Source organism: Pseudophryne corroboree, chromosome 11, assembly GCF_028390025.1.
Source record: "Pseudophryne corroboree isolate aPseCor3 chromosome 11, aPseCor3.hap2, whole genome shotgun sequence".
NCBI lineage: Eukaryota > Metazoa > Chordata > Amphibia > Anura > Myobatrachidae > Pseudophryne > Pseudophryne corroboree.
In genome coordinates this window covers 349641675-349713763 of record NC_086454.1, presented here as the reverse complement: position 1 = coordinate 349713763, position 72089 = coordinate 349641675, and the positions used below count along the sequence as shown (strand labels likewise).

The window sequence follows — 72089 nt, the reverse complement described above, 5'->3', positions numbered from 1 at the left end:
AACACTTGCCTCCCGGTTGCCATGGCGATGTGGCAGTACAGAACAGGAGATCCTAACAGTACCCCCCCTCTGACGAGGGGTCAAAGAACCCCTACCACCGGGTTTATCGGGGAACTGCGAGAAGAAAGAGCGTATCAGTCTGGGGGCATGAAGATCACAACTGCGCACCCACGACCGCTCCTCCGGGCCATACCCCTTCCAGTGCACCAAAAATGACAGCCGAACCATCTTGGAGTCAAGAACCCTTTCAACCACAAACTCCCTCTGACCCCGTATCAGAAGAGGAGAAGGTCTTCCACTGGAAGAAGGATTACTAACCGCCAGTTTTAAAAGGGAACAATGAAATGTTTTATTGATACCCAATGAACGGGGCAGATCTAACTGAAATGCCACCGGATTGATAACCCTGGTGATCTTATAAGGGCCGATGAACCGGGGGCCTAACTTATGAGATGGCTGTCTCAACTTCAAATTCTTGGTGGACAACCAGACGAAGTCTCCTAATTTAAAGCTGCAGGGTCTTCTCCGCTTATCAAAAACCCTTTTGGTCACTAATGACACAGACACAAGGGCTTTCTTAACTTTCCTCCAAATACCCCTAAGGGCCGAAACCACAGAGGAACCACCAGGCGTGGAATCCAGGGGGTCAAAAGAATTGGCCTTAGGATGATGCCCATACACACAAAGGAAGGGAGAGATCCCTGTAGCAGAGTGAGCCGCGTTGTTATAGGCAAACTCTGCCATGGACAGATGAGCAACCCAGTCAGTATGACACTTGGAGACATAACACCTGAGGAACTGCTCCAAGGACTGGTTCACCCTCTCAGTCTGCCCATTAGACTGTGGATGGTAGCCTGACGACAAGCTCACAGAAATCTGGAGATCAGAACAAAATGCCCTCCAGAATTTGGCCACAAACTGGGATCCACGGTCAGAGACCACATCAAGTGGCAACCCGTGGAGGCGCACAACATGCTGCATAAATAACTCAGACAGGCGTCTGGCCGATGGCAACCCACCCAGTGGAACGAAATGCGCCATCTTCGAAAACCTGTCAACGACAACCCAAATGGCTGTCATCCCCGAGGATTTGGGCAAGTCCACCACAAAATCCATGGAAATGTGGGTCCATGGCTTAGATGGAATAGAGAGTGGATGTAATGGGCCGACAGGAACCCCTCTAGGAGTATTATTTCGGGCACAAACGTCACATGCCCGAACCCACTGATCGAAATCCCTAGCCACCGAGGGCCACCACACCGCCCTAGACAGCAACTCCCGAGTTCTGGCAATACCCGGATGCCCTGCCGACCTCTTGGCATGGAATTCCAGGAACACTCGCTGTCTTAACCTAGGAGGCACAAACAAGAGACCTACCGGAAGGTCTGGAGGAGCCTGCTCCTGTGCTCTAAGGACTAATGACAAGAGGTCCTGGGTAATGCCCACTTTAATACATGATGGGGACACAATGGGCAATGGCTCCTCGGTGGTCTCTTGGACTGGAGCAAAACTCAGCGAGAGCGCATCAGCCTTGATGTTTTTTGACCCAGGGCGATATGTTATCAAAAAATTAAAGCGAGCAAAAAACAAAGCCCATCGTGCTTGCCTGGCATTGAGCCGCTTCGCTGACTCTAAATATGCCAGATTCTTATGGTCGGTGAGAATTGAGACCACAAACTTAGCCCCCTCAAGCCAGTGTCTCCACTCTCCGAGTGCATCCTCTATAGCCAACAATTCCCGGTTACCCACATCATAATTCATCTCGGCAGACGAAAATTTACGGGAAAAGTAAGCACAGGGATGAAGGCGATTATCAGACACCCCCATCTAAGAGAGCACTGCCCCAATACCTATCTCAGAGGCATCCACTTCTACCACAAAAGGAAGCTCTGGATCTGGGTGTCGCAGCACCTTGGCCGAGACAAATGCCCTTTTGAGACGGGCAAAGGCCGCTTTGGCCTCACAAGACCAGTGAGCAACATCCACCCCTTTCTTAGTGAGTGCCACCAAGGGGGCCACTATAGACGAAAATCCAGCGATGAACCGTCTATAAAAATTTGCAAAGCCCAGAAAACGCTGAAGCGCCTTCAAACTAGTGGGCTGCACCCAATCCAGGACTGCCTGTACCTTAGAACCCTCCATTTGGAAACCTTCTGAGGAGATAACATACCCCAGAAATGCGATTTGCTGGACTTCAAATTCGCACTTCTCCAGCTTTGCCCCAAGCTGGTGGTCTCTGAGTTTCTGGAGGACTAAGCGTACATGCTTCCGATGTTCCTCCAGGGAATGGGAGAAGATTAGGATGTCATCTAGATAAACAACTAAAAATCTATCCAAATATTTCCTGAGCACATCGTTCATGAATTCCTGGAAGACTGCCGGGGCATTAGAGAGCCCAAAAGGCATCACCAAATATTCATAATGCCCTGAGTGGGTATTAAAGGCAGTCTTCCATTCATCCCCCTCTCTTATTCGGATTAGATTGTAAGCACCGCGTAGGTCAATCTTAGAAAAAATGGTGGCAGTACGAAGCTGGTCAAACAAAACCGAAATGAGAGGCAGTGGGTACGAGTTTTTAATCGTGATACGGTTCAATTCCCTGAAGTCGATGCAGGGTCGCAACGAACCGTCCTTTTTACCCACGAAGAAGAACCCCGACCCAACTGGGGACTGTGAGGGTCTGATAAATCCCTTAGCCAAGTTCTCCTGATGTACTCTGCCATAGCCTGAGTCTCAGGACGTGACAGGGAGTACAACCTGCTCTTGGGAAGCTTAGCATCCGGCAACAAATCAATGGCACAGTCATAGGGGCGATGGGGAGGTAGTACTTCCGCAACTTTTTTGGAGAACACATCCGCAAAATCTGCATAACATCCTGGCAATCCTGGCAAACTTAGCTGCGAGAGCCTGACTGGAAGGCTCAAGCAACTACTGAAACAATCACTACCCCAACTAAGAATCTCCCCAGAGACCCAGTTAAATTGAGGGTTATGGGCCCTTAACCAGGGTAACCCCAAAACCAATGGGGCATAAGAACAAACAGTCACATAAAAAGACAATTTTTCAGAGTGTGTGGCTCCAATAAACAAAGAAATCTGGCTAGTGCAAGAGGTAATTTTACCCTGGGACAATGGTTCCCCGTTTAACCCACAGATCTCAATCTCTGATGCCAAAGGTACTGAGGGAACAGAGTGTTCCAGGGCGAATTGACGGTCCATGAAAACCCCATCGGCCCCACTGTCAACAAAGGCCTCAGTCTTGACAGTTTGACCGAGGATCTCCAAAGTCACCGGAATGAGAAAATTCTTTTTGGGAAAATCTGACTTCTGGCCTGACAGGATATTTCCCATCACCCTCAGGCCCTGAAGTTTTCCGGCTTTTCTGGGCATGATACTACGACATGACCTTTATTCCCACAGTACAAACACAAACCCTGCTGTCTCCTCCGCGTCTTCTCGCGCGAGGAGAGGCGGGTAGCCCCAATCTGCATAGGCTCCTCGGAATATTCCTCAGAGTCTGAGGTTCCCTTGGGAAAAAAGGAAACTGCGGTCTCCCTTTCAAGCCTACGCTCTCTCAGCCGTCTATCCACCCGGATGGATAACTGCATGAGCTGATCTAAGCTATCAGGCGAGGGATATTGTACCAGTTGGTCCTTTATCTGGTCAGAAAGGCCCCTTCGGTACTGGTTTCTCAGGGCTGGGTCATTCCACTGGGTATCATGAGCCAACCTCCGAAACTCCGTACTATAAACCTCAGCTGGCTGTCGCCCTTGCTTTAGGACCGTAATCTGAGCCTCGGCTGAAGCCATCTTGTCAGGGTCATCATACAAAATGCCCAGTGCCGTAAAAAAAGCATCAACACTTTTAAGCGACGGACAGTCAGGCTGCAACCCATATGCCCAGACCTGTGGGTCTCCTTGTAGCAAGGAAATCACCATGCCCACCCGCTGAATCTCCGACCCAGAAGACTGGGGCCTAAGCCTGAAATATAGCTTACAGCTCTCTTTGAAACAAAAAAACTGCGAGCGATCTCCAGAAAAACGATCCGGGAGATTTACTTTCGGCTCCTTAACCCCTAAACTTGCCGCTGCTGCTGCGGGAGCTCCGCTAGCGGCCTGCGGGGTGTTCATTTTAATGGACATCTCATTAAATTGTCGAGTCAGGACCTGCACCTGATCGACCACCTGTTGCAAAGTATTTTGAGGGGTATGCTCCATATTCCCACAAAATTTCAACAGGAGTAGGGCTGCTGAATATGTTACGCACACCAGTGCTAACAGGAGTATACCGGTGTATGAACAGAGAGGGATGCGAGGCAAAACGAACTCACAGACAGTATAACATAACATACACAGGAGGTGATGGAATAACTAATAAACACAAAATGAACGGGGAAGCCCAAAGGCTCAGGAATTGGGTGTCTCCCTAGTGTCAGGAATGCTCAGATGGAATAGAGTGGACAATGAAGCGAGATGTAGTGATTTAACATGTGGAGCACCCAAAATGATGTTGCTAAGAGCAACAGGAAAAACCCCAAAGGGTCACCAACGGGTGTGGGAATAAATTCCTTGGTCAGAGATAGAAATATAGACACAAGGAGAGTATCCACAATCCTAACCCCCACTTGCAGGGCACAGGTTCAGCTTACTGCCACTAAACTGACACCTGGACGCCCTGCACAGTGAGGGAGGATTAAGCAAGTAGGTCTGAGAGTACAGCCGCAAACCTGCTGGGTTCACAGAATAGCAAAAGAACCCCAGCAGGTCAAACAACTGACTCCAGTCTTACTGCTAGGTCCGGATTGGCAGAATGAAGTACCGAATCCCAAGGCCTATTCGCAGTAAGCAACAAGTAAATACAAAGTCACACAGTACTAGCTAACTCTCTGGAACTGACTAACAAACAAAGATTAGCAGCATTTGCCTAGCCTGAGAGGATGGTTTATATAGCAGGTGCTGTCCACGCCCCACTCAGACCTCACAGACTGTGAGCACAAAACCAGCGCCGGATTCCCTGCCGTGCACAGAGCCTGTAACCACTACACAGTAAAAACCCGGGCCGGAGTATCAGCTGCGCTCAGGTTACTTCGCTAACACTTGCCTCCCGGTTGCCACGGCGACGTGGCAGTACAGAACAGGAGATCCTAACAGTATGGACAGAGAGAGGGAGCAGGGACATGAACAGAGAGAAGCAGCAGGGACATACAGTAGGGACAGAGAGGAAGCAGGGACATACAGTAGCGACAGAGAGAGGCAGCAGGGACATACAGTAGGGACATATGGACAGAAAGATGCAACAGGGATATATATTAGGCCTATGGACAGAGAGAGGCAACAGGGATATACATTAGGCCCAGAGAGGCAGCAGGGACATATTTTAGGGACAGAGATGCAACAGGGATTTAGTGACAAAGAAAGGCAGTAGGGACATACAGTGGGGACAGAGAGAGGCAGCAGGGACATACTTTAGGGACAGAGAGATGCAGCAGGGATGTAGGGATAGAGAGAGGCAGCAGAAACAGTAGAGACAGCAGGGATATACATTAGGGACAGAGAGGCAGCAGACACATACATTAGGGACAGAGAGAGGCATCAGAGACAGTAGGGACAGAGAGACAGCAGGGCTATACATAAGGGACAGAGAGGTAGCAGACTCATACTTAAGGGACAAAGAGGCAGTAGGGACATACATTAGCTGACAGAGAGGCAGCAGGGATATACATTAGAGACAGAGAGGCAGCAGGGACATATAGTAGTAAAAGAGAGAGGTAGCAGGGGCATATAGTAGGGAACAGAGAGAGGCAGCAGGGATATACATTAGGGACAGAGAGGCAGCAGACACATAAATTAGGGACATAGAGGCAGCAGGGATATACAACAGAGACAGAGAGGCAGCAGGGACATACAGTACAGTAGGGACAGAGAGAGGCAGCATGGATATACATTAGGGACAGAGAGGCAGCAGGGATATACATTAGGGACAGATAGGCAGCAGAGACATACATTAGGAACAGAGAGATGTAGCAGACATACATTAAGGACAGAGAGAGGCAGCAGGGACATACATTAGGGAGAGAGAGGCAGCAGAAACAGTAGGGACAGAGAGACAGCAGGGATATACATTAGGGACAGAGTGGCAGCAGACACATACATTAGGGACAGAGAGAGGCATCAGAGACAGTAGGGACAGAGAGACAGCAGGGATATACATTAGGGACAGAGAGGCAGCAGACACATACTTAGGGGACAAAGAGGCAGCGGGGATATATATTAAAGACAGAGAGGCAGCAGGAACATACAGTAGTAACAGAGAGAGGCAGCAGGGACATACAGTAGGGACAGAGAGAGGCAGCAGGGATATACAATAGGAACAGAGAGGCAGCAGAGACAGTGGGGACAGAGAGAGGCAGCAGAGAAATACATTAGGAACAGAGAGAAGTAACAGAGACAGTAGGTACAGAGAAACAGCAGGGATATACATTAGGGACAGAGAGACAGCAGACACATACATTAGGGAAAGAGAGGCAGAAGACACATACAATAGGGGACAGAGAGGCAGCAAGGATATACATTAGAGACTGAGAGGCAGCAGGGATATACATTAGAGACATAGAGGAAGCAGGGACATACAGTAGGAACAGCGAGAGGCAGCAGGGACATACAGTAGGAACAGAGAGAGGCAGCAGGGACATACAGTAGGGACAGAGAGAGGCAGCAGGGATACACATAGGGACAGAGAAGCAGCAGGGATATACATTAGTGCAAAGAGGTAGCAGGGACATACAGTAGGAACAGAGAGAGGCAGCAGGGACATACAGTAGGGACAAAGAGGCAGCAGACACATACATTAGGGACTGAGAGGCAGCAGGGATATACATTAGAGTCAGAGGCAGCAGAGACATACATTAGGGACAGAGAGAGGCAGCAGAGACATACAGTAGGGACAGAGAGAGGCAGCAGAGAGCTACAGTAGGGACACAGAGAGGCAGCAGGGATATACATTAGTGACAGAGAGAGGCAGCAGAGATATACAGTATGGACAGAGAGAGGCAGCAGAGACATACATTAGAGACAGAGAGGCTGCAGGGATATACAGTAGGGACAGAGAGAGGCAACACGGACATACAGTAGGGACAGATAGAGGCAGCAGGGATACACATAGGGACACAGAGAGGCAGCAGGGATATACATTAGTGACAGAGAGAGGCAGCAGAGATATACAGTATGGACCGAGAGAGGCAGCAGAGACATACATTAGAGACAGAGAGGCTGCAGGGATATACAGTAGGGACAGAGAGAGGCAGCACGGACATACAGTAGGGAAAGATAGAGGCAGCAGGGATACACATAGGGACACAGAGAGGCAGCAGGGATATACATCAGTGACAGAGAGAGGCAGCAGAGATATACAGTATGGACAGAGAGAGGCAGCAGGGATATACATTAGGAACAGAGAGGCAGCAGAGACATACATTAGGGACAGAGACAGGCAACAGGGACATACAGTAGGGAAATAGAGAGGCAGCAAGGATATACATTAGGGACAGAGAGGCAGCAGGGATATACATTAGAGACTGAGAGGCAGCAGGGATATACATTAGAGACATAGAGGAAGCAGGGACATACAGTAGGAACAGAGAGAGGCAGCAGGCACATACAGTAGGAACAGAGAGAGGTAGCAGGGACATACAGTAGGGACAGAGAGAGGCAGCAGGGATACACATAGGGACAGAGAGGCAGTAGGGATACACATTAGTGCAAAGAGGTAGCAAGGACAAACAGTAGGAACAGAGAGAGGCAGCAGGGACATACAGTAGGGACAAAGAGGCAGCAGACACATACATTAGGGACTGAGAGGCAGCAGGGATATACATTAGAGACAGAGGCAGCAGAGACATACATTAGGGACAGAGAGAGGCAGCAGAGACATACAGTAGGGACACAGAGAGGCAGCAGAGACATACAGTAGGGACACAGAGAGGCAGCAGAGACATACAGTAGGGACACAGAGAGGCAGCAGGGATATACATTAGTGACAGAGCGAGGCAGCAGAGATATACAGTAGGGACAGAGAGAAGCAGCAGAGACATACATTAGAGACAGAGAGAGGCTGCAGGGATATACAGTAGGGACAGAGAGAGGCAACAGGGACATACAGTAGGGAAATAGAGAGGCAGCAAGGATATACATTAGGGACAGAGAGGCAGCAGTGATATAGATTAGAGGCATAGAGGAAGCAGGGACATACAGTAGGAACAGAGAGAGGCAGCAGGGACATACATTAGGAAAAGAGAGAGGAAGCAGGGACATACAGTAGGAACAGAGACAGGCAGCAGGGACATACATTAGGAACAGATTAGGACCAGTATTTATACACATGACACACATAATGCCCCTTACACATATGCCAAACACTATTGCACACCCAACCCCCCCATCCCCCCCCCCCCCCCCCACACACACAGCACTCACACAACCGGGGCGCCTTTTTTTTTTATGAAAATGCATCTTATTTGCAGTATTATGTGGCTAGGATGCACAAGCAGCTTCTGCTGATTAACATGATATGCAGCATGCCTATGGGCCTAAGGGGGTCATTCCGACCTGATCGCACGCTGACGTTTTCCGCAGCGCAGCGATCAGGTCACTACTGCACATGCGTATGCACCGCAATGTGCAGGCGCGTCGTACGGGTACAAATCGGATCATTGCTGTGCGATGGATTTAATGAAGAATCCATTCGCACATCCGAATGCACGGAGATTGACAGGAAGAGGGCGTGGGTGTCAAATGACTACAGGGCGGGTGTCTGACGTCAATTCCGGGACCGGACAGGCTGAAGTGATCGCAACGGTTGAGTAAGTTCTGACCTACTCAGAAACTGCACAAACTATTTTTGTACTGGCCGGCCGCACATGCACCCTTGCACAGCAAATATACACTCCCCAGTGGGCGTGGACTATGCGTTTGCACGGCTGCAAAAAGTAGCTAGCGAGCGATCATCTCGGAATGACCCCCTAATTCAGATCTGATCACAGCAGCAAATTTGTAAGCTAATGGGCAAAACCATGTGTACTGCGGGGGTTGGGGGCAGATGTAACATGTGCAGAGAGAGATAGATTTGGGTGGGTTATTTTGTTTCTGTGCAGGGTAAATACTGGCTGCTCTATTTTTACACTGCAATTTAGATTTCAGTTTGACTACACCTCACCCAAATCTAACTGTCTCTGCACATGTTACATCTGCCCCCCCCTGCAGTGCACATGGGGCCTAATTCAGACCTGTTCGCTCGCTAGGTTTTTTTTGCAGTCCTGTGTTCGCATAGTCGCCGCCCATAGGGGAGTGTATTTTTGCTTTGCAAGTGTGCGATCACATGTGTAGCAGAGCTGTACAAACAGATCTTGTGCAGTCTCTGAGTAGCCCAGGACTAACTCAGCCACTGCGAACACATCAGCCTGTCCGGGACCGGAATTGACGTCAGGAATCCGCCCTGCAAACGCTTGGACACGCCTGCGTTTTCCCAAACACTCCCAGAAAGCGGTCAGTTGCCACCTACAAACGCCTTCTTCCTGTCAACCTCCTTGCGATCGGCTGTGCAAATGGATTCTTCACACAAACACATCGCTGGGCAGCGATCCGCTTTGTACCCGTGTGACACGTGCCTGCGGATTGCGGTGCATACGCATGCGCAGTTTAGACCTGATCGCAAACGCAGCCTAGCGATCTGGTATTGTCCATTAACTAACAAATTTGCTGCTGCGATCAACTCTGAATTAGGGCCTATGGCCCTCATTCCGAGTTGTTCGCTCGCTAGCTGCTTTTAGCAGCAGTGCAAACGCTAAGCCGCCGCCCTCTGAGAGTGTATCTTAGCTTAACAGAAGTGCGAACGAAAGGATCGCAGAACTGCTTCAAAATATTTTCAAACTGTTTCTGAGTAGCTCCAGACCTACTCCTAGCTTGTGATCACTTTAGACTATTTAGTTCCTGTTTTGACGTCACAAACACGCCCTGCATTCGGCCAGCCACTCCCCCGTTTCCTCAGGCACGCCTGCGTTTGTATCTGACATGCCTGCGTTTTTCAGCACACTCCCTGAAAACGGCCAGTTACCTCTCAGAAACGCCCCTTTCCTGTCAATCACTCAGCGGTCAGCAGTGCGACTGGAAAGCATCGCTAGACCTTGTGTGAAACTGCATCGGCTTTTGTGAAAGTACGTCGCGCGTGCGCACTGCACCCCATACGCATGCGTAGAAGTGCCGCTTTTTTACCTAATTGCTGCGCTGCGAACGAAAGCAGCTAGCGAACAACTCGGAATGAGGGCCTATATTCTGTGTGCAACTGTGGCTGTATCTGCATATGAAATGCTACGTTACAGTGATTTCCAGGAATACTGTCACGATCCGGGTATCTGGACGCCATTACTTACCCTTCAGATGCCTCCTAAGGCTGGCTCAGCGCTCCAGGACCGGATCCCATCTGTTATCCTGATGTTTACATTCCTGCATCCTCTCCTGTCTCTCTGAGACGCGGTCACAGTAAACGCCATATTACATCTGGCATGGCGTCTCCCGCGGCCTCCGCCGCCGTCCCTGAGTTTCTGCATGCAAAGTGTCAGAGTGGCGATTACGTCAGCCGCGGCCTCCGCTGTGCCCGCGTGGTTTGGATGTGCATTCATCAGTCTGGCGTCTCCTGTCTCCTGTGGCCGGCGCCGCCATTGCTGCTTCAATTCTCACATGGATTACAAACCAAACTTCCCTCCAAGTGTCTGCATGGGCGCAGCCATCTTGGATTTTGTCATCTGATCATTTCCACCAATCTGCTGTCTGTATTGTTGATTTGCATAATTGCCTAGCCAACCCCTTCCTTGCTGCAGGTATAAGTAAGCTGTGCCTGAGCAAGGAAGGCGTCAGTGCTTTGGTTGTCTAACCTAGTTCCAGTTTGTCTCTCTCCTGTGGTTGTCTTCCAGGTTCCAGCTCCTGTCTCCAGACTTCTGCTATAGAGACCCGCACCAGCATTCCATCTGCGGTGTAGCCTGACTCTCCGATCCATTCTGGACTCACCTGTTTCCAGCTACAACAATCACCTGCTTCCAGCCCAGCTTCCAGCAGTGTACAGCTTCTCTTAAAGGGCCGGTGTCCTTTCTGCAGTTTACCACTCTCCACCGGTATTATCATTTCACCGCTCTCAAACAATCACCTGCTTCCAGCCCAGCTTCCAGCAGTGTATAGCTTCTCTTAAAGGGCCGGTGTCCTTTTCTGCAGTTTACCACTCTCCACCGGTATTATTATTTCACCGCTCTCAAACTCCAAACTTCATTATTATTTCATCGCTCTCAAGTTCGTTTATTATTTAACTGGTTCCAGACAGTATCCACTCCGTACCAACAACAGTCTGGTTCCAGCCAGTATCCACAGCAGCCATTTTACCTTCAGCAGCCCAGCCTTTCCTGGAACATCAGCTGGTACGATCCTGGGTTCTCTCCATTGCTACAGTCAGGCCTGGTAAGGACTTTCCAACTAGAAGATTATAAGAACTGTCTCACACTACCAGTGCCTGTGGCCCTTGCCACCCTGTAGTACCCAGGAATTGTATTTATCCTCTGTTGACTTTTATGTTTCCTTTTACTGCTGCTGTGTTACGGAGTTTGTCATAATAAACATCATTGACTTTTATCCTGGTTGTCGTGGTCACGCCTTCGGGCAGTTATTCTACATGTTACTTACATGTCTAGGGGTCTGATACAACCTCCCAGGTTCCGTTACATCTCAGCCCCTACAACTGAGGCCGCCTCCCGTCAGCTCAGGCCCTCAGTTGTGACAGTAAGCACTGACCTAATGAATCCAGCCGGAGACCAGGATCAAGCGGCCAGGCCAATGCAAGAACTGGCAGCCCGACTTGAACATCAGGAGGCTGCACAGGGCCACATCATCCGCTGTCTCCAGGATCTCTCTACACGGTTGGATGGGATTCAAACGACCCTCCGTGGACCTGGCACGTCCGGTGCGTCCACTACAGTGACACCAGCTGTAACCCCACCCACCTTACCCATTTCCAGTCCACATCTTCATCTTCCAACGCCAGCAAAATTTGATGGATCTCCAAGGTTCTGCAGGGGATTTCTCAATCAATGTGAAATCCACTTTGAGCTTCTACCTGGCAATTTCTTCAGTGACCGTACCAAAATTGCCTATATCATCTCCCTTCTCAGTGGCTCAGCCCTTGACTGGGCATCACCTTTATGGGAGAAGTCTGATCCCCTGCTATCCTCCTATACTGACTTTGTAGCTACATTCAGGCGCATCTTCGACGAGCCAGGCCGGATAACATCTGCTTCATCTGAGATTCTCCGTTTACGCCAGGGAACACGTACTGTGGGACAGTATCTTATACAGTTTAAAATCCTGGCATCCGAACTGGCATGGAACGACGAGGCCCTGTATGCTGCATTCTGGCATGGCTTATCAGAACGCATCAAGGATGAGTTAGCTACCAGAGACTTGCCCTCTAAGTTGGATGAGCTAATTTCTCTTTGCACAAAGGTTGATCTACGTTTCAGAGAGAGAGCAACTGAGCGAGGAAGATCATCTACTCCTAAATCTTCCGCTCCTCCTCCTCGTCAACCATCTCCATCCAAGGATGAGCCTATGCAAATTAGTCGTTCCCGTCTATCTCCCGCTGAGCGCTGAAGACGTCTCTCTGAGTCTCTCTGTCTCTACTGTGCAGCTCCGTCGCACACTATCAATGCCTGTCCCAAACGTCCGGGAAACTCCAGATCCTAGCTCGCCAAGGAGAGGGCCGGCTAGGAGTAATGATCTCCTCTCCATCTCCTCATGACTGTAACCTCCCAGTGTCGCTCCAAATTGCTCAACGTTACAGGAACGTCATTGCCCTCCTTGATTCCGGAGCAGCTGGGAATTTCATAACCGAAGCTTATGTTAAACGGTGGTCCCTACCCACCGAGAGACTGTCCTCGTCCATCTCTTTGACTGCCGTGGATGGCAGCAAGATTTTTGACGCAGTCATTTCCTTAAGGACTCTTCCAGTTCGTCTGAGAGTGGGAGTTCTTCATTCTGAGTATATTTCTTTTTTAGTGATTCCAAGAGCCACACATCCAGTGCTTTTAGGCCTTCCATGGCTCCGTCTCCACAACCCATCAATTGACTGGACGACTACGCAAATACTGGCATGGGGTCCCTCCTGTGCTGAGACTTGTTTAGCCAAAGTTCTTCCTGTTTGTTCTTCCTTCCCCAGGTCATCTGATGTTCCGCCTCCTCCATATCAAGACTTCACGGACGTGTTCAGTAAAGCCTCTGCTGATATCCTTCCTCCTCATAGAGAATGGGACTGCCCAATCGACCTCATTCCAGGGAAGGTTCCACCACGAGGCCGAACTTATCCGTTGTCTCTGCCTGAGACACACTCCATGGAAGAGTACATCAAAGAGAACCTGGCGAAGGGTTTCATCCGACCATCTTCTTCTCCAGCCGGCGCAGGCTTCTTCTTCGTTAAGAAGAAAGACGGTGGTCTGCGTCCGTGCATCGACTACAGAGGTCTGAACGATATTACCGTCAAGAACCGATACCCTTTACCCCTGATTACCGAGCTCTTTGATAGAGTTAGTGGTGCAACTATTTTCACAAAGCTGGACTTGAGGGGTGCCTACAATCTCATCCGAATCCGTGAGGGTGACGAGTGGAAGACCGCCTTTAAAACCCGTGACGGACATTATGAGTACCTCGTCATGCCCTTCGGATTGAGCAACGCTCCAGCAGTCTTCCAGCACTTCGTGAATGAGATTTTCAGGGACATCTTGTACCGCCATGTCGTGGTTTATCTAGACGACATCCTCATCTTTGCTAATAATCTCGAAGATCATCGTTTCTGGGTAAAAGAGGTTCTTTCCCGTCTCCGTGTCAATCACCTCTATTGTAAATTGGAGAAGTGTGTGTTTGAAGTTAAAACCATTCCGTTTCTAGGTTACATTGTGTCCGGTTCCGGACTAGAGATGGATCCTGAGAAACTCCAAGCAATCCAGAATTGGCCTATACCCTTAAGCCTCAAAGGGGTCCAGAGGTTCTTAGGGTTCGCCAATTATTATAGAAAATTTATACGAGACTTTTCCACCATTGTGGCGCCTATCACTGCATTAACCAAGAAAGGTGCTAATCCGTCCAAGTGGTCCGAGGAAGCTACACAGGCCTTTCACCTTCTGAAGCAACGGTTCATCTCTGCACCAGTTCTGAAACAGCCCGACACCGACTCTCCTTTTATCTTAGAGGTAGATGCCTCCTCCGTTGGAGTAGGAGCAGTGTTATCCCAGAGGGCCAAAGATGGACATCTACATCCTTGCAGTTTCTTCTCCCGGAAGTTCTCCCCAGCTGAGCGCAACTATGCCATTGGCGATCAGGCGTTGCTAGCCATCAAGCTCGCTCTGGAGGAGTGGAGATACCTGTTGGAGGGAGCTTCCCACTCAATCACCATACTTACCGACCACAAAAATCTTTTATATCTCAAAGGCGCACAATGTCTGAATCCTCGTCAGGCCAGATGGGCACTTTTCTTCTCTAGGTTTGACTTTAAACTCCAGTTCTGTCCGGGTTCTCAGAATCGTAAGGCCGATGCCCTTTCCCGCTCATGGGAGCAAGAAAATGAGTCCGAGTCTGCAGACAAGCATCCTATTATTAATCCGTTGGCATTCTCCACGGTAGGGATGGACTCTACGCCTCCACCAGGGAAAAGTTTTGTTAAGCCAGTTCTAAGGAAGAAGCTCATGCATTGGGCCCATGCTTCCCGTTTTGCTGGACATACAGGCATTCAGAAAACCCTTGAATTTATTTCTAGGTCCTACTGGTGGCCAACTCTGAAGAAGGACGTTATGGAATTTATTGCCTCCTGCCCAAAGTGTGCCCAACACAAAGTCTCCCGCCAGTCGCCTGCGGGGCAACTGGTTCCATTATCTGTTCCCCGTCGACCTTGGACCCATTTGTCGATGGACTTTGTTTCCGATCTACCTATCTGCAACAAGTTTAATACCATCTGGGTGGTAGTTGACCGGTTCACCAAGATGGCACATTTCATCCCTCTCACCGGTCTTCCGTCAGCTTCCAAGTTGGCTCAAGTGTTTATACAAGAGATCTTCCGACTTCACGGTCTTCCTGAAGAGATCATCTCGGATCGTGGAGTACAATTTGTAGCCAAATTTTGGCGAAGTTTGTGTCAAGCCCTCCAAGTCAAGTTAAAGTTTTCCACGGCTTACCATCCTCAGACCAATGGTCAAACCGAGAGGGTGAATCAGGACTTGGAGGCCTTCCTCCGTATATATGTGTCTTCCTCTCAAGATGACTGGGTTCAACTCCTTCCTTGGGCCGAGTTCAGCCACAACAATCAATACCATTCCTCATCTTCTTCTACACCATTCTTCATTAATTATGGATTCCACCCTAAAGTCCCAGAATTCCAACCGCTTCCCGCAACTTCTGTTCCAGCAGTGGATGTCACCTTGCGTCAGTTTTTAAATAACTGGAGGAACGTCCGCGCAGCCCTGCTTAAAGCCTCATTCAGGTATAAGAAGTTTGCCGATAGGAAGCGTAGAGCGGTTCCTGCTCTCAAGGTGGGTGATCGTGTGTGGCTGTCCAAAGAATTTGAGGTTGAGAGTTCCCAGCATGAAATTTGCACCTCGCTACATCGGACCCTTCAAGATTGAACAAGTCATCAATCCTGTTGCCTACAGGTTACAGTTACCATCCTTCTTGAAAATACCCAGGACATTTCATGTTTTTTTGTTGAAACCGCTGATCCTGAATCGGTTTCATTCCGCACTTCCTCCAGCTCCCAAAGTTCAGACTCAACGGGGAGTCGAGTACGAGGTGGCCAAGATTTTGGACTCACGTTTCCGTTACGGTCAGTTACAATACCTCATTGACTGGAAGGGCTATGGTCCTGAAGAACGCTCTTGGACCAATGCCTCAGACGTCCATGCTCCTGCCTTGGTCCGAAATTTCCACGCAAAGTTTCCTTTAAAGCCTAAGAAGTGTCCTGGGGCCACTCCTAAAGGGGGGGGGGGGGGTGCTGTCACGATCCGGGTATCTGGACGCCATTACTTACCCTTCAGATGCCTCCTAAGGCTGGCTCAGCGCTCCAGGACCGGATCCCATCTGTTATCCTGATGTTTACATTCCTGCATCCTCTCCTGTCTCTCTGAGACGCGGTCACAGTAAACGCCATATTACATCTGGCATGGCGTCTCCCGCGGCCTCCGCCGCCGTCCCTGAGTTTCTGCATGCAAAGTGTCAGAGTGGCGATTACGTCAGTCGCGGCCTCCGCTGTGCCCGCGTGGTTTGGATGTGCATTCATCAGTCTGGCGTCTCCTGTGGCCGGCGCCGCCATTGCTGCTTCAATTCTCACATGGATTACAAACCAAACTTCCCTCCAAGTGTCTGCATGGGCGCAGCCATCTTGGATTTTGTCATCTGATCATTTCCACCAATCTGCTGTCTGTATTGTTGATTTGCATAATTGCCTAGCCAACCCCTTCCTTGCTGCAGGTATAAGTAAGCTGTGCCTGAGCAAGGAAGGCGTCAGTGCTTTGGTTGTCTAACCTAGTTCCAGTTTGTCTCTCTCCTGTGGTTGTCTTCCAGGTTCCAGCTCCTGTCTCCAGACTTCTGCTATAGAGACCCGCACCAGCATTCCATCTGCGGTGTAGCCTGACTCTCCGATCCATTCTGGACTCACCTGTTTCCAGCTACAACAATCACCTGCTTCCAGCCCAGCTTCCAGCAGTGTACAGCTTCTCTTAAAGGGCCGGTGTCCTTTCTGCAGTTTACCACTCTCCACCGGTATTATTATTTCACCGCTCTCAAACAATCACCTGCTTCCAGCCCAGCTTCCAGCAGTGTACAGCTTCTCTTAAAGGGCCGGTGTCCTTTCTGCAGTTTACCACTCTCCACCGGTATTATTATTTCACCGCTCTCAAACAATCACCTGCTTCCAGCCCAGCTTCCAGCAGTGTACAGCTTCTCTTAAAGGGCCGGTGTCCTTTCTGCAGTTTACCACTCTCCACCGGTATTATTATTTCACCGCTCTCAAACTCCAAACTTCATTATTATTTCATCGCTCTCAAGTTCGTTTATTATTTAACTGGTTCCAGCCAGTATCCACTCCGTACCAACAACAGTCTGGTTCCAGCCAGTATCCACAGCAGCCATTTTACCTTCAGCAGCCCAGCCTTTCCTGGAACATCAGCTGGTACGATCCTGGGTTCTCTCCATTGCTACAGTCAGGCCTGGTAAGGACTTTCCAACTAGAAGATTATAAGAACTGTCTCACTCTACCAGTGCCTGTGGCCCTTGCCACCCTGTAGTACCCAGGAATTGTATTTATCCTCTGTTGACTTTTATGTTTCCTTTTACTGCTGCTGTGTTACGGAGTTTGTCATAATAAACATCATTGACTTTTATCCTGGTTGTCGTGGTCACGCCTTCGGGCAGTTATTCTACATGTTACTTACATGTCTAGGGGTCTGATACAACCTCCCAGGTTCCGTTACATCTCAGCCCCTACAACTGAGGCCGCCTCCCGTCAGCTCAGGCCCTCAGTTGTGACAAATACACTGTAACGTAACATTTCGTATGCAGATACAGTCGCAATTACACAAGAAATATAGGCATGTTGCATATCATTTTAATCAGCAGAAGCTGGTTGTGCCCCTAGGCATACTAAATGCCCTAGGAATGTGCCTAGTTTGCCTATGCCTAGGGCCGGCTCTGCATGTCCTCATTCTATCATGTAATAACTTCTCCCTGTACCCCAGCATGTCACATGTCCTCATTCTATCATGTAGTAACTTCTCACTGTGCCCTGACATGTCACTCCCTGTGCCCCGACATGTCACATGTTCTCATTCTATCATGTAATAAATACTCCCTGTGCCCTGACATGTCACATGTTCTCATTCTATCATGTAATAAATACTCCCTGTGCCCTGACATGTCATGTGTCCTCATTCTATCATGTAATAACGTTTCACTGTGCCGGGTGTGCCCTGACATGTCATGTGTCTTATTCTATCATGTAATAACTTCTCCCTGTGCTCAACATGTCATGTGTCCTCATTCTATCATGTAATAACTTCTCCCTGTGCTCGACATGTCACATGTCCTCATTCTATCATGTAATAACTTCTCCCTGTGCCCTGACATGTCTCATGTAATAACTTCACCCTGTGCCCCGACATGTCACATGTCCTCATTCTATCATGTAATAACTTCTCCCTGTGCCCTGACATGTCTCATGTAATAACTTCAACCTGTGCCCCGACATGTCACATGTCCTCATTCTATCATGTAATAACTTCTCCCTGTGCCCTGACATGTCTCATGTAATAACTTCACCCTGTGCCCCGACATGTCACATGTCCTCATTCTATCATGTAATAACTTCTCCCTGTGCTCAACATGTCATGTGTCCTCATTCTATCATGTAATAACTTCTCCCTGTGCTCGACATGTCACATGTCCTCATTCTATCATGTAATAACTTCTCCCTGTGCTCGACATGTCACATGTCCTCATTCTATCATGTAATAACTTCTCCCTGTGCCCTGACATGTCTCATGTAATAACTTCACCCTGTGCCCCGACATGTCACATGTCCTCATTCTATCATGTAATAACTTCTCCCTGTGCCCTGACATGTCTCATGTAATAACTTCAACCTGTGCCCCGACATGTCACATGTCCTCATTCTATCATGTAATAACTTCTCCCTGTGCCCTGACATGTCTCATGTAATAACTTCACCCTGTGCCCCGACATGTCACATGTCCTCATTCTATCATGTAATAACTTCTCCGTGCCCTGACATGTCTCATGTAATAACTTCTCCCTGTGCCCCGACATGTCACATGTCCTCATTCTATCATGTAATAACTTCTCCCTGTGTCCTGACATGTCTCATGTAATAACTTCACCCTGTGCCCCGACATGTCACATGTCCTCATTCTATCATGTAATAACTTCTCCCTGTGCCCTGACATGTCTCATGTAATAACTTCACCCTGTGCCCCGACATGTCACATGTCCTCATTCTATCATGTAATAACTTCTCCCTGTGCCCCGACATGTCATGTGTCCTCATTCTATCATGTAACAACTTCTCCCTGTGCCCTGACATGTCATGTGTCCTCATTCTATCATGCAATAATTACTTCCTGTGCCCCGACATGTCACATGTCCTCATTCTATCATGTAATAACTTCTCCCTGTGCCCCAATGTGTAACATGTCCTCATTCTATCACATAATAACTTCACCCTGTGTCATGGCATGTCACGTGTCCTCATTCTATCATGGCGCAGCATGCCAAGGTAGGGATGGCCATCGACCATCGATTATTCAAAATCATCGATGGTTTATGGCCGATATAGAATACTTTTGCCATCGATAGGGGAGCACCAGATGGTTTCCCTCCATCGATGGAAAGGTATAACTAAATACTTTTTTTTTTTTTTTTATGTGGTGTTGGGACACGGAGCTTAGCTTTGCCCCCCGACACCCGCTAAGCACCGCCTCTGGTTTTTCATTGGTCCATAGACCAGCCTGCACCTTTCAGTGGTGACCATCGAGTGGTGTAAACCATCGATGGTTCACCATAGATGGTTTGTGTACCATCGATGGTTATAATCGATGGCAACCATCAATGGACACCCCACCGATGGCCATCCCTATGCCAAGGGAATTTGTAAAGAAGTAGTATGTACATTACATCACAGATCATCAATCACGCTATTGGAAATGAGTATCACTGTCTGAGCGTGTTATAGGATGTTTATACGGTATCTATAGGGTGACTATATGGTGACTATACAGTAACTATAGGGTGACTATACGGTAGTTATAGGGTGGCTATAGGGAAACTATAGGGTGGCTATACGGTAGTTATAGGGTGGCTATAGGGAAACTATAGGGTGGCTAAAGGGTAACTATAGGTTGGCTATATGGTGTCTATACAGTAGCTATAGGGATGCTATAGGGTGACAATACAGTAACTATAGGGTGACTATACGGTAACTATAGGGTGGCTAGAGGGTGACAATAGGGTAACTACAGGGTGGCTATAGGGTAACTATATGGTTACTATAGGGTAAATATAGGGTATCTATAGGGTGACTATAGGGTAACCATAGGGTGGCTATAGGGTAACTATACGGTAACTAAAGGGTGGCTATAGGGTGACTATACGGTAACTATAGGGTGGCTATACAGGTACTATAAGGTGGCTATAGGATGACAATAGGGTAACTATAGGGTGGCTATAGGGTCACAATACGGTAACTATAGGGTAAATATGGGGTAACTATAGGGTGGCTATAGGGTGACTATACGGTAACTATAGGGTCACTATAGGATGATTATACGGTAACTATAGGGTAAATATAGGGTGGCTATAGGATGACTATACGGTTACTATAGGGTGGCTATAAGGGGACTACAGGGTAAATATAGGGTAACTATAGGATGGCTATAGGGTGACTATACGGTAACTATAGGGTGGCTATAGGGTGGCAATACGGTAATGATAGGGTGACTATAGGATGACTATACCATAACTATAGGATAACTATAGGGTGGCTATAGGATGACTATACGGTAACTATAGGGTGGCTATAAGGGAACTATATGGTAACTATAGGGTAAATATAGGGTAACTATAGGGTGGCTATAGGGTGACTACGGTAACTATAGGGTGACAATACGGTAACTATAGGATGACTATAGGGTAACTATAGGGTGGCTATAGGGTGACTATACGGTAACTATAGGGTGGCTATAGGGTGACAATACGGTAACTATAGGGTGGCTATAGGATGACTATAGGTAACTATAGGGTGGCTATAGGGTTACAATACGGTAACTATAGGGTGGCTATACGGTAACTATAGGGTAACTATAGGGTAACTATAGGGTGGCTATAGGATGACTATACGGTAACTATAGGGTGGTTATCGGATGACTATACGGTAACTATATGGTGACTATACGGTAACTATAGGGTAACTACAGGATGACTATACGGTAACTATAGGGTAGCTTTAGCATACCTCCCAACATGACCCTCTCCAGGAGGGACACAATTCTCTGCTCCTGGACTTCCCTCTTAATCTATGATTGCCATCACCTGTGCAGAAACACCTTTCTTATCCATTACCTGTTCAACACAGGTGCCGGCAATCACAGAGAAAGAGAAAAGTCCAGAAGCAGAGCATTCTGTCCCTCCTGGAGAGGGTCATGTTCGGAGGTATGGCTTTAGGGTGGCGATAGAATGACTATACTGTAACTATAGGGTAGCTATACTGGAACTATAGGGTGGCTATACTGTAACTATAGGATGACTATACTGTAACTATAGGGTGGCTATACTGTAACTATAGGATGACTATACTGTAACTATAGGGTGGCTATAGGGTAACTATAGGGTGGCTATACTGTAACTATAGGATGACTATACTGTAACTATAGGATGACTATACTGTAACTATATGGTGACTATACTGTAACTATAGGATGACTATACTGTAACTATAGGATGACTATACTGTAACTATATGGTGACTATACTGTAACTATAGGATGACTATACTGTAACTATAGGGTGGCTATACTGTAACTATAGGATGACTATACTGTAACTATAGGATGACTATACTGTAACTATAGGGTGGCTATACTGTAACTATAGGATGACTATACTGTAACTATAGGGTGGCTATAGGGTAACTATAGGGTGGCTATACGGTAACTATAGGGTGACTATACTGTAACTATAGGATGACTATACTGTACCTATAGGATGGCTGTACTGTAACTATAGGATGACTATACTGTAACTATAGTGTGGCTATGCTGTAACTATAGGATGACTATACTGTAACTATAGGGTGACTATACTGTAACTATAGGGTGACTATACTGTAACTATAGGGTGGCTATACTGTAACTATAGGGTGACTATACTGTAACTATAGGGTGGCTATACTGTAACTATAGGATGACTATACTGTAACTATAGGGTGGCTATAGGGTAACTATAGGGTGGCTATACTGTAACTATAGGATGACTATACTGTAACTATAGGGTGGCTATAGGGAAACTATAGGGTGGCTAAAAGGGGATTACATACCCTCCAACATGACCCGCCCCACTAGGTACAAAATGCTCTGTTTCTGGACTTCCCTCTTAATTTATTATTGCCATCACCTGTGAAGAAGCAGCTTTCTTATCATTTAACTAGTTCAACACAGGTGATGGAAATCATAAATTAAGAGGGAAGTCCAGGAACAGAGCATTTTGTACCTAGTGGGGCGGATCATGTTGGAGGGTCTGGGATTATAGGATGCCAATGCAAACATCTTTTATAAATACATTTCCTGAAGACCCTATATATATATATATATATATATATATAAACAAATATAAAACCACAGCACTCGCCACCCCAGAAGCGGGGTGTAATGTCTGCACTCACCACTCATAGTGTGGGGTGCATGTAGCCCATGGCCACCTACTTAAATATATACAGAGTGCTGAATTTTCTGTTTGTATATATATATATATATATATATATATATATATATATGTATCATTCAATGATGAAATGATGTCTCACAGCACATCACGTGGCTGGTACCCTCCTTCTCCTCCTCTATGCAGCACTGCCATTACTGTGTTACATAATGTCTCCGTGTCACTGGGGTTACATGTCTGTGTTCTTCAACGGACCTTGGTCTACACAAACATGACCGACACGCCCCCCTTCTGCTGGCAGCAGCGCAGACACTAGTCTCAAGGAAGCACAGTATCCATGGGGACGAAGGTAACTGGCGACTGGGCGGTCTACACAAACATGGCCGACTCTCCTCGCTCCTGCAGACACTCCCAGCCCTGTCGTGTGTCTATGGGAGGAGGGCTTGGCTGTAGGACGTTCCTTATTGGGTGATGCGGTGACCGCTGGTACCTTATAAGAGGCCGCACAGCCCCAGTTCCTCCTGTCCTCCACCGACTCACACCCTGCTCTCTTCAGCGCACAGACCCAGCCATGGCCCTCACCAGCGACCCCGTCTACCACAAGCTGGCAAAGTTCTATGAGAGCAACCATGGCACTCTCAACATGAGGAAGCTGTTTGCTGCTGACAAGGACAGGTTCTGCAAGTTCAGGTACTGGGGGGCGTGTGACGTCACGTTTACTGGTGCAGGGGGCGTGTGACGTCACGTTTACTGGTGCAGGGGGTCAGTGATGTCATATGGCATCCTCGCACGTCATTCATCCATGGAGTCCTCCACCCAGGGGGTCTATGATGTGCAGCAACGTTCCATCACTGATACATTGTAACTGTCAGCTTAACCCCCTCCCTGCCGGCCTGCTGTGTGCTGCTACCTGTGGCATCAATGTGTGGCTGGTGTCAGTGAGCAGGGCCGTCTTTTCGTATGGGCTCAATGGGCTCTTGCCCAAGGGCCCCAGAAGTAAAAGGGCCCTAGGCTGATAGCTGAGTGTTCCCTCTTTCCAGGGGTACCAGATTTTTGAAAATCGGCCCTGGGGAACCGGAGATATCCGACTTCAAAGCAGTGGTCCCCATCCAAGCCTGTTAATTGTTCTTCCCAGCCAGATATCTCGGGTTCTGTCTGATTTAGAGTTTTTCTGAGTGTATGCTCCAAAATCTGGGACTCTCCCCTTTCAGTGGACATGGGCAGCTTGTCTCTACTATGCCCAGAACCAGAGATATCAGCCTTCCAGCAGCTGGTCCCTGCTTCAGCTGCACACGCCTAATATGCAGTCTCATATTTTTGTTGGTGGATTGCTCTGGTTCCGGAAGTCTGATCCCCAAGTCCCCAGAACCTTCTGAAAGGTGGCACTCTCTAGTTTTTTTTTTTTTAATCCCATTAAAGCTAAGAAATCTTTTCCAGGAATTGGAGATATCTGTAATAAAGCAAGCTGCCCTGTCCCCCGGAAAATGATGAATATTAAGTCCACTCCACTATCCACCCCTCCCCTGTTTATTAAACACCCCCTACCACCCTGGAAGTCATGTACCAGGGCCCCATCATTCAGTGCAATGTCCCCTTCTACAGTTTAGTGTTCTCCTTCCCGCCCCATTTGTGCAGTAAAGGAGTAATTAGCAGAAATTATTTCTCCAAGTCCTACATGCTGAGCGAAATTATTTCTCCAAGTCCTACCCCCCGTGGGACATCAAAGCTGCCGCTGATAGCACCCCCCACCCCTACTGCTGATGGGTGGGTAGGGGCCCCAGTGCATTGCTGTGCCCAGGGGCCTACACTGCTGTTAAGACAGCTCTGTCAGTGAGTGGGGTAATGCTGGGGGTGGGTGAGCAGGAGCCCCCCTGCCATGTGTGTGCCCTTCATTCCTCCTTGCTGGTCAGTACGTGCACATCAGCACACATCCCTGCAGACCTGTGAGCCCTACTGTCCTGTACAGCTCACTGCAGGAGTATGTGTGCGTGCAGCCCCTCACTGTACTGTACAGCTCACTGCAGGAGTATGTGTGCGTGCAGCCCCTCACTGTACTGTACAGCTCACTGCAGGAGTAAGTGTGCCTGAGGAGCCCCTCGCTGTCCTGTACAGCTCACTGCAGGAGTATGTGTGCCTGAGGAGCCCCTCGCTGTCCTGTACAGCTCACTGCAGGAGTATGTGTGCCTGAGGAGCCCCTCGCTGTCCTGTACAGCTCACTGCAGGAGTATGTGTGCCTGAGGAGCCCCTCGCTGTCCTGTACAGCTCACTGCAGGAGTATGTGTGCCTGAGGAGCCCCTCGCTGTCCTGTACAGCTCACTGCAGGAGTATGTGTGCCTGAGGAGCCCCTCGCTGTCCTGTACAGCTCACTGCAGGAGTATGTGTGCCTGAGGAGCCCCTCGCTGTCCTGTACAGCTCACTGCAGGAGTATGTGTGCCTGAGGAGCCCCTCGCTGTCCTGTACAGCTCACTGCAGGAGTATGTGTGCCTGAGGAGCCCCTCGCTGTCCTGTACAGCTCACTGCAGGAGTATGTGTGCCTGAGGAGCCCCTCGCTGTCCTGTACAGCTCACTGCAGGAGTATGTGGGCTGGATGCTAATGACTGTCACTCCCCTCTGTCACTTTGCTGTGATCTTCTGATAGCAGGCCATTCATGCTCTTCTGGTCAGACTTGTTTGCAGGGGTCAGTAAAGTTGCATTTTCTAGTCCCTTAATGTTTGTGCACAAGCAGATGGTGACATAATGAGACTTGTAGAATCCCTTTAAGGCCACGTCCAATGACAGATCCTCATTTCCCAGCTGACGACACAATGACTTGCACAGTAGTTCCAGTCTCTTTACTCTACAGCAGAGGTTCCCAAACTGTGTGCGGTGGCTCCCTGGGGTGCCTCGTGACACTTGCAGGGGTGCCCTGGGTTGGTGTTCCAGGACCAATTCAAATTATTCATGGTCAGTGTAATAGGCAAAACCAGTGCTGGTGGCTGCCAGTCATAACATATGTGGCCAAACAGAAGCAAATCTTGTCCCTCACCACACACCTGACCCTAAGGATGACATATAAACGCGATCTACTTAATGTAATATTTCTTTCTTAATTTCTCAATAAGAAATTTTTGGCCTAGGGGTGCCGTGAAAAAAAAATCCGATATTCTAGGAAAAAAATTCTGATATTCTAAAGTTTGGAAACCACTGGTCTACAGTGTAGTCTACAGCAGCTCTCCCTGCTGCGTACCTGTAATAGGCCCTACACACTGGCCGATTTGTTTGAAAGATATGAACGATCTCGTTAATAAATGAACGAGAACTCGTTCATATCTTTCAGTGTGGAGGCTCCAGCGATGAACGAAGCGCGGCCCCGCGCTCGTTCATCGCTGGTCCCCCGTCGGCTGTACATGCAGGCCAATATGGACGATCTCGTCCATATTTGCCTGCACTGCAATGGAGCCGCGTGACGGGGGGAGTGAAGAAACTTCACTATCCCCGTCACTGCCCCCCCGCCGCCGGGTCGGGAAGCTCGGCGGCGGATTGGCCAGTGTGTAGGGCCCATTAGTGTTAAAATGTTTTTTTTTTTTTTTTTTTTTTTTAAGCAAGTGACTGCATGGTGTATATTAGATTGCCACAGCGTACATGCACCGTCTGGAAGATGCAGTTAGGAACTCTCTGTCCATTTGGCTGGCATTAAGCTTCATGTGTTAACCCTGAGTGTCATATTGAGCATCTGTATAAATGGCGCACGCTCTAAACAAATGTTTAGCATCTCCGCCTCCTGCCACATAGGACTGAAATGCACTTTTATTCTGCATTCTGTCCTCTTGTGTCACCATTACCGCCCTGTGCAATGTCTTTCCTAACCTAAGGAAACGGTATTTTGTAAGCTGTGGTTACTGGTTTTACACTTGCAGGGCTGACCACAGAATCCTCACTAGGGGCCTGATAGAGTTGGCTGTAAAATGCGCCCGCTTCCCAACATAAGGCATGCCTGTGCAGTAATGTCAGGTCCACTGAAGTTACACGGGTCGCAAATGCAAAACTACTAATCGCGTTAAATACATATGTCTGCTCTTTCCCTTTTAAAAATCAAATGGGAATTGGTTTCCCTGCCACAGACTGAAGGGGACTCCTGTAAGTTACAGCTGCCGCACTAATTTTATATAGGTTTTTCTTGATCAAGATGCACTCAGCCAATCAGAAGTGTCTGCCGTCTAGTTTTCTCATTGTGTGTTTTGCAGCAAGTGTTGTGCATCTGTAGAGTATATGCAGACTCGTAACAGGAGTGTACAGTATCCTGTTTACAGGAACATGCCCTTGTTGTACAGTACCGGGGGGGTCTATTTACTAAGCTGTGGACAGAGATAAATGACCAGCCAATCAGCTCCTAACTGTTATGACAGACAGGGTTTGAAAAATGAGCTAGGAGCCGATTGGCTGGTACTTTTATCTCCATTCAAGGCTTAGCAAGTAGACCCCTTAGTCCAGGCATGTCCAAACTGTGGCCCTCCAGCTGTTGTGAAACTACATATCCCAGCATGCCCTGACTGTTTTGCTGTCAGAATGCTAAAGCTGTGTCTGCATGCTGGGATGTGTAGTATCGCAACAGCTGGAGGGCCGCAGCTTGGACATACCTACCTTAATCCCTTTCCCCATTCTGCCTCTAAAGCTAAGTACACACTATACAATTATCTGGCTGGTGGAATGAAAATCTGCTAATGTATGGGAACAAATGACAATGGACAATTTCCTCTCAAGGGGGTCAATTCTATTCGGCAACTAAAGAATAGCGCCGGGAATTAGCTCCCGACGCTATTCAATTCTGCTACTAGTTGCCCGCAATTGTCGGGAATTCTTCTCTCATGAGAGAAGAAACCCAACAAAAGTGCTCCCTCGCGGCCGGCGCGAGGCTTATTCTGTCGGGAATCAGCCTCGCGCCAGGTAGTTAAATCGGAGAATGCCTGTTCTCCCGACAAAACTACCTGTTAAGTCGGCGAGAACGGGACATCGCCGACTTAACTTTAGCTGAATTGAATAGCGTCGGGAGCTAATTCCCGGCGCTATTCTTTAGTTGCGGAATAGAATTGACCCCATGGACTGGAAAACTGGTTAAATCGGTTTCTTTTATCCAAACAACCATCTTTGTCCATTTTCCAGCTAGTTGGTTGATTAAAGGGGGTACACATGGTGAGATCTGACCAGATTGCTTAGAAACTAAGCACGGCTCTCTCCGTGTGTAGGGTGCCGGCGACGGCAAAGCGCGGTCCTGCGTGTCACGATCGCCGGCACTAGATTTGGTGAGATCACTTATTTCACGGCAGGATGAAATTAGCGGTGTCCCCCCTCTCCCCTTCTTCCTCGCTCGGCACACATCTCCCCCATGCGTACGGGGCTTTACTTCCAGACAATAACAACAGATTATTTTTATTTTTGTTCAACCCGGAAAGATTGGACAGAATTTTTTATAGTGTGACTCCGGCTTAAGTGCAAGATGTTACCGGAGGACGAGTAGATGCTTAAGGCTTTATCAGAAATGTCTGACCCTATTACGGGCTCTTATATCTTACGCTCAGATGTCGGGAGTGTAACTAGTCTCTAGCGATGGCTGTGTATCCTCTGGTAAATGAATTATTCATTCTCTCACACAGGCATTTATCTGTAGCAAGGCTATCTGTATTTTAGCCATCATTCCCAGCTATATTTAGCATAACCTTCAGAGCTCTGGTCTCACCCTAGTTGCCCTAGACGCTGCAGAGCGGTGACACTTGGAAGGGTGACAACTGCGAATTCTCTAATCTCCACGCAGATGTGTTTCCTAATACAGCCTCCGCTTACATAACGGAACCCTGTAATGTCACCATTTGTAAGCAGTGTTGTATTTCTGCAATGATGACACTTTATTCCTGTATGAAACGTGCAGCTTCCTGCCCAGTGGATGGGGTAAGAGTGGGGTGATGGAGACCTGGTGCAGGGGAGGAGTACGGGTAACTCCCTAGATACGTCTTACCATGACCAGTCTGCACATGGTGCATGGTGGGCTGTGGCTTTTCATGGCTTCTAAGACCAGTGCATTGCTGTGGGCACCTTCTAGTGGGTGGGTAGAGTGCAATTTAATGGGCACGGGACATACCGCCTGATATTCTTGCTGGAGATGCCAGGGGGTCATTATAGCGGGACAGACCATTCAAATTGGGACATTTGGGAGCGGTCAATATATATAATCAGACTTGACCTTTATTTATATACTGCAAGGGGCATTGTGCAAAGCCAGAATGTGCACGTCATTCTACCCGTCCTGACCACAGATCGGCTGTATGCTGTGCGTACCTTCTAAAGCTGCCTATTTATGAAAGACCAACTTTGATCGAGTGAAACGTCTTCCAGCCTCTGTTGCATTGTGTCACAGCCAGATTATCCCCCTCTATACTAGCGCAATGAAGTATATTAAAAGTACATACACCTTTTTATACTAGTTGCAGAAATCTGAGGTGAATCATATCATCATGTCTAGAATACTCCTTCTAATACAAAAGGTTTTTCTCTGACGTCCTAGTGGATGCTGGGAACTCCGTAAGGACCATGGGGAATAGCGGCTCCGCAGGAGACTGGGCACAAAAGTAAAGCTTTAGGACTACCTGGTGTGCAGTGGCTCCTCCCCCTATGACCCTCCTCCAAGCCCCAGTTAGATTTTTGTGCCCGGCCGAGAAGGGTGCACACTAGGGGCTCTCCTGAGCTTCTTAGTGAAAGTTTAGTTTTAGGTTTTTTATTTTCAGTGAGACCTGCTGGCAACAGGCTCACTGCATCGAGGGACTAAGGGGAGAAGAAGCGAACCTGCCTGCTTGCAGCCAGCTTGGGCTTCTTAGGCTACTGGACACCATTAGCTCCAGAGGGACCGAACACAGGCCCAGCCTCGGAGTCCGGTCCCAGAGCCGCGCCGCCGGCCCCCTTACAGAGCCAGAAGCAAGAAGAGGTCTGGAAAAATCGGCGGCAGAAGACATCAGTCTTCAACCAGGTAGCGCACAGCACTGCAGCTGTGTGCCATTGCTCCTCAGGCACACTTCACACTCCGGTCACTGAGGGTGCAGGGCGCTAGGGGGGGGGGCGCCCTGAGCAGCAATGTAAAACACCTTGGCTGGCGAAAATACACCACATATAACCCCCAGGGCTATATGGATGTATTTTAACCCCTGCCAGAATTCACCAAAAAGCGGGAGAAAAGGCCGCCGAGAAGGGGGCGGAGCCTATCTCCTCAGCACACGGGCGCCATTTTCCATCACAGCTCCGCTGGAAGGACGTCTCCCTGACTCTCTCCTGCACTACAGAAAAGGGTAAAAAAAGAGAGGGGGGGGGGGGGGCACTAATTTGGCGCAGTTTTGATAACAGCAGCTATAAAGGGAAAAGCACGGTATATAGTGGTATTCCTGTCTATATATAGCGCTCTGGTGTGTGCTGGCATACTCTCCCTCTGTCTCCCCAAAGGGCTAGTGGGGTCCTGTCCTCTATCAGAGCATTCCCTGTGTGTGCGGTGTGTCGGTACGATTGTGTCGACATGTTTGAGGAGGAAAATGAGATGGAGGCGGAGCAATTGCCTATAATAGAGTTGTCACCCCCTGGGGAGTCGACACCTGAGTGGATGAGCTTATGGAAGGAATTGCGTGACAATGTCAGCTCTTTACGAAAGACAGTTGACGATATAAGACAGCCGGCTACTCAGCTTGTGCCTGTCCAGGGGTCTCAAACGCCATCAGGGGCTCTAAAACGCCCGTTACCTCAGATGGCAGACACAGACACGGATACTGACTCCAGTGTCGACGATGATGAGACAAATGTGACTTCCAGTAGGGCCACACGTTACATGATTGAGGCAATGAAAAATGTTTTGCATATTTCTGATAATACAAGTACCACTAAAAAGGGTATTATGTTTGGTGAGAAACTGCCTGTAGTTTTTCCTGTATCCGAGGAATTAAATGAGGTGTGTGATGCGTGGGTTTCCCCCGATAAAAAAACTGATAATTCCTAAAAGGTTATTGGCATCATACCCTTTCCCGCCAGAGGATAGGGCACGTTGGGAAACACCCCCTAGGGTGGATAAAGCGCTCACACGCTTGTCTAAACAGGTGGCACTACCCTCTACTGATACGGCCGCCCTAAAGGAACCTGCCGACAGAAAGCAGGAGAATATCCTAAAATGTATATACACTCACACGGGTGTTATACTGCGACCGGCAATCGCCTCAGCCTGGATGTGCAGTGCTGGGGTGGCGTGGTCGGATTCCCTGACTGAAAATATTTGATACCCTAGATAGGGACAGTATATTACTGACTATAGAGCATTTAAAAGATGCATTTTTATATATGCGTGATGCGCAGAGGGATATTTGCCGACTGGCATCAAGAGTTAGCGCGCTGTCCATTTCTGCAAAAAGAGGGTTATGGACGCAGCAGTGGTCAGGTGATGCGGATTCCAAAAGGCACATGGAAGTATTGCCTTATAAGGGGGAGGAGTTATTTGAGGTAGGTCTATCAGACCTGGTAGCCACGGCAACTGCTGGAAAATCCACATTTTTACACCAGGTAGTCTCTCAACATAAGAAGACGCCGTATTATCAGGCGCAGTCCTTTCGGCCCCATAAGGGCAAGCGGGCAAAAGGTTCCTTATTTCTGCCCCGTGGCAGAGGGAGAGGAAAGGCTGCAGCACACAGCCAGTTCCCAGGAACAGAAGCCCTCTCCCGCTCTCCGCAAAGTCCTCAGCATGACGCTGGGGCTTTACAAGCGGACTCGGGCACGGTGGGGGCCCGTCTCAAGAAGTTCAGCGCGCAGTGGGCCCACTCGCAAGTGGAGACCCCTGGATCCTTCAGGTGGTATCTCAGGGGTACAAATTGGAATTCGAGACGTCTCCCCCTCGCCGTTTTCTAAAGTCTGCTTTACCGACGTCTCCCTCAGACAGGGAAGGCAGTATTGCAAGCCATTCACAAGCTGTATTCCCAGCAGGTGATAATCCAATGTACCCCTCTACAACAGGGAAAGGGGTATTATTCCACACTGTTTTGTGGTACCGAAGCCGGGACGGGCTAGGTGAGACCAATTTACCCTTCTCACCAAGGGGTACCTCAGGTTTGTGGTACAGAATTGTCACTATCAGTTTCAGACGCTGCCGTTTGGCTTGTCCACGGCACCCCGGGTCTTTACCAAGGTAATGGCCGAAATGATACTCCTTCGACGGAAGGGAGTTTTAGTTATCCCTTACTTGGACGATCTCCTGATAAGGGCAAGATCCAGGGAACAGTTGGAAGTCGGGGGTAGCACTATCTCAGATAGTGTTGCGGCAGCACGGTTGGATTCTCAATATTCCAAAATCGCAGCTGATCCCGACGACACGCCTTCTATTCCTAGGGATGATCCCTGGACACAGTCCAGAAAAAGGTTTTTCTCCCGGAGGAGAAAGCCAGGGAGTTTATCCGAGCTAGTCAGAAATCTCCTAAAACCAGGCCAAGTCTCAGTGCATCAATGCACAAGGGTCCTGGAAAAAAATGGTGGCTTCCTACGAAGCAATCCCATTCGGCAGATTTCCACACAAGAACCTTCCCAGTGGGATCTGCTAGACAAATGGTCTGGGTCGCATCTTCAGATGCATCAGCGGATAATCTTGTCACCAAAGACAAGGGTCTCTCCTGTGGTGGTCGCTTCTAGAGGGCCGCAGATTTGGCATTCAGGACTGGGTCCTGGTGACCACGGATGCCAGCCTGAAAGGCTGGGGAGCAGTCACACAGGGAAGAAATTTCCAGGGCTTGTGGTCAAGCCTGGAGACATCACTTCACATAAATATCCTGGAGCTAAGGGCCATCTACAATGCTCTAAGCCTAGCAAGACCTCTGCTTCAAGGTCAGCCGGTGCTGATCCAGTCAGACAACATCACGGCAGTCGCCCACGTAAACAGACAGGGCGGCACAAGAAGCAGGAGGGCAATGGCAGAAGCTGCAAGGATTCTTCGCTGGGCGGAAAATCATGAGATAGCACTGTCAGCAGTGTTCATTTCCGGGAGTGGACAACTGGGAAGCAGACTTCCTCAGCAGGCACGACCTCCACCCGGGAGAGTGGGGACTTCATCCAGAAGTCTTCCACATGATTGTGAACCGTTGGGGAAAACCAAAGGTGGACATGATGGCGTCCCGCCTCAACAAAAAACTAGACAGGTATTGCGCCAGGTCAGGGGACCCTCAGGCAATAGCTGTGGACGCTCTGGTAACACCATGGGTGTACCAGTCAGTGTGTGTTCCCTCCTCTGCCTCTCATACCCAAGGTACTGAGAATTATAAGACGGAGAGGAGTAAGAACTATACCTGTGCTCCGGATTGGCCAAGAAGGACTTGGTACCCGGAACTTCAAGAGATGCTCGGAGGACCCGTGGCCTCTACCTCTAAGAAGGGACCTGCTCCAGCAGGGACCCTGTCTGTTCCAAGACTTACCGCGGCTGCGTTTGACGGCATGGCGGTTTAACGCCGGATCCTGAAGGAAAGGCATTCCGGATGAAGTCATCCCTACCCTGATCAAAGCCAGGAAGGATGTAACCGCACAACCTTATCACCGTATTTGGCGTAAATATGTTGCGTGGTGCGAGGCCAGGAAGGCCCTTACAGAGGAAGTTCAACTGGGTCGTTTCCTGCATTTCCTGCAAACAGGACTGTCTATGGGCCTAAAATTAGGGTCCATTAAGGTTCAAATTTCGGCCCGGTCGATTTTCTTCCAGAGAGAACTGGCTTCAGTTCCTGAAGTTCAGATGTTTGTCAAGGGGGTACTGCATATACAGCCTCCTTTTGTGCCTCCGGTGGCACCTTGGGATCTCAATGTAGTTTTGGGGTTCCTAAAATCACATTGGTTTGAACCACTCACCACTGTGGACTTAAAATATCTCACATGGAAAGTGGTAATGCTGTTGGCCCTGGCTTCGGCCAGGCGTGTGTCAGAATTGGCGGCTTTATCCTATAAAAGCCCTTACCTAATTTTTCATAGACAGGGCAGAATTGAGGACTCGTCCTCAATTTCTCCCTAAGGTTGTTTTAGCGTTTCACTTGAACCAGCCTATTGTGGTACCTGCGGCTACTAGGGACTTGGAGGACTCCAAGTTGCTGGACGTAGTCAGGGCCCTGAAAATATGTTTCCAGGACGGCTGGAGTCAGAAAATCTGACTCGCTGTTTATCTTGTATGCACCCAACAAGCTGGGTGCTCCTGCTTCTAAGCAGACGATTGCTCGTTGGATTTGTAGTACAATTCAGCTTGCACATTCTGTGGCAGGCCTGCCACAGCCTAAATCTGTAAAAGCCCATTCCACAAGGAAGGTGGGCTCATCTTGGGCGGCTGCCCGAGGGGTCTCGGCTTTACAACTTTGCCGAGCAGCTACGTGGTCAGGAGCAAATACGTTTGTAAAATTCTACAAATTTGATACCCTGGCTGAGGAGGACCTGGAGTTCTCTCATTCGGTGCTGCAGAGTCATCCGCACTCTCCCGCCCGTTTGGGAGCTTTGGTATAATCCCCATGGTCCTTACGGAGTCCCCAGCATCCACTTAGGACGTTAGAGAAAATAAGATTTTACTTACCGATAATTCTATTTCTCGTAGTCCGTAGTGGATGCTGGGCGCCCATCCCAAGTGCGGATTGTCTGCAATACTTGTACATAGTTATTGTTACAAAAATCGGGTTATTGCTGTAGTGAGCCATCTTTTCAGAGGCTCCTACGTTTATCATACTGTTAACTGGGTTCAGATCACAGGTTGTACGGTGTGATTGGTGTGGCTGGTTTGAGTCTTACCCGGGATTCAAAATCCTTCCTTATTATGTACGCTCGTCCGGGCACAGTATCCTAACTGAGGCTTGGAGGAGGGTCATAGGGGGAGGAGCCAGTGCACACCAGGTAGTCCTAAAGCTTTATTTTTGTGCCCAGTCTCCTGTGGAGCCGCTATTCCCCATGGTCCTTACGGAGTTCCCAGCATCCACTACGGACTACGAGAAATAGAATTATCGGTAAGTAAATTCTTATTTTTTGCCCCCCCCTGTCTAATTTAAAGGGCCCTATTTTGAAAACTCATGACTTGGTCCCCACCACAGTTACTGCGCATGCGTGGTCATCAGGCCGCATGTGTACATACTGGGCAGGGTTTTCTCCTAAAACATGTGACATGGGATTCCGGAGGGTGGCTGAGAGCGGCTCCCTAGACGTCGGGAGCCACAGACATCCCAGGAGATGCGGCAGCAGTGCTGCTATAGAAATGAGTTGGGTAAAGGTGATGCATATATTAGGGCCTAATGTCTTGGTTGGCCTGGTAATGTAATGCTGGGGCAGTAGCTGCAGGATCATCCCCAAAGTAGAAGATTGTATTTCTCCCCTCCCCCCCCCCCCCCCCCCCCCCCCATTATACTGAGCGTGTAACTGGAAGAAGCCCAGTACTGTAATTATACACTGCTTGCAGCCAGGTTCTCCTCCATCTACATCTTCCTCTTCTGTGTTTCCCAACAGCAAAACCCTGGTGACCGGGGAAGGTGACATCCTGGTGGATTACTCCAAGAACCTGATCACAGAGGAGGTGCTGAAACTACTGCTGGAGCTGGTAATGGATTTATCTTCTCCCATTCTCCAGAACAGTGTAGGACCATACTTGCTGTAGTGTATTACTGACCTCGCCCAGACACTCCAGCCATTATACCGCTCTGTGTGGGAGTTATTCTGCTAACGAGCGCTTTGTGCATAGTCCCCTCCCCCTTGAAGTGGTTGCCGCACCCTTACCGGCCGTTCATGAAGACAAATGCACGGTGGCATCTTAGCAGGAGGGTTGTTACTACACACAGATGCTGTATTGGGGGCTTGGACCTCGGTAAACACCCCCAAATGTCTCTTGACCTATTTATACATCACTATTTAGATATTCTTCCGCCAGATGGTAGAGTCTCTATGAAGCAGGGACGGCCCCTCTATCACGGCTTCCTCCTTCTTAGCGGGGGTGTCACAGACAAATTACAGATGTCTCTTAAGGCTTCTGCAGGTTAGTCCTCCCCGTAGTAGGGACTAGTAATGGAACGGAGACATGAGGTACAAAGTGCCTCATCCCTCACTGATGTCCCTGTCTGGAGTTATCAATGACATAGTTCCAAAGATTTTCTTGGGGTATTAGATGAATTGACTATCCTGCCCTCAAGGTCCCAGTTTCAGAATTGAATTTGTTACTTGATAAAGGGGGTCTGTGCTTCTTCAGAAGCAGATGGCCCATCTTATGTAATAAGCTGAAATTCGAGTGTATACAGTGCATTGGATAACCAGTTCTTTCACAGCATTGTACAATAAAGCGTGTAGCCTGTCGGTATGGAACGTATGATCTTGTGTGACTGTTCAGCCATCTCCGCCTGTCCCAGCCTAACTGTGTTCTTACGCCTTGCAGGCCAAGTCCAGAGGTGTTGAGAGCGCCCGGAAACGAATGTTCTCCGCAGAGAAGATCAACTTCACGGAGGTATGGTACATGACGCGCATTAGGCCCGCAGCTGCGAGACCCTCGCATCTGAACAGAACTTCTATTAATATCTGGTCTCTTTCCACCGGTGTCAACGTCCTAGGCTTGGTTCCTGCCCAGCCTCCTCCGTTCCTAGGCCTCGCTGCAATTGCATGAAGTAACGGCAATCCTATGTAGAGAGTAGGGAGTGGCTTACACACAGACGTTGCAGGTCACCCGAGGCTGTGCTCTGTCCAGGGGTGTGTCATGTTTAACGTCTTCCTGCCAAACCACAAACTATCTGGAAGTCAAATATTTGCCTTTCATAACTACAATGCATTTTCAGATTGGCTCGTTCTGTGATATAGGCGACTGGATAAATCAACACTTATATTGTATGAATCTGCCCAAACCCGTACTTCTGTCATCCTATTGCCACCTTTAAGGATTGCCCTTGATGCTAGGTGGTCAGTCCCATTTGCCTGTCCCTATGTCCTCCTCTCTGGGAGGACTAATGTGTGCCTGACACTGTCCCTAGTTCTGTGACCCCTGGGGTCAGTCACAGCTGTAGCTAGGGGTCACACTAATGGCATAGTAAGCCTTGCAGGGGCGACGGCCATTTCTGTAAAATATCAATCATTACCTATAGTTCTTTGTGATGCTGAATGTACGTTGTTCAGTGGTGTGTTAATTGTTCTCTGCTGTGTTCATTTTTCCTACAGAACCGTTCTGTGCTTCACATTGCTCTGCGCAACCGGGCAAACACTCCCATACAGGTGGACGGTAAAGATGTGATGCCAGAGGTCAATGCAGTCCTGCAGAAAATGAAGGGGTTTTGCCAGGTACAGTGCAGCTTCCGGTGGCGTGACTGGTGCTGATTTTATTTCCTCTCCAGGACCCATGTAAAATAATGGCCTTTTGCAGCTGTTATCTTCCCCTCTTAAATGACTGCGCAGGTGGGGTGTGTGCAGGCCCCCACCACAGAACGTGGCGTGACAAATTCTTTTGTCCTTGTAGAAAGTGCGTAGCGGCGACTGGAAGGGATACACTGGAAAGGCCATGACTGATGTGGTGAACGTTGGGATTGGAGGCTCTGATCTGGTAAGAAGACACTTCTGCGTGTGTAAGATTTTATTTGCATGGAAGTGCCGTTTAGAACACATGGGCCATTATTGTATTTCAGGGTCCGCTGATGGTAACCGAAGCTCTGAAGCCCTACTCCAAAGGTGGCCCCCGGGTCTGGTTTGTATCCAACATCGATGGCACCCACATGGCTAAGACTCTGGCTGAGCTCAACCCAGAGACCACACTCTTCATCATCGCATCCAAGGTAATGATTAACCTTTCTCTGAAGTCCTGGCCTTCAGCCTTGGCCAGAGCTGGTTCTGGACTTTGTAGTATCCGAAGCTGCAGTTCAGTGTTTCTCTGTGGCATGTGGTGAGACTTTCTAAGACGCAGGATCCTTGTATTGCACTTTGATTTGGTAGTTACTGTAATGCATTCATGTACTAGTGCCAATGTCTTGTATTGACCTGTAATGTTTAATACTAGCACCCTGGCTTCACACCCTGTAACAGTATGATTCATTGTATAAGGGACGTTGTACTTGGATGTAACATTTGCAGATATCTTTGTTTTATTTTGCCAACCGTCCATGACTCGGCAGATTTAAATCTCTGCCCCTTTTGTGTAGTACCAGGGAGCAGTAACGGGGTGGGGCTCATGGTACAGCAGAATTGGAATGTTAACCTCCCATGTGCTGTGTAACTTATTCAGGGGGCAGAATGTTCTGCACAAAGCTATATGCAGGGTGTTCCTTCATGGCATTGTAATAACACTGGTCACTGGGTCCCGATATTGAGGATCTGCTGCAGGTAGAGGTTGGTAATGGTGAGCGCTAGGGCTATGCTAGGAGTCTTGTGTGTATTATGGGGGGGCTGGCACGTGGGGCAACCTTTCCCTGTGCTAGGCCCCCCCACATGTTGGTGTAATGAGTTGTAGTCCTGCTGAATCAGGGCCTCTGTTTTACATTCCTTGTAAAGGGGAGAACCGTGTTCTGCCCCACATTGTACCATGCTGGACTGCACATATAACTGGCTTTCTATAGGCTAGTAACTATTTACCCAGCTAGTGCACTTCCTGCTCCCTTATTTCTGAGTGCTGTACTCGGAAGTCTGTAGGACAGGTCCCCTCTCCTAAGTGCCCAAAGTGATATAATATAACGTTACTGGACAAATGCCACTGGGCCTCCCCTTCTGTATTACGTGGGGACAATCTCGTGTAAACCCATCGTACACTCTTCAGTCACTAAATACTTACTGACCTTTCTTCCCCCTCAGACTTTCACCACCCAGGAAACCATTACCAACGCTGAAACCGCCAAGGAGTGGTTCCTGAAAACTGCCAAAGATGTGAGTACACGGAATCTGTCCTAAATGCAGACTAGTGACAGAATATAAGCCAAGTAGTAGACCTGTAAATGTCCTTTTATTGTGTATTTACCATGTACTAGGTGTTTCATCGCGCCCCACGGGTGCTCTTCACAACGTCTCAAGGGACTATGCTTGGTTAACCCCTGCACATCTTTCTGGCGTTCAATACTTGTATTATATGGAGTATTACCTGTATTCTTAGTTTTGGTGGTGGTTAAATATTGCACGACCAAAGGGTGTCCTAAAAGGGTGTCCTATGGTGAAGGGGGGGCCTAGACCCTTGCGATGGCACGAAGACGATTTTGCTGTGTTTATGTACACAGTGCCCCCAGGTCACATTGCCTATACTCAGATGTTCAGTGTGTGGGGGCTTTGGAAAGGGGTGGGGGCAGTGAGATGGAGTTGCCTCTCCGTGTCAGGGAATCATTGGTAGCTATGGACGGTGTCCAAGGTGCTGCGTGGAGGGGGGGCGGCGGCTATCTAGAGCTGCTGGAGGGGATGTGGGGGGCATGGAGGGGGTCCATTGGTGCTGGGGGGGGGGGGGGGGAGGGGCGCGTGTGGTTGCAGAGGGGGTGCTGTGGATTGGGGACTGTATGTAGAGGGTGGGGTAGGGGGTCGATGCGCCACAAGCAGGAGGGGCAGCTGCAGGGGGGCTGAGGGGAGATGCGGGGGAGCCATGGGCAGGTGCAGTGGGGCCGCTGGTGTGGGAGGGGCTGGTATGGGGTTGCCATGGGGGAAGGGGTGGGTGCGTGGGTCAGGACTGAAATAGAAACGCAGCAGCGTGTGGTCAGGCAGGGAGCGCAACCTCTGCTTGTTGTCAGTGATATTTAAAGTGCTCACCAGCAAGTTAAGGGATTATGCCCTGCATCCAGCAATGCAATGGGCAGAGCCACAGATAGATATATATTATCTATCTATCTATTTATTCCATTCCAACTGGGACAATTAATGGAAGCCCCAGACAGCTGACCCATAGTACTGTATACTCTGAAGGAGCAGAGTCCAGGCTTTGCTCTGGAAGGCTCCTGCCCACCTGAGGTCTCCAATCTTCCAGTAATCATTTGATCATTCTGTCAGCCTCCTAGCTGGCCAGGTTCCTGTTACATTTTACACTAAGGCTTTGGCATGGTCACCCTCCCATCCTGTCTGTGTTCTCTTCACCAGGAAGCTCCTTTTGGAGCAACTTGCAGCTACTACTGTGAGTCTTGTGGAATGCTGAGGGGGGGTCTGACAATTCTCCTGCCCCATGACGTGTGGGGCCCTGGAATCCCCATCAGTGCTGGCTGAATGCTTTCAGGGCTTCCCTCTTCTGCTCCTCTCCCATCTGACTGTAGCCTGCCTGCTACTGCAAAGGGGTTCACACTGCAGAGCTAAACAAGCTGCCTGGAGAACTGGCATTGTACTATATGAAATGCAGAATGTGATTGGACAACTGTTCATTTGAGGGGCGTCAGCAGGGGTGCAAGGTTGTGCAGGAGAAGCATGATTTACACCTAAACCTGCACAAGCTGGCACCCCTGGAGTTTACTGCAGTAACGCGCGCTGCCGCATGTCTGTATGTGAAAACACAACCGTAGAAAGTGTCTAAATTCCATCCATGTTCTGACCCCGCTCCTGTTATGTTTCAGGTATCTGCAGTGGCCAAGCACTTTGTTGCTCTGTCTACAAACGCAGTGAGTAACAATGCTGTACATGTCTCTCTGTGCATCCTACATAAGTAGATATTTACAGTCACTTTTTCAGCAATTTAGAAAGAAATTACCAGCACTCACTGTTAGAGTGAGTGCTGGTTATTTCTTTTCTAAATTGCTGAAAGTGACTGTAAATATTATCTCTTACCCTGCACCACCACTTTGCCAACGATTTACAATGGCTTTGAGTGCTGGCTTTTTCCAGAACTTTGCTCCTACATAAGTAGTGTGTATGTCGGCAGTATCCTTTTTTCTAACTGTATGTTACACTTTATTTTCTTACAGCCTAAAGTAAAAGAGTTTGGAATAGACACGGCCAATATGTTTGAATTCTGGGATGTAAGTTTGTCCTTCAGCTGTTTAACAAGAAGTACTCTGCAACCTTGTTTTGGTTTGGCTATTTATGTATATATGTTTCACAAGGGATCCTGGTGGTCAGAATGCTGGTGGGGGGCGGCGGCGGCAAGCGCAACTAAGCCCATTGCAGGTTCTATTCCCACTCCTGGGTCTCGTGGACATCTGGGAGTGGGAATAGCTGTGGCGGCAAAAAACCTCTAAATGGGGCTGGATCACTTAGGAATGAGTTGGTCCAATTGCTTAACCTCTGGGCATGGAGTTTTTGCTCCTCAATTAGAAGTCCATGTTGGCATGGATTTTAGTTTCTAGCTTCAGACTAGGTAAAAATTAGGGAGACTTTTCTTATTTATAGGGAAAATTTTTATTTCTGCAGTGGGGTACACTGGTATTCCACAGGTAATAACATCAGGGTGTAGAGTTGGATCTTGATCCAAGGCACTAACAGGCTAAAGCTTTGACTGTTCCCAGGATGCATTGCACCACCTCCTCTATAACCCCGCTTCCAGGCACTGGAGCTCAGTTTTTAAGTTGGTGCCTGCAGTGCAGGTCAACTAACAGGTGGTGCTGTGCTAGGCAGCCCTGAAAAGAGCTTTTTAATGACACTTGAAGGGCTGCCGCACTGTCATTTTGACACTGCTGTGGCTCCAACACCTCCCCAGCAGCGCTGCGTACTGCAGTGGCCGGGTTCCCGGGAACTTGCAGCGGAGGCACCAGTCGGGCACACCACCGCTGACTCTCTCCAGGGTCGCGTGGCTGCACATCGGGGAGGAGGTAAGAGGGTCCCCCAGGTGGGACCCACCGGTAATCTCAATCGGTCACAGTCCCAGGAGATGAACCGCTCTGCTGGCGTGGACACTGTAATGCACAGGGACCCCACTATATCCACCAGGGCAAGGGAGCACAGGTCGGATTTGGTAACATCTGTTTGGTATAGGCTCCACAGTACCTGGTGGTGAAGTCCAGCATGGGGGATAAGGTGCTGACCTGTAGCCTCTTCTCCCTCCTACTCCCTCTTCCTCCCGCTCTGGAGCTGCATTTCACTCACTCGCTGACAGATTTTGGCGCCATCTTTACACAAGTAGCTGGGCTAATCTCTGGGACTGCAGGGTATTGTCTCATCAGCGCTGTGCATTTTACAGGACTCTAAAGTGTTCTACATGTCACTTTCGACAGTGTTAGTTAAGAACAAGTGTACTGCTATCTGAATATTTAGTATAAGTATTCTGTGATATACATCCAGTATCTACTGTGCATTGTTATATCTATAGTCATACATATTTAGTAGTAAATTACTAGTCCAGTTTTATTGTTTATCTGTAATTTCTGCATTGTGCCTGTAGCTTCTGTGTGGATTCCATTTTCGTGTATCGCACTACTTGCTATCGCTGTATTCTGTACCCTGAGGGGCTAGGTGTATCGGGGTCCCATATACAGGTTGAGTATCCCATGAGATAGTGACACCTTTGTTTTCTGATGGCTCGGTGTACACACACTTTGTTTAATAGTTATTACAAATATTGGCTAAAATGACCTTCAGGCTGTGTATATGAAACATAAATGTATTCTGTGCTCAGACTTTGGGTCCCATCCACCATGATATCTCATTATGGTATGCAATTGTTCCAAAATACTTCTGGTCCCAAGCATCTTGGGTAAGGGCTATTCAACATGGTTTTTTTTTTTTTTTTTTTGTGTCTTTGTTTTTTTTGTTTGTCACCTTATACTGCTTAAATCCTCTGTTCTGTATTTACTGTTGCATTACTTAGGGGGTTATTTGCAGGTATTGTCTGGCTACATTATACGGTTACTCCCTAAGGCTACATTCCTTATGTCTACCAAAAACAGCGGGAAATGCTGCTGTACTGGTGCCACGGATTTACCTGAGGGAGAAGTTATAGCTGCCGGTTCAGGCGCTGAGTGCCATACACCCAGTCAACCCGCAGCACCTGTGGCCAATCGGGACCCACCTTTGGGCAGCATTCTCAAGTATGCTGACTACACTTGTGACATGTCTTACGCCCCCTATGGGACCTCCTGTGCCATTGCAGCCACATTGTCCCTGTAGTTAATCTGCCCTGGGCGGACACTGTCTACCCAGATACAACAATTAAATAAATCTTTGAGGCAAAAGTCTACCCCATGTCCCTCTGGGGGTCAAGGGGTCATCTAAACGGGCCATTTCTTCCTCACAATCCACTAATATTTCGGATAATTCTTCCGATGAGGATGGGGAATATACTGATCCGTCAGACACATACGTGTGTTTTTTTTGTTTGTTTTTTGATGAGGAATCTACAACCCAGGTTGATCCTGACCTAGTGGAGGCTATTAAGCTAATTCTACAAATAGATGACATTGAGCCTACTACTGTGTCTAAGAAACCTGATAAGGTTGCTAAAGTAGTCTTACCACATACTGACCATTTAATTGACATACATCAGGAATCCTGGTTATCTCCAGGGAAAATGTTCCCTATCTAAAGATGCTAGCTCATTATCCTATCCCTGCGGAGTTGCGTAACAAGTGGGAAACACCACCGCCTGTGGACTCGTGTTGCCTGTCTGGTGTAATCTACTCTGCCTGTCACCTCACTGAAGGAACCGACTGATAAGCGTGTGGAGGGATGCCTGAAGTCTATTTACTCCCTTATAAGTGCTGTACATAGACCCACTATGGCAGCCTCCTGGGCTGCGAAAGGAATTGAAGCATGGGTTCAGGCAATTGAGGATGAGCTGCCTCTAGGATATTTTCTGACACTGCCAGACAATATCTGTCTTGTATTACCACATCCTCCCCACTATATTCAGGAGGCAGCCTCTGATGCAGGTGTAATGGCAGCCAAGGAATCTATCCTGGCTCATTGAATTATGTGGTTGAGGTCCTGGAAGGTGGACCTGGACTCCAAAAAGACCTTGGAGGTGCTCCCTTTTAAAGGAGACATCCTATTTGGGGAGGATCTGAACAAGATTGTAACTGATTTGGCTACTGCCAAGACTGCGTGTCACCCAAATACTAATCCTTCTGCTCCAAAGGCTAAGAGTACCACCTTTCTTCCTTTTGACCTACAAGGAAGGCAAAGGGTTAAGTGTATCGGCAACAGGCTCGTGCTTCCAAAACCACTAAGCCTAAGTCTAAATCCTGTTCTGCCCGTCTGCATCCTTCCAAACAAGACAAGCCTGCTGCATGATGGGGCAGGCATCCCTCTGGGGGACCCCAGGGTGGGAGGCCGACTTCTGCAGTTTGCCCAGGCCTGGTTAAAGACCACTTCGGACGCCTGGGTGCGGGAAGTTGTTGCTCACGGTTATGCAATCTCTTTTGAAGAGATGTTCCCACTCGCCAATTTTGCACGACTATTATTCCTGCAGATCTGTTAAAAGCGCAAGCTCTAAACTTGGCTGACGATCCCTCCTGGACACGGGAGTGGTAGTGCCGGTACCTCTGTCTCGGAGGCAGGGGATATTATTCAACACTGTTGCTAGTTCCGAAGCCAAATGGGTCCTTCCAGCCTTTTCTCAATCATTGAACAAATTTGTGAGTGTCCAAATTTCGTATGGAAACTCTGCGCTCTATTGTACTGGCCATGGAACCCGAAGACTAATGGTACCCCTGGACATACAGGATGCTTACCTGTATATTCCTATTGCCGTGTTGCATCAGCAGTATGTGGCTTGCTATTGGCAACCTACATTATCAATTCCAGGCCCTGCCATTTGGATTGACCATGGCCCCTCGGATCACCAAGGTAATGGTCGTGATGACAATGACTCATCTGTCGTCGGGGAATCTGGATCCTGCCATATCTAGACAACGTGCCAATCCTGGCGAACTCCCAAGAGGTTGTCCTCAGTCATATGGAACTGACGTTCCGATTCCTACTAGCCCACGGGTGGCTCATCAACTCGAAAAAGTCCTAGCTGGTCCCTGCTCGGAGCATGGGGCACTACTGGATGGACGCACTCGCTGTTTCTGTTTCCAGTGAAAGTTCTGAAACTTCAGGACAGGATCAGATATTTCCTCTAGCCCAAGAGTGTCAATACACTCAGCGATGCAATTACTAGGCCTCATGGTGTCTGCTTTTGACATGGTGGAGTATGCTCCAATTTCACTTGCCCTCTGCAGAGGTTAATCCTCTCCAAGTGGGACGGCCTGCCTCATCAGATCAGGTCTCAAATGATCTCCTTGACTCCGGAGGTTCGTCTGTCACTAAGCTGGTGGCTACAGGACCAACAGTTGAGCAGGGGCTGTCTGTTCTGGATCTCCAACTGGGTCCTCCTGACAACAGATGCCAGTCTGCGGGGTTGGGGTGTGGTGTTGGCGCAACACTCTCCAGGGTCGGTGGACCAGGGAGGAGTCTCACTCTCCCCCTCTCCTGATAAACTTTCTGGAATTGTGGGCAGTGTTCAATGTGACACTGGCCCTGCCTCTGGTACAGAACAGGCCTGTTCAAGTACAATCAGACAACACCACCACAGTGGCGTACATAAATCAAGGTGGCTCTCAAAGCCACATGGCAATGCTGGAAGTATCAAAAATCCTCTGTTGGGTCGAACTCCATCTGCCAGCAATATCTGCAGTGTTCATTCCTTGAGTCCTCCACTGGGAAGCAGATTTCCTCAGTCCTCTCCGGCATGCACGTGCTGACGACTCTTCATCCGGAAGTATTTCAACTCCTAGAGGACAAGTGGGGCCTACTAGATGTGGACCTGATGGCGTCTCGACACAATCACAAGGTTCCAGTCTTTGTATCAAGGACAAGGGATCCTCAAGCAGCATTCGTGGATGCACTGGCAATTCCATGGAACTTTCAGCTGCCATACATGTTCCCTCCAGTGTCACTCCTGCCCAGGGTTCTACAGAACTTTAAGAGGAATACTACTTCTTGTCTCTCCAGCGTGGCCCAGATGGCATTGGTTCTCGGATCTGCAGGGTCTATCGATAGGGCGGCGTCAATGTCCAGACCTCCTTGTTCAGGGCCCTTGTGTCTATTTGGACCTGGCCAGACTGGCTTTGACGGCATGGCTCTTGGAGCTTCACTCCTGAGGGCCAAGGGATTCTCAGAGGCGGTTATTTAAACCATGTTGAAGGCCCGCAAACTGCTTCTGCACGGATTTATTACAGGGTCTGGAACTCTTGATTCACCTGGTGTGCTACTAAGAATTATGATGCGTATTCGTTCAGTGCTCTTGGCTTTTCTACAACAAGGTGTAGATTTAAGCCTTCAACTGTCCTCCCTCAAGGTTCATATATCTGCCTTGTCTGTGTGGTTTCAGAGGAAAATTACATCTATTCCTGATGTTCATACGTTCACTCGGGGCATATTATGGATTCAGCCTCCCTATGTCCCTCCTGTGGCTCCATGGGATCAGTCTGTTGTCTTAAATGCCCTACAGGAGTCTCCATTTGAACCTCTTGAGTCTGGATCTTAAATGTCTTACACTTAAGGTTGTGTTTTTCTCTAACGTCCTAGTGGATGCTGGGGACTCCGAAAGGACCATGGGGAATAGCGGCTCCGCAGGAGACTGGGCACAAAGTAAAAGCTTTAGGACTAGCTGGTGTGCACTGGCTCCTCCCCTATGACCCTCCTCCAAGCCTCAGTTAGGATTTTGTGCCCGAACGAGAAGGGTGCAATCTAGGTGGCTCTCCTGAGCTGCTTAGAGTAAAAGTTTAAATAGGTTTTTTTATTTTCAGTGAGACCTGCTGGCAACAGGCTCACTGCATCGAGGGACTAAGGGGAGAAGAAGAGAACTCACCTGCGTGCAGTGGATTGGGCTTCTTAGGCTACCGGACATTAGCTCCAGAGGGACGATCACAGCCCAGCCATGGATGGGTCCCGGAGCCGCGCCGCCGGCCCCCTTACAGAGCCAGAAGAGTGAAGAGGTCCGGAAAATCGGCGGCAGAAGACGTCCTGTCTTCAATAAGGTAGCGCACAGCACCGCAGCTGTGCGCCATTGCTCTGGGCACACTTCACACTCCGGTCACTGAGGGTGCAGGGCGCTGGGGGGGGCGCCCTGGGACGCAATGAAAATACCTTAAATGGCTAAAAATACATCACATATAGCTCCTGGGCTATATGGATGTATTTAACCCCTGCCAGTTCCACAAAAAAGCGGGAGAAAGGCCGCCGAAAAAGGGGCGGAGCCTATCTCCTCACACAAGCGCCATTTTTTCCTCGGCTCCGTTGGAGGAAGGCTCCCTGACTCTCCCCTGCAGTCCTGCACAACAAACAGGGTAAAACAAGAGAGGGGGGGCACTAAATTGGCATATTAATATATACAGCAGCTATATTAGGGAAAAACACTTATAAGGTTATCCCTGTGTGTGTGTGTGTGTGTGTGTGTGTGTGTGTGTGTGTGTGTATGTATGTATGTATGTGTATGTGTATATATAATATATATAGCGCGCTCTGGTGTGTGCTGGCAAACTCTCCCTCTGTCTCCCCAAAGGGCTAGTGGGGTCCTGTCCTCTATCAGAGCATTCCCTGTGTGTGTGCTGTGTCGGTACGCTGTGTCGACATGTATGAGGAGGAAAATGGTGTGGAGGCGGAGCAAATTGCCTGTGTTAGTGATGTCACCCCTTAGGGAGTCGACACCTGACTGGATGGTCTTATGGAAAGAATTACGTGATAGTGTCGGCACTTTACAAAAGACTGATGACATGAGACAGCCGGCAAATCAGTTAATACCTGTACAGGCGTCTCAAACACCGTCAGGGGCTATAAAACGCCCGTTACCTCCGGTCGATACGGACACTGACTCCAGTGTCGACGGTGAGGAAACAAACGTATTTTCCAGTAGGGCCACACGTTGCATGATCACGGCAATGAAGGAGGTTTTGAATATTTCTGATACTACAAGTACCACAAAAAAGGGTATTATGTGGGGTGTGAAAACTACCCGTAGTTTTTCCTGAATCAGATGAATTAAATGAGGTGTGTGTGGTGATGCGTGGGTTTCCCCCGATAAAAAACTGCTAATTTCTAAAAAAATTATTGGCATTATACCCTTTCCCACCAGAGGTTAGGGCGCGTTGGGAAACACCCCCTAGCGTAGATAAGGCGCTCACACGCTTATCAAAACAAGTGGCGTTACCGTCCCCTGATACGGCCGCCCTCAAGGAACCAGCTGATAGGAAGCTGGAAAATATCCTTAAAAGTATATACACACATACTGGTATTATACTGCGACCAGCAATCGCCTCAGCCTGGATGTGCAGTGCTGGGGTGGCTTGGTCGGATTCCCTGACTGAAAATATTGATACCCTGGACAGGGACAATATATTATTGACTATAGAGCATTTAAAGGATGCATTTCTATATATGCGAGATGCACAGAGGGATATTTGCACTCTGGCATCAAGAGTAAGTGCGATGTCCATTTCTGCCAGAAGAGGATTATGGACGCGACAGTGGTCAGGGGATGCGGATTCCAAACGGCATATGGAAGTATTGCCGTATAAAGGGGAGGAGTTATTTGGGGTCGGTCTATCGGACCTGGTGGCAACGGCTGGAAAATCCACCTTTTTACCCCAAGTCACCTCGCAGCAGAAAAAGATACCGTCTTTTCAGGCTCAGTCCTTTCGTCCCCATAAGGGCAAGCGGGCAAAAGGCCACTCATATCTGCCCCGGGGCAGAGGAAGGGGAAAAAGACTGCAGCAGACAGCCTCTTCCCACGAACAGAAGCCCTCCCCCGCTTCTGCCAAGTCCTCAGCATGACGCTGGGGCCTTACAAGCGGACTCAGGCACGGTGGGGGCCCGTCAAGAATTTCAGCGCGCAGTGGGCTCACTCGCAAGTGGACCCCTGGATCCTGCAGGTAGTATCTCAGGGGTACAAATTGGAATTCGAGACATCTCCCCCCTCGCCGGTTCCTGAAGTCTGCTTTACCAACGTCTCCCCCCGACAGGGAGGCGGTATTGGAAGCCATTCACAAGCTGTATTCCCAGCAGGTGATAATCAATGTACCCCTCCTACAACAGGGAAAGGGGTATTATTCCACGCTGTTTGTGGTACCGAAGCCGGACGGCTCGGTGAGACCCATTTTAAATCTGAAATCCTTGAACACTTACATAAAAAGGTTCAAGTTCAAGATGGAGTCACTCAGAGCAGTGATAGCGAACCTGGAAGAAGGGGACTATATGGTGTCTCTGGACATCAAGGATGCTTACCTCCATGTCCCAATTTGCCCTTCTCACCAAGGGTACCTCAGGTTTGTGGTACAGAACTGTCACTATCAGTTTCAGACGCTGCCGTTTGGATTGTCCACGGCACCCCGGGTCTTTACCAAGGTAATGGCCGAAATGATTCTTCTTCGAAGAAAAGGCGTCTTAATTATCCCTTACTTGGACGATCTCCTGATAAGGGCAAGGTCCAGAGAACAGTTAGAGGTCGGAGTAGCACTATCTCAAGTAGTACTACGACAGCACGGATGGATTCTAAATATTCCAAAATCACAGCTGATTCCGACGACACGTCTGCTGTTCCTAGGGATGATTCTGGACACAGTACAGAAAAAGGTGTTTCTCCCGGAGGAGAAAGCCAAGGAGTTATCCGACCTAGTCAGGAACCTCCTAAGACCAGGCCAAGTGTCAGTACATCAATGCACAAGGGTCCTGGGAAAGATGGTGGCTTCTTACGAAGCGATTCCATTCGGGAGATTCCACGCAAGAACTTTTCAGTGGGATCTGCTGGACAAATGGTCCGGATCGCATCTTCAAATGCATCAGCGGATAACCCTGTCTCCAAGGACAAGGGTGTCTCTCCTGTGGTGGTTACAGAGTGCTCATCTCCTAGAGGGCCGCAGATTCGGCATTCAGGATTGGGTCCTGGTGACCACGGATGCCAGCCTGAGAGGCTGGGGAGCAGTCACACAGGGAAGAAATTTCCAGGGCTTGTGGTCAAGCATGGAAACGTCACTTCACATAAATATCCTGGAACTAAGGGCCATTTACAATGCCCTAAGTCAGGCAAGACCTCTGCTTCAGGGTCAGCCGGTGTTGATCCAGTCGGACAACATCACGGCAGTCGCCCACGTAAACAGAGAGGGCGGCACAAGAAGCAGGAGGGCAATGATGGAAGTGGCAAGGATTCTTCGCTGGGCGGAGAATCATGTGATAGCACTGTCAGCAGTGTTCATTCCGGGAGTGGACAACTGGGAAGCAGACTTCCTCAGCAGACACGATCTTCACCTGGGGGAGTGGGGACTTCACCCAGAAGTCTTCCACATGATTGTGAACCGTTGGGAAAAACCAAAGGTGGACATGATGGCGTCCCGCCTCAACAAAAAACTGGACAGATATTGCGCCAGGTCAAGGGACCCTCAGGCAATAGCTGTGGACGCTCTGGTAACACGTGGGTGTACCAGTCAGTATATGTGTTCCCTCCTCTTCCTCTCTCATACCAAAAGTACTGAGAATCATAAGGAGAGGAGTAAAGACTATACTCGTGGCTCCGGATTGGCCAAGAAGGACTTGGTACCCGGAAATTCAAGAGATGCTCACGGAAGACCCGTGGCCTCTACCTCTAAGAAAGGACCTGCTCCAGCAGGGACCATGTCTGTTCCAAGACTTACCGCGGCTGCGTTTGACGGCATGGCGGTTGAACGCCGAATCCTGAAGGAAAAAGGCATTCCGGATGAAGTCATCCCTACCCTGATCAAAGCCAGGAAGGATGTAACATACAACATTATCACCGTATTTGGCGTAAATATGTTGCGTGGTGCGAGGCCAGGAAGGCCCCTACAGAGGAATTTCAACTGGGTCGTTTCCTGCATTTCCTGCAAACAGGACTGTCTATGGGCCTCAAATTAGGGTCCATTAAGGTTCAAATTTCAGCCCTGTCAATATTCTTCCAAAAAAGAACTGGCTTCTGTTCCTGAAGTTCAGACGTTTGTCAAGGGAGTACTGCATATACAGCCTCCTTTTGTGCCTCCAGTGGCACCTTGGGATCTCAATGTAGTTTTGGGATTCCTAAAATCACATTGGTTTGAACCACTCACCACTGTGGACTTAAAATATCTCACATGGAAAGTGGTAATGCTGTTAGCCCTGGCTTCAGCCAGGCGTGTCTCAGAATTGGCGGCTTTATCCTATAAAAGCCCTTACCTAATTTTTCATACGGACAGGGCAGAATTGAGGACTCGTCCTCAATTTCTTCCTAAGGTGGTTTCAGCATTTCACTTAAACCAGCCTATTGTGGTGCCTGCGGCTACTAGGGACTTGGAGGATTCCAAGTTGCTGGACGTAGTCAGGGCCCTAAAAATATGTTTCCAGGACGGCTGGAGTCAGAAAATCTGATTCGCTGTTTATCCTGTATGCACCCAGCAAGCTGGGTGCTCCTGCTTCTAAGCAGACGATTGCTCGTTGGATTTGTAGTACAATTCAGCTTGCACATTCTGTGGCAGGCCTGCCACAGCCAAAATCTGTAAAAGCCCATTCCACACGGAAAGTGGGCTCATCTTGGGCGGCCTCGGCTTTACAACTTTGCCGAGCAGCTACTTGGTCAGGGGCAAACACGTTTGCTAAATTCTACAAATTTGATACCCTGGCTGAGGAGGACCTGGAGTTCTCTCATTCGGTGCTGCAGTCATCCGCACTCTCCCGCCCGTTTGGGAGCTTTGGTATAATCCCCATGGTCCTTTCGGAGTCCCCAGCATCCACTAGGACGTTAGAGAAAATAAGAATTTACTTACCGATAATTCTATTTCTCATAGTCCGTAGTGGATGCTGGGCGCCCATCCCAAGTGCGGATTGTCTGCATTACTTGTACATAGTTATTGTTACAAAAATCGGGTTATTGTTGTTGTGAGCCATCTTTTCAGAGGCTCCTTCTGTTATCATGCTGTTAACTGGGTTCAGATCACAAGTTGTACGGTGTGATTGGTGTGGCTGGTATGAGTCTTACCCGGGATTCAAAATCCTTCCTTATTGTGTACGCTCGTCCGGGCACAGTATCCTAACTGAGGCTTGGAGGAGGGTCATAGGGGGAGGAGCCAGTGCACACCAGCTAGTCCTAAAGCTTTTACTTTGTGCCCAGTCTCCTGCGGAGCCGCTATTCCCCATGGTCTTTTCGGAGTCCCCAGCATCCACTACGGACTATGAGAAATAGAATTATCAGTAAGTAAATTCTTATTTTTTTACTCGCTATTGCCTCTGCTAGGATGGTGTCAGACTTGGGTGCCTTGTCGTTCACCCTTTCTGAATTGTCACCATGACCAGGCAGTTGTTCGTACTCACCCTGGTTAATCTACCTAAGGTGTCCTCTTCATCTTAACCAAGAGATTGTGGTTCCAGCCTTTTCTCTTCTGTTCTGTCCTCCAATGAGCGGTCTTTGATAGCAGCAGGAGCTCGTACCACATCCAAATCCCATTCTACTGTCTGATGGACCACCTTCGGCAGTCCACCGAGGCACGTCCGCTGAACTGCAAGGTGGTTATGTGGTCCTCTGAACATTCATCAGGTTCTATGCCTTTGATACTTGCGCCTTCCAGGATGCTTCCTTTGGATTCCAGGTTCTTGTTCCCTCCCATGAGGAACTGCTTTAGGACATCCCTAATGTTGTTCCCGGTGGAATTCCAGTGTACCCCATTGCAGAAAAGGAGATTTATGGTAGACTTACCATGGTTAAATCTTTCTGCGAGGTACACTGGATTCCACAGGGTGCCCACCCTGACGCACTTGGCTGCTTTGGGTTTGTATGGCGTTAGCCGCTGGTCCCTTCTCCTGTTATGAGACCGTGGTTCTATGTGACTAACATCTACTGTCTCTTTACCTGCTACTGCATTGGACTGGTTAACAAAACTGAGCTCCAGTGCCTGAAGGTGGGGTTATACAGGAGGCAGTGCAATGCATCCTGGGAGCAGTCAAAACTTTAGCCTGTTGGTGACTCGGATCAAGATCCAACTTGACACCCAGATGTATTCCCTGCGGAATCCACTGTATTGTACCTCACAGGAAGACTTAACTATGCAAAGTCTACCCTAAGGGGGACATTTACTAAGCAGTGATAAGAGTGGAGAAGTTGCCCATAGCAACCAATCGGCACTGACATATCTATAATTTGCATACTAAGCTGCTGATTGGTTGATGGGGCAACTTCTACACTGGCTCACTTCTCCACTCTTATCACTGCTTAGTAAATGTCCCCTTGATCTCCTTGCCAGTGCAGTGCCCCCCCTCCCAATGAATAAAGTATTTAGAGGGTTTCAAATTGGGGAAATACAGCAGATTAAAGACTAATCCTCTCCTGTAAATGGCAGAAATATGGCCTATATGATGTTGGCTGTGTCGGATAGAAAAAGAGGCCTCTGAACTTGCAGATGGGAGTTGCAACAGGACAGCATCTCGCACCTACAGAGATCTCAGGGTGTCAGTACATCCTGCCCCTAGTGTCATATCAGCCATGCTGCACAAGCTGCATCTGACTGTACGTTCGGGCAGTCTGCGAACAGCCTGCACACTTGCTGCAGGGGCTGACATCACAGCTGGCCATGCAAATTCATATTCCCAGCTGGATGATCTGACGCATCGAGAGACTGTTTGCTAAGTGTGTACACTTGCCTGAATTGACCGCTGGTGGATCCACAAACATGTCTGTCTTGTGTGTACCGTGATGTAATGTCCTGTTACAAGTGCCTTGTACAATCCAGGCACTAATGTGTAACTTTCCACCTATATCTCCTTTAGACGTGCTGTTATTGCCCCCATGTGTGGCTGGATAGTGCTGTAGATCGGCCTCTGTTCTCTGTGCAGCCTTGTAATGTGCCTAGTGTTGGTCTACCCTCTGACAGCTGAGCAGTAACCTAACCCAGCGCTGCACTCCGCCTCCTAGTTATTCTCAGTTCTGACCTTTCTTGCACTGCAGAGTGCAGCAGGTCTGTCCTGCACACATAAAGGTCATAGAGATGGTCCGTCCTGTATACATAAAGGTCATAGAGATGGTCTGTCCTGCACACATAAAGGTCACTGTCGGGGTAATGTTTTGGCACGGACCTTGCTTTATATTATGTATTTAATAGTAATATGTCATGATGATCCAGTATTTTGCAACAAATCTAACTTTATTTTTTATTTTCCCCCTCGTAAGTGGGTAGGAGGCCGTTACTCTCTCTGGTCCGCCATCGGTCTCTCAATTGCCCTTCATATTGGTAAGAATAACATGACATTACCTCTTTGCTCTAAGACAGTGTTGACTAATCTAGAACTATTCACTAACATATGTGTTCTGTTTTTCTAAATGAGGAATTATGCTCGCCTGTCCTTAGGGCCCATTATGTGGTTAGGGACAGGGTGTCGCATCTGTTCACATTTTATTGGTAGCCACCAGTACTGGTTTTGCCTATTGAATGGACCACAAATTTACTTGGACCATCAAACCCCACACAGTATAGGAACCACTGATCTAAATGATTGAGAGAATATTTGCACAAGTTACATAACCTCTGCACTAGGTATTAATCCTGCAAGTCTTTTCTAGGCAGGGGTTATCAAATCTGATCCTCAAGACACCCCAACGGTCCTGGTTTTAGGTAGATCCCTGGCTCAGCGCAGATGGTTTAAATCCAGTTGACTGAGCTGCTAATTAAGTCACCTGTGGCCAAGCATGCCTAAACTTAAAACATGGACTGTTGGAGCCTTGAGGACCACATCTGAGAACCTCTGACCTAGGCGGCTGTGATACACGGATTACATTAGGCCGTTTCAGCAGGGTGTCATACCTTGCACAATTTTCAAATGTGCCCCCACTAAAACAGCCTGCTTATCCCTAACCGCAGGCTGCAGTTCAGCGCTGGTGAATAGGCGCTGTGCGCATGGCGTCTAGTCAGTGCGGGGAGAACTTGGGGCAGCGTTCCCCCCCCCCCCCCCCCCCCCCCAAAGAGTGAGTAAGGGGTGTATCACAAGGCCACACCCCTTTTCTTGAATGCACATGCAGACTAGCCCTGGTTTGCGGATGGCACCCTGCCCACTCTACAGTGAACACTAACTGCATTTACCCCCTTGTCATGTGTTCCAGGCTTTGACAACTTTGAGAAGCTTCTCGCAGGTGCTCATTGGATGGTGAGTAGCGTATCTAGTGTTTGGTTAATAATTAATCAAAGCTACATTATTATTTTTTCTTATAAGTGTGGTTGAATGACCGTAAATGTGTCATCTTCTAGGACAATCACTTCTGTACCGCTCCTCTGGAGAACAACATCCCGGTCATTCTGGCCATGCTGGGAGTCTGGTACATCAACTTCTACGGGTGCGAGACTCACGCCATGCTGCCATATGACCAGTACATGCACCGATTTGCCGCTTACTTCCAGCAGGTCGGTAGCACAGCTGACCAATCACCTGAAGAGCCCAGTCTCCATCCGTGGTACATCATACAGTAACAATACTTCTCTCCCTGGCAGGGAGACATGGAGTCCAATGGGAAATACGTCACAAAGTCTGGTGCGCGTGTGAATTACAACACTGGGCCTATTGTGTGGGGAGAGCCTGGAACTAATGGCCAGCACGCGTTCTATCAGCTCATACACCAAGGTAAACCCCTCTCCCCCTAATGCTTTACTTATTGGGGCAAGACCTCAATACGCCTATCACACAATTGTGCAGCTCGTGCCTGTTCCTGCTGGGCCTGTGCAGACCAATGTGCTAGAACTAGGAAAGCAACAGTGCCACCTAGTGACAGAGCGCAATATTGCACTAAATGTAAATGTTGCACTTTATAATTAGGAGGTTTACTACCCACCCGCACAGTAGGTAAGTGGTTTCTTTAGCGTCGCTGCATTTACTCTTCTGAAGGATTACAAATTCCTGTAGAGTTTTCAATTAACCTGACATCAGTCTGGCTATCTCAGTGTAGTATGGGTTTGGTAATTACTGCACTCACTTGGGGCTAAAGGTACAGCTATGCTGTATCTAGAAGGTGCCTGACCACCTTAATTATAGGGATGTCTGTGTGGAGGGAGGGGTTGATACAGCGCAGCAGTGGGGGTGCTGGGGGAGTACTGAAGTGCTGTGTGGAGTAGCAGCCTATTGAGTGACGAAGACAGTGGTCAGACTCTGTACATTTTCACATGACAGTCGCCTGCATAGAGGGTTTTTAATCGCCCTGTCGCATGATCACTGGGTGCCCAACGAGTTGGTGGTCCCACGTGCAGTGGCAGTCAGCTAAAACCCTACATTATAAAGTCTAGGCCCACAGTGCGTACGGTCCTCTGTCAGCAGAAGCTTCACTTCTTCTATTTACCTACCTCTTGACCAGACTTTATTCAGAGGTAGCCTGTGGCTTTCCTGCTGTTGAACTAAATCTCTCAGAATGCGTTGCCCGCTGGGATATGTTGTGACTTGTATCAGATTACCAGTATCCTCACCCGTCTGCCTACATTATCTCCTCTATAGGGACCCGCATAATCCCTTGTGACTTCCTCATCCCAATACAGACTCAGAATCTCATCCGGAACGGGCTGCATCACAAGGTGAGACACAATGGTCTGCAAGTAAACGTTGCTTACACAGAGCAGGAGCACAATGTGCTGCGGGCTGAGCGACTATCCGGGTGCATGCCGCCTAGTCACTAGGAGCCAGTCATATCGCAGAGACCCTCAGTGGTCTGATATCTGAGGTGCTTCTCAGGGGATGGATTGGGAGTCAGTGAGGACTCGTTGCAGGGGACTGGTCCACTTTATATTTGTGGCTGGAAACGGCCTTTTGTAAACCAGCGCTGTATTCCGCACCCTCTGATCATGTCTGTTCCTCCCACATCACAGAAGCAGCCATGCTTGGTTCAGCTCCTCACAGTAACATGATTGGGTGTGGTAGGAGAACATGGACTCGGTGGTTTATGTATCTGACAATGTGGCTGCTATATAGCTGTATGTGAAACACTTCATCCAGCGCCACCTATTTTGTCATCCATTCTATTATACAAACTTTGGAGTCTATGTACTAAGCCTTGGAGAGATAAAGTACCAACCAATCAGCTCCTGTTTTTCAAACACTGCCTGTAACATGGCAGCAAGGAGCTGATTGGCTGGTACTTTATCTATCTGCAAGGCTTAGTACATAGACCCCTTGGTGCAGTCTGAGACAGACCCTCCAGCAGTGCAGGAGATGCTCGGCTCCCCTCATTCTATACCGGCAGGAGAATGTCCTGACCATTGTTCCTTTTGTGTCAGATCCTCTTGGCCAACTTCCTGGCACAGACGGAGGCTCTCATGAAGGGCAAATCCACAGAAGAAGCCAAGGCAGAACTGCAGGCCTCTGGTCTGAGTGGAGAGGCGCTGGACAAGTTGCTGCCACACAAGGTAAGTGCCGATTGTAGCCCAGGACACCCCACTTGCTGGGATGGGAAAATATCTCCATGTTTACTAACCTAGGATAAAATGTCACCTCAGTGTAGAGGCCACATGGTGACAGCGCTTCACGTTGGCTTAATATCTAATGTGTAGTAAGTTGCTTGGCTAGAGGTGGCTGCGTGGCCTGATCGCTGGAGCCACCTACCCTCCACGTACAAGGTTACTCTAGGCTGCAGCCTCCAGAGATTATTACTGTAAGGCACAACTGCTTGTTGCAGACTGGGGGTACATGCAAGTCACGGGATAGGCCCAATGCTCCTCTTACCATGATAGGGGTCTTACACAGGTGGCATGTGCCCTACATGTAAAAGCGGAGCCACCCCGTTCATCTAGCAGAACTTGGTGACTACAGGAATATCCTTCCCCATAAACTCTGGTCATTCTGGGTCATAAGTAATTCTCCATGAAACTCTCGGGTGATGGGGAAGAGGCAGTGTTTCTAAGTAATGGAGGGGAGGCAATGGGTGATGGGGAAGAGGCAGTGTTTCCAAGTAATGGAGGGGAGGCAGTGGGTGATGGGGAAGAGGCAGTGTTTCCAAGTAATGGAGGGGAGGCAGTGGGTGATGGGGAGAGGCAGTGTTACCAAGTAATGGTGGGTGACACGGAGAGGCAGTGTTACCAAGTAATGGGGGAGAGGCAGTTGCCCACCCTGCTGTGTACTGCATTCATCCAACATTTCTCAAAATGGTCTGTGGGGGGGAGGGGATACCTCATTGCTGGCCTGGGCAGCAGTGGGCCCATTAGACCTCAGGGGCCCCGGAACAATGCACCTGCTGCACAAATGGTAGTTCCGCCTCTGAACGCTCATTTTTTTCCCCTGCCTTTCTTTAGGTCTTTGAAGGAAACCGACCAACTAATTCTATTGTGTTCACCAAACTCAATCCATTCATACTGGGATCTCTAATAGGTAAGTGTCTCTATGCTAGAGCCTCATATTCTATATCAGGGGTTGGCAATGTGCGGCACTCCAGCTGCCGGTGGAACTATACCTCCCAGCATGGTTTAACAGCAAAACTGTGGCAGGGCATGCTGGGATGTGTAGTGTCACACATTGCCTACACCTGTCTTCTATATAATCATGACTTTGTGTGTTACTGTTGTTGCGTAGAAATATTCAAAATGGAGTTTCCCCTCCCAAAATACTTGTGCACTTACATCTCTCTGAGGGCATTAAATGGGAGGATAGATGGGCAGACCATCCATCTTACATCCAGGTAAGTAACGCAGGTTACTCAGCCTCAGTGTACCTGTCCAGTCCTGATTAGTAATTACTTGCTGCTTAGACGTATGGTAATGCGACTGACGGCATAAAGTGTTCCTGTGTATATTAACCCTTTCTTATATAGCACAGCAAATTCTGTTGCGCTTTACAACTGGACACAGTGATAAGAGAAAACTGGGTAATAACGGTCAGAGGTAGGAAGGCCCTGCTCACACACTATGGTACGACCTGAAACAGCAGATGCTGGATGCCTGTGTGGTGTAAGGGTGTCCTACTAATCCTCCCTCAAGGCTTTCACATAAAGATCATTAGGACATTTAGGGGGTGATTCGGTGTCATGCGCAGCCATGTCTGTCTTATGTGAATGCCACTGCTGATTTCATTAATACAGAGACACGCCTCTTGCGGCATTGCAGTTCTGGTTTCAGATGCACTATGGCAGGTGCGATCTGTCAGACTGCGCACTCCTATGGGTTCAATTCAGCTGAACACAAAATGAATAGCGCTAGGAGGAAGGTTCCTTCTGTTATGCATTTCAGTTCTAGTAATTGGGACACAGATGCACACTGCAAACATCAGGCAGCTGCATGCAAAACTGAATCAGGCCCTTAAACTCCTACTGACCAATAGGAAAAATGGATAGTGAGTGGACCTTTACCTCAGATCTTTCCTCTAGAGCAGGCCTGGCCAACCTGTGGCGCTCCAGATGTTGTGAAACTACACATCCCAGCATGCCCTGCCACAGTTTTAGCATTCCTTAATAGCAAAACTGTGGCAAAGCATGATGGGACTTGTAGTTTTACAACAGCTGGAGAGCCACAGGTTGGCCAGGCCTGCTCTAGATATTACCACAACCTTTTATTGACACATGATCCATTTTCTGTTAAAACCAAGCTAAGTTTCCCTTGTATTCTGAATGTTGCTGGTTCGTCTGACTTGCGTTCCGTTCTCTCCTCCACCAGCCATGTATGAACACAAGATCTTCGTCCAAGGTGTTGTGTGGGACATCAACAGTTACGACCAGTGGGGGTGAGTGAAACCTCTCTACTGTCCCCTGTGTAATGCCTAGCAGCTCCCCAGCCCTAGTGTCCCGCTCGTGTCCTTCACCTCCTGCCACTGCTGCTTCCACTACTTTGCTTCTTAAATCCGCAGGTAACCTCTGACCCTCCCGCTATCTCACCTCTGGCCCATAAGCCGCCGTGGGCAGGACTGGAGTTATGGAGATGCCAGGCGGCGATGCTTACATGTAGTAATTGCACAGATGGTGGCGTGTTCCTCTCAGACATCCTGATGACCTCCTGTATACCATCCAGTAATAGTAGAACATGTCTCTGTGATGGTTGGGTCGGTGATCTTGCATCATGGTCTGACCATGCCTCAATACTGATCAGCTGGGAATACACTGAGCGATGTGATTGTCCCATCTGCAGGATCAGACGATATATCTATCAATCCAGTGCAGTGTGTATGCCGACATGCGGGTTCCTGCGGTCACTAGCGACCTTGTCTGGTTTATTGTGCTGCACGTCAAACCTGAATATCGCTAGCGTCCTATGGTATGCTAATGAAGGACGGAACATGATCCTTCAGTAATGTCGCCCCAGTGTGTACGGGTAATCTGGACTGACGGGGATTTGTGCTGATATCTGAATGACTTTCCCCGTCGCTCCAGTGTGTACCCGGCGTCACTGTGTGGCTTTTACATTGGTGCAGCTCTAGTAACGCTATTCCTTACAGACACTTACTCAGGTAACATCATTGTTACTCCAATTACTGGGGAAGCAGCGTTATCCCGTGTACAGGAAGTGATGGTATAAAGTGTCACCATGTGTATTGGGAAGTAATAAGGGTTCTGCCCTGATGAATGGCTGAGCAGTACAGCTTCCAGCCTGTGATGAACTACAAGTCTCAGCCATCCCAACTTCATTGTGTTCCGGTGTCTCTGCAGGGTTGAACTTGGGAAGCAGTTGGCCAAGAAGATTGAGCCCGAGCTGGAGTCTGATGCCCCGGTCACCTCTCACGATGGCTCCACCAACGGCCTCATTAACTTCATCAAGAAGAACAGATCCTGAACTTGGGGCCAGAAGAGCTTCCAAAGGTCGCACTTGTGATGCCGCTCTGCTTTCAGCAAGAAGCACTTTCCTGACTGTAGTCTGTTTTGTATTTGTCTCCTTTATGTCTGATGTTGCAGTGTTCCAGGCGGGAAGTCGGGGAGAGCTCCATGAGTGAGCAGGTCCCCCCAACACTCCCTTGTAGTCCACAGATTCCTAGGTATGGCTTCAATATTGCACTGTCCTGTGAAAACATCGGTTTACACAATAAAAGTCACAAACATCTGTAGTGTCCTGTTTGGAATGAGTTTACGGTAATGATGAAGGAACCTGATTAATACACTAATCCTCCTCTAAATGCTGCTTCCAACGGCCACAGCCACAAATGCCAGAGACTAGCTACAACCACTACATTACACAGGACCATTATTTCTTATTCAGCTTTAAGACTTTGGACTTTTTTCCTTTCATCTAACCTACAAAAATAGTTGCTGGTTACTGTTAGAGAGATCGTTGCAGGACTTGGTGTTGCGTCTATTGCACAGATGTCCTTTGGCGGAGGAGAGGAGTTGGTGAGGAAGCCGATGTCTTCAATATCCTATCCCTTTAGGGCACTGTGTGTGGGGGGAGAGGTTACCAATGTGTTGTTGTAACAAACTTTGATTTGAAGATATCATCTAAGGTTTCGAAAACACAAGCTGACATGTATGAATTGTGCCCAATGGTCCAAATTCAGACCTGATCACTCGCTAGGGGTTTTTTGCACTGTTGTGAGCAGATAGTCGCCGCCTATAGGAGAGTGTGTTTTCGCTTTGCAACTGTGCTATCGCATGTGCAGCCGGCCGTCACAGATTTTGTGCAGTTTCTGAGTTGCTCAGAACTTAGCCGCTGCGATCACTTCAGCCTGTCCGGTCCCAGAATTGACGTCAGACACCCTCCCTGCAAATGCTTGGACACGCCTGCGTTTTTCTGACCACTCCCAGAAGAGTCAGTTGCCACCCACAAATGCCTTCTTCCTGTCAATCTTCTTGCCATCGGCTGTGCGACTGGATTCTTCATACAATCCATCGCTCAGCAATGCTCCGCTTTGTACCAGTGTGATGCGCATTGCGGCACATGCGCAGTTCTGACCTGAGCGCAGCAAAAAACCTAGTGTGCGATCAGGTCTGAATAACCCCCAATATACATGACCATACATACTGTCTGCACAATAAGGGGGTTATTCAACTACAGTGGGTAACTAGCAATTTGGCATACGGGTGATTTGTGTCCGTCTGCACATGTGCCATGATCACATATACATACATTATATAGCTGCAGCATGTCACCCTATATATACATCATAGCAGAAGCATGTTACATTAATAGATAGATCTCTCTATATCTAGCTCCTTAATTCGTCATACAGATTTCGTTTTGGATTTCAGCTGTGGTTTCTCTAACATCCTAGTGGATGCTGGGGACTCCGTAAGGACCATGGGGATAGCGGGCTCTGCAGGAGACTGGGCAGTCTAAAAGATTTAGTACTATCTGGTGTGCACTGGCTCCTCCCTCTATGCCCCTCCTCCAGACCTCAGTTAGAATCTGTGCCTGGCCAGAGCTGGGTGCTCCTAGTGGGCTCTCCTGAGCTTGCTAGAAAAGAAAGTATTTTGTTAGGTTTTTTATTTTCAGAGAGCTTCTGCTGGCAACAGACTCTCTGCTACGAGGGACTGAGGGGAGAGAAGCAAACCTACTCACGGCAGCTAGGTAGCGCTTCTTAGGCTACTGGACACCATTAGCTCCAGAGGGATCGAACACGGGTACCTAACCTTGATCGTCTGTTCCCGGAGCCGCGCCACCGTCCCCCTCGCAGAGCCAGAAGAACAGAAGCAGCAGAAGCATGAAGACATCGAAATCGGCGGCTGAAGACTTCGGCCTTCACTTAAGGTAGCGCACAGCACTGCAGCTGTGCGCCATTGCTCCCACAGCACACCACACACTCCGGTCACACTAGGGTGCAGGGGGGGCGCCCTGTGCAGCAATTAAGATACCTTTTTGGCAAAATTATACATGTACAGTCGGGCACTTTTATTTATTTTATTTATATATATATATATATATATATATATATATATATATATATATACACACACACACGAGCCCCCGCCATTATTTATATACAGAAACGGGACAGAAGCCCGCCGCTGAGGGGGCAGGGCCTTCTTCCTCAGCACTCACCAGTGCCATTTTCTCTCCACAGATCTGCTGAGAGAAGCTCCCCAGGCTCTCCCCTGCAATAGAAGAGGGTAAAAAGAGAGAGAGAGAGAGGGGGGGGGGGGAAGGGATATAAATTTGGTGCAAAAACAATATATACAGCAGCCACTGGGTTAACACTAAGTTACTGTGTGATTCCTGGGTCATATAGCGCTGGGGTGTGTGCTGGCATACTCTCTCTCCAAAGGGCCTTGTGGGGGAACTGTCTTCAAATAGAGCATCCCCTGTGTGTGTGGTGTGTCGACATGTCTGAGGTAAAAGGCTCCCCTAAGGAGGAGATAGGGCAAATATGTGTGAGAGGGTGTCTCCGTCGACAACACTGACACCTGTTTGGATATGTGTAAGTGCTGAGGTAAATTTATTGCACAAAAGATTAGAGAACAGACAGGAAATCTACCCATGTCTGTCCCTATGTCACAGAGACCTTCAGAGTCTCACAATGATCACTATCCAAAATAATAAACACTGATATCGACACAGAGTTTGGCTCCAGTGTCGACTACGATAATGCAAAGTTACAGCCAAAATGGCTGAAAGGTATTCAATATATGATTATTGTAATAAAAGGATTTGCATATCACTGATGACTCATTTGTCCCTGACACAAGGGTACACATGTTAAGGGGAAGAAAGCTGAGGTAAATTTCCCTCCTCTCATGAGGAAAAAGAGCGGGAAACTCCAGACAAGAGACTGCAGCTTCCCACAAGGAATTCTCAGGCAGTATCCTTTCCCCACTAGGGCCAGGATGTGATGGGAATCTTCCCCTAGGGTGACCCGTTTCCCCAGAAGGTAGCACTAGCTATTCTCAGGGATCCTGCAGATAGCGTGCACATTCTAGTATACTACTCAGACTGGCGATTGTGTCGGCATGGGTTTATATCGCTGTTGCAGCGTGCACAGGTACCTTATCAGCAGAGATTGAGACCCTAGTATGTATGTATGTATGTGTGTATGTGTGTGTATATATATCTATATATATATCTATATATCTATCTATATATATATATATATATCTATCTTGCCCAAAGAGACATGAGTATACTGGGTCCTAGAGTCAAAGCTATGTCGATTTCTGCTTGACGTGTCCTGTAGAATATGCAATGGACAGATGATGCCGACTTAAGAGGCATTTGGAAGGCTGAGGATTGTGTGGAGAAGGGTTCTCGGACCTGGTCTCCACAGCTATAGCTGGTAATGCTGATATTTTGCCTTATATTCCTGCACAGCCTACGAAAGCATGACATTATCAAATGCAGCCTTTCGAATAAAGAAACCAGAAAGTCCGAGGTGTGTCCTTTCTTGCCAGGGGCAGAGGAAAGAAGCTGCACAACACGGCTAGTTCCCAGGTACAGAAGTCCTCCCCGGCCTCTACAAAAATCCACCGCATGTCGCTGGGGCTCCACAGGCGGAGCTAGGCCCGGTGGGGGCATGCCTTTGTAAGTTCAGCCACAAGTGGGTTCACTCCCTGTTAGATCCCTGGGCAATAGATATTGTGTCTCAGGGATACAAGCTGGACTTTGAGAAGATGCCACCTCACCGACGGCCCTGCTGGCTTCCCCCCACGAGAGGGAAACAGTGTTAACTGCAATTCATAAATTGTATCTTCAACAGGTGGTGGTCAAGGTTCCCCTCCTTCAACAAGGAGGGGGTTATTATTCGACCATGTTGTAGTCCTGAAACCAGACGGTTCGGTCGGACTCATATTGAATTTAAAATCCCTGAACATATACCTGAAAGGGTTCAAGTTGGAATCGCTAAGAGCGGTGATTACAAGCCTGAAAGGGGGAGATTTTATGGTGACTGGGACATAAAGGATGCATTCCTTCATGTCCCCATTTATCCACCTCATCAGGCGTACCTCAGAATTGCGGTACGGGATGGTCATTACCAATTTCAAACGTTGCCGTTTGGTCTCTCCACGGCCTTGAGAATATTCACCAAGGTAATGGCGGAAATTATGGTGCTCCTGCGGAAGCAAGGTGTCCCTATTATCACGTACTTGGACGATCTCCTCATAAAAGCGAGATCAAGAGAGCAGTTGCTGAACAGCGTATCACTTTCTCTGGAAGTGAAACGGCAACACGGCTGGATTCTATATATTCCAAAGTCGCAGTTGGTTCTTACAGCTCATTTGCCTCTCCTAGGCTTGATCCTAGACACAGACCAGAAAAATGTTTATCTCCCGATAGAGAGAGCTCAGGAGCTCGTGACACTGGTCAGGAATCTATTACAACTAAAACAGGTGTCAGTGCATCACTGCACTCGAGTCCTGGGAAGGAGGGTGGCATTATACGAGGCCATTCCCTTCGGCAGGTTCCATAACTTCCAATGGGACTTACTGTACAAGTGGTCCGGATCACATCTTCGGATGCATCGGTTAATCACCCTATCCCCCAGAGCAAGGGTGTCTCTCCTGTGGTGACTGCAGAGTGCTCACCTTCTCGAAGGTCGCAGATTCGGCATTCAGGACTGGGTCCTGGTGACCACGGATGCAAGCCTCCAAGGGTGGGGGGCAGTCACACAGGGAAGAAATTTCCAAGGGTTGTGGTCAAGGCAGGAGACTTGCCTTCACATCAATATCCTGGAACTAAGGGCCATATACAACACCCTAAGTCAAGCGGAGACCCTGCTTCGCGACCAACTGGTTCTGATCCAGTCAGACAATATCACCGCAGTGGCTCATGTAAACCGCCAAGGCGGCACAAGGAGCAGGGTGGCGATGGTAGAAGCCACCAGAGTTCTTCGCTGGGCGGAGAATCACGTAAGCACACTGTCTGCAGTGTTCATTCCAGGAGTGGACAACTGGGAAGCAGACTTCCTCAGCAGGCACGACCTCCACCCGGGAGAGTGGGGACTTCACCAAGAAGTCTTCACGCAGATTGCAAATCGACGGGAACTGCCACAGGTGGACATGATGGCGTCCCGCCTCGACAAAAAGCTAAAATGGTATTGCGCCAGGTCAAGGGACCCTCAGGCGATAACTGTGGACGCACTAGTAACACCGTGGGTGTTCCAGTCGGTCTATGTGTTTCCTTCTCTTCCTCTCATACCAAAGGTGCTGAGAATTGTAAGAAAAAGAGGAGTGAGAACAATACTCATTGTTCCGGATTGGCCATGAAGGACTTGGTACCCGGAACTGCAAGAAATGCTCACAGAGGACCCATGGCCTCTGCCTCTCAGACAGGACCTGTTGCAACAAGGGCCCTGTCTATTCCAAGACTTACCACGGCTGCGTTTGATGGCATGGCGGTTGAACACCGGATCCTAGCGGAAAAAGGCATTCCGGATGCAGTTATTCCTACGCTGATAATGCTTTGCTGTCACGTCCTTCCTAGCCTTTATCACCGTATATGGCGAAAATATGTTGCTTGGTGTGAGGCCAGGAAGGCCCCTACAGAGGAATTCCAGCTGGGTCGATTCCTGCACTTCCTACAGTCAGGAGTGACTATGGGCCTAAAATTAGGGTCCATACAGGTCCAGATTTCGGCCCTATCCATTTTCTTTCACAGAGAACTGGCTTTACTGCCTGAGGTTCAGACGTTTGTTAAGGGAGTGCTGCATATTCAGCGCCCTTTTGTGCCACCAGTGGCACTTTGGGATCTTAACGTGGTGTTGGGTTTCCTGAAATCCCACTGGTTTGAGCCATTTAAGACTGTGGAGCTAAAGTATCTCACGTGGAAAGTGGTCATGCTGTTGGCCTTAGCTCCGGCTAGGCGTGTGTCAGAATTGGCGGCTTTGTCATGTAAAAGCCCCTATCTGGTTTTCCAGATGGACAGGGCAGAATTGCGGACTCGTCCGCAATTTCTGAAAAAGGTGGTGTCATCTTTTCATTTGAACCAACCTATTGTGGTGCCTGCGGCTACTTGTTACTTGGAAGATTCCAAGTTGCTTGACGTAGTCCGGGCTTTGAAGAATTATGTAACCAAAACGGCTGGGGTCAGGAGGACTGACTCGCTGTTTATCCTGTATGCATCCAACAAAGTGGGTGCTCCTGCTTCAAAGCAAGCTATTGCTCGCTGGATCTGTAACACGATTCAGCAGGCTCATTCTGCGGCTGGATTGCCGCATCCAAAATCAGTGAAAGCCCATTACACAAGGAAGGTGGGCTCTTCTTGGGCGGCTGCCCGAGAGGTCTCGGCTTTACAGCTTTGCCGAGCTGCTACTTGGTCGGGTTCAAACACTTTTTAAATTTTGCACGGCTCCATTTGGGTCTGAATTAGGCCCATAGTTAGAGACTTTTTTGTTCCTAGAGTATTACTAACTTCAATAACACTAATTTTCCAATCGGTTTTGTTCACCTCACAATATTTTCATCCACTTTAGGCCAAAGGCTGCAGTGAGCTGATTGTGCAGCGGCTCTGTTGCTTAGTAACCAAACACTGCAATTTATAGCACATCTAAGAAATATTGCCACACAGCAGTGACAAAAATGAAAAGTGGAGCACGGTAGAATTGTCCTTGGGCCGTCTCTCCCACCCTTATGTTGGTTATTAAAGACCTGCACAGTTTAACAAACCAAGCACTTCAACTTTTGTTGCTGAAATGCTTGGTTTATTTGCTTATGTTGTGGATACAGTGGGGTACAGCCAGGGTTCGGTTCCATTACTTGCCTAAATCCATCTGGATTTTGAATGTCAAGATTTTGCTTCCGGGTTTTTGACTAGTCGGCACACTGAATTCCGGTATATCAACAACCTGCTGATAAGGCATATGCACAGTATGTTTTGTAGTTTTTTTTTTTCTTTCTTTCTTTCTTTCTTTCTATACTGCATATGCCATTGATTTGAAGTCCTACCCGTGCAGAACTGTGCAAGGAAAGTTTGGACAACATTGAGACATCTAAGTGTACATAACGCCATTCTGAGATGGTGTTATGATATTATTTTATTCTTTCCCCAAACTGCAAAAAAAAGTGACAACCCCTTTTCCATGCAGAAATGCTGGGAAGAGGTTTTATCACTGCCTGATAAATAGGCTCCTATCAACGCAGACTAGGCCTACACCTTGATGTGTGCCAGGCAGACCATCCAAACATGCACAAAGCCAGCTCTATACCCGCTGGAGCCTGTAGATTAGGCATTCCCAACCGCGGTCCTCAAGGCACACCAACAGTGCAGGTTTTAGTGATATCCAGGCTTCAGCCCAGGTGGTTAAATCAAAATAACTGAGGTACTAATTAAGTCACCTGTGTTCAAGCCTGGATATCACTAAAACCGGGACTGTTAGTGTGCCTTGAGGACCGCGGTTGGGAAACACTGCTGTAGATGCTCAGTTTCTGGCAGTTGGGCTGCGTACAGAACATTAAATGAATACAACAATCAGTATAAATGTTCCTGTGACACCTAGACCCAGGCTGATGCCACCAGTAAACTTAGGAAGCCTTTTACATGGATAACATTTTATGTTGGATAGCTTTGGTCCCAGGTGGCTATGGTAATTATGGCACGGAGACCCTTGGTACCATTGATGGATAACCTCAATGGTGTAAAACCACCTGTAAGGGGACCATCAATGGTTTTACCTAGCAATGGTCACCTCTGCAATAGTATTAAATTAGCTGTGTGCCAATCAGAGCCCAAGGGTGGGGCTTTATGGTTGTATAGGGTGGAGCGAAGCTCTGTGTCCTTATACTTGGGGAAGACAAAAACATTCGGTAGCTGTGCCATCAATGGCAAAAGTGTTCACCATTGGTCATACACCATTGATGATTTCAAATCATTGATTGTTGATGGCCATCCCTAGGCTGAGCCTCCCTGCTGTTTATAGTGTCCTTGCCCTGCATAGAGGCTGACCCAGCCCGTGTTCCTGCCCTCACTGCTGTATCTCTTGAATTCCACCCTGTATTCTTACCCATCAGCAGTAACTTACTATACCTCAGCACCCGCCAGCTCTGCCTCCCAGATTCCAGCCTGCGTTGTTGCTTGTCAGTAGTAACTTACTATACCTCAGTACCCACCAGCATCTATCTTATATATCACTGCTGCTATCTGCATTCCTTTGTCTACCACCAGGTATCCTGGTTCCTGTAGGAATTCCCTGGTAGATGGCCACCAATGACTTGTGCTAGGTCCTGACTCCTACTACCATGAGTTGTCCTGGGGGTTACCTGAGTACCTGTGAGAATCTCTACTAAAGGTGGAGACTTCTGTAGCTGGGATCTAGGAGGAGGACATGTGGTTACCTGGGTGTGGTGTAACGGGTAATAGTGAATTGGTGATGAGCTGGGAATCTATTCTCTCTCAGCATTATGGAGATAGGTCAGGTATACTGCACCAGCTACTCTGTTCATGGAGCTGCTGTCCCTAGAAGGCATCCGGCCCTCTAATATAATTATCTATGGGTGGGTGAGGGACGCGCTATCACTGTGTAGGGGTGGGGATGGGGGAAGGGAATTTGTTGTGTTATACAAAATGGACCTGTAATCATACTGTGAGTACAATAAATGCAACTGAGGCAGAATGGGGCAAATGCAGTTTTATATATGCTATACTACACTATCTTATCTTATCTAGTAAGACTGCTAATATCTAAACAATTTCAGGTGGAGTCCTTATGGAGCGGTATAATGGTAGGACACGATGCTTAGATCCGCTGTCCCGTACTAAGCGGTAGTCTGACAAGGCTAACCACTTAGTACTGGACACCGGATCTAAGCATCGCTCTGCACATGCAGATAGATAGTGATTCCCACCATTATACTAATTTACAAGGTGCCCCATAAGGGCTCCACCTGGAATGGTCTAGATATCCGTGGTCAGCACATCTTTCAGCGGGGGTGGCAACAGGATCTTCTCTTCTTTCTTTTAGGAACAGGCCTCAATTTCTTGTTGGTATCAACCTCATAGATGCGGACTTGCTCTAGATTTTCCGCGAAGCTCACTGTTCTCTTTCTTTTACCTTCTGTCTTCTCTTGCCCTGTGTGATGTAAAGTAGAAATAGTTAGGAAGGGGTAATAAGTCACCCTCAGTTCTCCCATGGGAGTAATTAAAGTGGGTGCAATGGTGCCATTGCTATGGGGCTTAGGGGGCCCTGAACCCAGCTCATATAGTTGTCTACCAAGTTGCTGAAATTGCCGGGTAAGAAATTGGGTTTGGCCAATTGCCTGGACATGAAAAGGAGGACTCATCAGTGGCTCTTCTATGGGGCATAACATGAACTAGGTCACTACTAAGGGGCAATTAATACAATAGGGCACTATTACTGTATATTGCATACATGAACTAAGGCAATATTATGGGGCATAAAATGAACAACCACTGCGGAGAGAGGTGTCTCTCTAGAGGCCAAGGGGAGGGGCCCCTTCATAATGTAGCTGTGGGGCCCACAAAGTTCTGGTTACGCCCCTGGTGGTCACCCGTGATTGTGTAGATCTTATATCTAGTTACTCTTACCAGATGTTTCAGCCCCCGCGTTCTCTCTTGTGCGTTTCTCGCAACTGCAAAAAAAGAAAAGAAAAAAGGTCAGTTACAGATGATAATTAGCAGGTAACGGGGACTGAAACTGCGCCACGTCATCAGGGTGTGTGATGTCACTGAGCAGTATTCCATGGTACAGTACAGGGCAGGATATGGTAGTACAGTACAGAAGCAGAGGTAGCTCAGTATATTGCAGTGTAACACAGATGTACCTTAGTGTGTCTGTATGTGCACTTGTGTGTTAGGGAACTTAGAGTGTGAGCTCCAGTGGGACAGGGAGAAGTATTCTCTGTACAGCACCGTGTAAACCTGTGGTGCTATATACATAAACAGTAGTAATTACATATAGTGTATTATACAGAGGTGGTGGTAACACTGTCTGCCCTCCGCTGGGAATAGAGCCGGGAGAGATCCTATGGACACAGTCCTACTACACCTAATGATAAATCTGCTCCTGGTAAAGGCTGGGACACATACACCGAGCCTCCGACTAGATACTTCTGTCACCACTGGATAATAGTAATAATAATATTGTAATACAGTCTAGTAACCTGTAACACCATCTGTAGATAATCTTAGTAACTTACTAGGTAGATGCCCCGAGTTTCCCGTTGTTTCCTGTGTAAGAAAGAAACACATCTGGTTAGTACATCCTTTATATTACATCCATGTTACACGTATCAGAAATGACAGAAAGCAATTTTTCCAGTAAAATAAGTGTTCTCATTAAATTTGGGGTACATAAAAATGGGTATAAGTATATATTTGGGTCATTTTAGGGGACTTTAAAAAAAAAAAAAAAAAAAAGTGGAAACGGACCGATTACTCCCACCTGTGAGTCTAAAATCACTTGTCTCACTCATAAAACACCCCAATATCCCTGTCCCATACCTTGTACCCCAATTATCATCACTTTGCATTTTTTGACCCCAAAAATGAAATGTAATTATTGGCTAATTAAAAATAATTATAAAAACGTTATGCGCCTAATTAGTTATGGGTGGGTGGGGGGACTCGGTGTCCCAGGGTTTCTGACCCAAATTCCAACATTTTTAGCCTAAAATAGGGATTCTGCGCTACTTATCACATGGTCAGAGATGGTGAAGAGAAATCCGCGATAAACCCTATGGAGATTTATCGGCGATAACTTATCACCGGTAATAGGATACCGACTTATCACACTTCAGATAAATTATCACGAAACTGCGATATTGCGGATAATAGGATCCCCCCTTTGTGATAACAGCGCAGACAATAACGCAATGTGTCCTGTAAATACTACAGATCACCGGCTTAATAACAGTAACTGGAGTCTCCGTTTACCTTTCTCCATGGTGGTCTAGCCGCTGTGTCACACAGATGTTATCACGTCAAGATGGAACCACTGGAATGGCAGTAACTGCTAAAGCCCCCGCTATTACCCCCAGCCAAAGCTCTATTATGATGCGTCTGTGATGTCATAATGCAGCTAGGACTGGGCTGTGACTATTGGGATCAGTAAACTATAATATAATGTATCAGTGTAATTATAATGAAGAATTGCTATTGGAGAAATGTAATTAGTAACGGGTCACCCTTTCTTTATATATTACCTAGATCACGAGCTCTTACCCTGTGACCCAGGACCCACATCATGGAGGGGTCATGTTATTTAGGGGGTAGTTATAATTAGAGATGTGCGCCGACCCCAGTGTTTTGGTTTTGCATCTGTATTAATTTCATGATTTGGTTTTATGAAAAACAGCCCTCGTGGGTTTTTCTCTTTTTGTATTTGTATTTCCAAAATATGTTACTATGTAAAAATTATAAAAACTGCTACAATCACATAATTTGGGCCTTTTTTTTGTTCCCACCACATTATTAACCCCAATAACATTTATTTCCAGTCACTTTTGACCACCTCACAGCTCACAATATCCTTCACCAACATAGGCCAGAGGCCGGCTGGCTACAGTAAGCAGCAGAGCAGCCGCACAAACACCCGGCAGTTATTTCTGTGTAACAATGTATTGCAGATTAGTAATGTATTAGCAATAACCAATCAGACCAGCTCACAAGTGCTTCCAAAGTTCCACTAGAAAACAATAGAAATAGTATAGAGACCCCTTTTTTATGGCTTCTTATAAGTGTGGTTGAATGACAGTGAATGTGTCGTCTTCTAGGACAATCACTTCTGTACCGCTCCTCTGGAGAACAACATCCCGGTCATTCTGGCCACGCTGGGAGTCTGGTAGATCAACTTCTACGGGTGCGAGACTCACGCCATGCTGCCATATGACCAGTACATGCACCGATTTGCCGCTTACTTCCAGCAGGTCGGTAGTACAGCTGACCAATCACCTGCAGAGCCCAG

General features: G+C 48.3%; 1 protein-coding gene across 1 annotated transcript; it reads left to right on the top strand.

Moving 5' to 3' along the window:
* Positions 1–23028: 23028 nt before the first annotated feature.
* Positions 23029–60352, top strand: LOC134969796 (glucose-6-phosphate isomerase-like). The gene is made up of 18 exons (XM_063945974.1): positions 23029–23206; positions 35016–35106; positions 35932–36000; positions 36702–36821; positions 36997–37080; positions 37163–37309; positions 38319–38390; positions 40040–40084; positions 40388–40441; positions 53536–53596; positions 54463–54506; positions 54608–54760; positions 54848–54977; positions 55839–55915; positions 56615–56743; positions 57626–57701; positions 58979–59045; positions 59965–60352. Exons 1-18 carry the CDS (start codon positions 23088–23090, stop codon positions 60086–60088), a joined length of 1662 nt encoding a protein of 553 aa, XP_063802044.1. The 5' UTR covers positions 23029–23087; the 3' UTR covers positions 60089–60352.
* The last annotated feature ends 11737 nt before the right edge of the window (positions 60353–72089 follow it).

Excerpts from the sequence above, each read along its gene's own strand:
- LOC134969796 (XM_063945974.1), top strand. The coding sequence starts at position 23,088 with ATGGCCCTCACCAGCGACCCCGTCTACCACAAGCTGGCAAAGTTCTAT. Across the intron at positions 37,310-38,318 it reads TCTTCATCATCGCATCCAAG|ACTTTCACCACCCAGGAAAC; the intron begins GTAATGATTAAC and ends CTTCCCCCTCAG. Across the intron at positions 56,744-57,625 it reads ACAAGTTGCTGCCACACAAG|GTCTTTGAAGGAAACCGACC; the intron begins GTAAGTGCCGAT and ends GCCTTTCTTTAG.